The following is a 69,527-nucleotide window of genomic DNA, read 5'->3' as shown; positions in this document are numbered from 1 at the left end:
CCTGGGCCGAATTTATGTTTAGGTTTGTAGTTTTATCTGGAGTTTTCTTGTAGTTTACTTGTTTTCCTAAGTTCCATAGCCATTTTATTCATTGGGGCAATAACTTATGAAACAGTAATTGAATGCCTTTCAAATGAAATAGGTACTCTGTAATTTTTCCAGGTTTGGGTTTTTTTGTTTTTTTTTTGGCTTTTAGAATGTTTGATTTGGGGAGGGGCATATCAGCCTGGTTCACTGAAATTGCCATTTCCAGCTCAGGAATAACTATTGAGAGCAGAGTTCTGAATCGGTTTTTTTTTAAACGACCTTAATGACACACAGATACTAATATCAGATTTGCCCTCCCTCATTGTGATGAGAGTCATTTTTAGTTATTTATATGCAAGAAAGTCTACCCAGTTATCTTGCTCTGTTTTTTCAAAGGTATTTTTCCTGCACAAGTCACAGGATTGTCAGTCTGCTTCAGGCTCGCTTAGAGTGGTAACTGAAATGTATTCCCAGAAAAAAAAGATAACTCTCTGTTTTCCCTTCTTTCACTTCAAAGCAGTTTAGATTTATTTAGCAAATCAGGTCCAAGTCTTCTTACATTCAGGCCAAAATAATCCTAGCTCCTGGAAGCCACAGGAACCAATAAAGAAGAAAGTATTAGAAAAAGAAGTAAAATGTGGAATGTTTTTCTTCCTTTCATTTCATTTAAGATATGATTGAAATTTGTTTTTCCTGAGCTGTCAAGGAGTTTCCTATCCCTGAGAAACTACCTCTCCATCCTTCTGCCTAGCATTCCTTATACTACTTCATCCTGTGTAGGAAGAATTCCATCTGTGTTTCTGACTCCAGTCTGTCTCAACTGAACCACACAGAAGCTGATTAGCAGTAGGCTGGAAGAAGGAAGCATCCTCAGAAAGCAGGTTATTGCCATGGATGTGACACAGGGCAGTTTACTGTGAGACCCTGAACTGTGGTTCACACTTTCTCCACCTCTACCCCCCATTGCCATGGAGTTGATATCCCTTTCTCACCGTTCTCACACCTTTTATGTGCAGATGATTGCAGAAAAGAGTTAAAACAGGTCACAGCCTGGCTGACTGTGATTGGACCAGGAGAGCTGTGAGTACTGGAGTGAGGTGGCTTGCTTAAGCTCTCCTGGAACTGATTTTGCTGCCTCAATATAATCTTAGAATAATCTTAGAAGTACTCTATCACTTCACTTTAAGGGTATATCTGTAATATAGACCAGTGTTGACTCAATTTTTCATATTGAAGTGAAATTTTGAGGATGCCAACATTGACTGAAGAGGTATATAGTAAAAACGCAGTAGAAGGAAGACAAGAATAAGGAGAAGATGGCACCAGAGAGAGACAAGGGGAAAAATAAATTAGCTTTAATTGACTCTGGGGTATGTGCCAGTGAGAGGATTGTGGGTTGTTTTTTTTCCTACCAGTGACCTATATTAGAATGATATTACTGGGTTTACTTAATTATCTACCTTTTGCCAAGCTGTCTGTAACTTTTGCTGTTTAATACTGGACTGCCAACTTTTTGTGGATTGGCAAAGAGCACCAGTAGGCAATCAAATGTGGTCTTATTCTCTTGGCCCCAGGGAAGTGCCTTTGCCCTCTTTCTGTTTCATGTGTAGTTGGCTGCTACACAGTCTGCTATGCAAATTAAGTGCATAATTAACTTATTTCTTATGTCTGGCTCTCTTATTTTGTGTATCCTTTCATCTTGAGATTTTTTTCTGTCTAATGTTAAGAGCCAAAATCAGAGGTATGAGTAATATTTTATTTGAGTTATTTTTTTTTAATTGATGAAACTGGAGAAAAAATCTTGGAGTTTCTTTTGTTTTAGCTACCAGGTTCATAAATGTTTTTCTCACAGTGGTAAGGACTTTTTAAGTTTTCAAAACACTCGTGTCATAGGATAATGTGCAGTCTTTCCAATATAATAGTATTAGCATCAGGCCAAATCCATAGTTGTCTAGCAATAGAAAGAGTTTTGTGTTCCTATCTACGAGTGATTCTGCTTATAACCAAATGCCTTAGCAAAACTTACTGGAATTAGGAATGAAGGCCAGGGGAAGGAAAGACGGTGGAACACACACAGCAAAGCCAACTGACCATGAAATGGCCAGCCCTGTACTCTGAATGTCTGATGTACCTGATCAGAATCTGTCAGTTAGAACAGCCATGGGCAGTACCCTGTAGTTTAGCTATTCATAATGCCACAAGACATCTATAATGCTACAGGTTTTGAACCAAAGAACTTTGGGGCCTTGGAAAAGGAACATGAAATACCAGTATAACACCAGGATCTGGTGCAAACTGAAGATTTCCAGAGCTGCGATTGTGTCCTAATAATAGCAAACATTATCTGAACACTTGCTGTGGTCAGAACACTTGATAGATGCTAGAACCACAAATAAGAAGATAGCAAAATTTCTGTAGGGAGCATATAGATTAGAGGAAGAAGAGAGCAAATTAATTTGTTCTACAAATATTTATTGGACACTTATTACATGTCAGGCAGTAATATAGGCATTCAAGATATACTAGTGAATCAGAGTCCCTGCCCTTATGGAACTTACATTCTTGTTGAGAGAAGGCAGAAAATAAAAGCAAGTAGATATATATCAAGAAGCGATAGGTGCTATGGAGAAAATAAACCAGGGTAAGGGGGATAGGGAGTGCAGTGAGTGGCCAGGGTAGGGTAGAGTGGGACCTTGCTATTTTATATAGGGTGGTCAGGGGAGGCATCGCTGATACAATTTCATTTTAAAAGATACTGAAGGAAATTAGCAAAATATCTTGGTGAAGAATGTTCTAGGCAGAAGGAACAGCAAGTGCAAAGGCCTGAATGATCAGTGTGCTTGAAGTGATTGAAGAATTATGAGAAGGTCATTCTGGCCAGAGCAAAATGAGCAAGAGGGAAGGCGATGGGAGATAACATCAGAGAGGTGATGGGATGCCAGAGTACTTAGGTCATTATATAGATATTTTGCTTTTAATCCAATATGGAAAGCCAGTGTAAGACTTTGGGCAGAGGGGTGACATGACATGATTTACTCTGTAAAAATGTTACTCAGATCATTGTATGGATTAGGCTGTAGAGGGTGAGAGTAGAAGCCAGGAGACCAATTAGGTGCAAGATGAAGGTGGCTCACAGCAGTGTGATAGCAGTTCAGGGGACAAGGAAAGATCAGGTGCTGGATATACTTTGAAGGCAGAACTGACAAGCTTACTTGATGGATTGGATTAAGGATCTGAAGGGAAGAGTAATCACAAATAACCTCAAGGTTTTTGATCTGGCAGTTGGAAGAATCAACTTGTCATTTACTGACCTGGGTAAGACTACAGGAGGAGCAGGTTAGGGATGGAGAATAAGAATCAGGAGGAGTGCAAAGTCAGGACAACTGTAATAGAATAACAATATGTTTTTTAAGATTTTATTTATTTATTTTTAGAGAGGGAAGGGAGGGAGATAGAGAGAGAGAGAGAGAAACATCAATGTGTGGTTGCTGGGGGTTATGGCCTGCAACCCAGGCATGTACCCTGGCTGGGAATCGAACCTGCGACACTTTGGTTCGCAGCCTGAGCTCAATCCACTGAGCTACGCCAGCCAGGAAATAACAATAATTTTTTAAAAATCAGGAATCTGATTTTTGAACAAGTTTGGGGCATCTCTTAGTTATTTAAGTGTAGCTGTAGACAGTTCCCAAGAAGGAATACTACCAGGAAGCCCATGTTAGTTGCCAAGATGTTACAGTCATTAAATGCTAGAGGAGTTCAGCAGAAGAAGGGACTTCTCTGGCCTGGTGTGACAATAGTGATGGAGACCAGCATCTGAGTACAGCTTCATCATTCCCTGGTGAGGAAATTGACTACAAGATGATTTGGAGAGGAGGCTGCCTCCGTAGTATGCCCTATAGAACCTCAGAGTAAGATGAACTTACTTACAGGCTATCTGGTCCAATTCCCTGCCTATATGTGAATTCCTTCTCGCAAAAGTACAGCCTGCCATGGCAGCTGAGAAACCACCATCTCAGACCAATCCTCAAGCAGGCAGCAATCAGGAATAAGACTGTTTTCTTTGAAATAATGTGTCCATTGGATCACAAGGCAAAGGTGAAGAGTCAGAACACAGAAGACCTGGGCAATGTGACAGCCTGCCTAACATATAGGTCCCCACGTGTTTTTGAGCAACTGCCAGCCCAAGGTCAACCTGTCTATAATCCCATGGGGTAGAATGGGTCACATGTTGTATATTCAACTAGTAAATAAAGCAGAGGAGGCATAGATACTGGTGCCCTTTCCAAGATTGGATAGAGACATGTGTACTGGGCTTGAAGTGAGAGTCAATCAGGAGTCCATGTTTATCTGCAGAGTAGAATGATTTCATGCTCTTTTAGGGGAAAAAGTGAATGGTAACCAGCTTCAATTTTAGGCTACTCATAGAATTTAATGTGTATACACATACATATACTTACTAACATTTGAGTGCTTCATGCAGATCATGTCATTTAATCCTCACAAAAGCACTACAAGGTACTTACTAACTTGACCTCAGCTCTGTCTGACTCCAAAGCCTATAGTTTTAAATACTACTCTAAGCCAGGAGTTGGTAAACTTTTTCTGTAAAGGACCAGATAGTAACTTTTTTCGCTTTATAGGCTGAACAGTCTCTGTCTCAACTACTCAACTGTGCTGTTGTACAAAAGCAGTCATAGAGAGTTTATGAGTTTTATTTACAAAAATAAGCAGCAGACTGGGTTTGGTTTGGGGGCTGTGTTTACTGACCCCTATTTCTGGTGGTTCTAACTGTGGTTCTATTGCTAGCTAGAAACCTTGGGTTTCTCCTCTGGAAGTAAATGCTACAAAGAGGCAGACTTCTGTCATCCTTCCTGTTTTCCACTCTGGTCCATTCTCTGGACCATAGAATTCCATTAGTTTGATTCTGTCTGGGTTCAGCGCAGCATAGGTAAAGGGAATGCGAAAGTAGCCTTAGAAGTTCTTGCACAAATCATATTGTGTGGCATCCTGCAGTATGATCTATTTCCTTTCTCCCTGCATTCTTCCCGCCTACAGCCTGATTAGAAGAGATAATTAAGCAAACTGTATGCCAGATTGAGGAACCTCAACTATTTCCAGAAAATAGCACTGCCCACAGAGCCCATTTCCTTCGGAAGCTCTTGATGATGATGGAGGCAGCACATTTGAGCTCGCCAGATTAGAGTTTAGATGGGTGAACCCGGGTTAGGGCTTAGAAGCAACATTTTAGAAACAGTAGAGAACCAGGGACCACTTAGGTTTGTAGTTGCCTTGTTGAGCTAAAGCATAAAGAAGGATTCATATCAGGAGGATGACTTGAGAATTATGCCCGAAAGGCCATCAGAGCACCTGCAGCACCTGCCTAGCTAATTACCAGTGTGTATCTTGAAGGATATCAGGGATGTAGAAGACAGTGCTTGGAAAGCCAGAATTTCAATAGACATAAAAAATGAACTAGTTAAGCAAATTTACATAGCAACAGTCATGGAGTGCAAAGTAAAGTAGTACAAACTATGTAATGTACAAGAACTGAAGGGATTCTGAAAGAAAGAACTAAATGGTGTTCATCAAGTAAGGCTTTTTGAAGACATAAAGGGTAGAGATTGGTTTGTTCATCACTGTCTCAAGAGTTGGAGATACGGCTGTGATCAAGACACCCTGCCCCTGTGGAGTTAACATTGTAGCTGGGGGATGAAATGGTAAACAAGTAAATAAACAACTTCTTGACTTATTGATTTTATCATTACTTATTGATTTTCTATTATAATAGATGAAGTTTTGATTCTCCTTCGCCTCCCCATCATGTCTCTTTCCTATTATACCAACATTCTGTTAGATAACTGTTTTGTGTCAAATCAGCATGTACTGCTTACATTATTATGACTATGTTCATGTCATTCACAGTTGAGTCAAATAATATATTTTAATTATGTCTCCTTTCTCATATACATACTTATTTCTCTCACAATTATTAATTGCCTATTTATTCATTCATTCAATTTTCTATGTAAAATTTAAATATACTTTTAAGTACCTTAAAACTGAAAATGACCTAGCAGCTCCATTTCTTTCCTTTTTTTTTTAATTTGTCTTGGAGACATCCTTCGTGGAGCCTTCTATCTTCCCATTTCATTTTGGACTGGTTGCTCTCAAGACCTACTACACAACCTATATGCATGACTTTTCCTTCATCACCATCCTCAGAATTTCCTTTGCCTGTCTTCTCTGTCGGATCCTTTATTTCTTGGATCCTACGCTTTCCCCCCGCCCATTGTTCTTTGGTTGGTTTCCCTCACCTTGGTGGAACATAGCCTTCAGGAGCTTCTTGAGGATGTATGGGAGGTACCTGCTGAGTCTTGATTGATAGTTCGGCTAGGTTTAGAATGTATGTACTGTCAAGTTTTTAAAAAGCATTATTTCATTGTCTTTTAGCTTCCATTATCACCATTGAGCAGTCCTATGCCATTCTGGTTCCTAATCCTTTGTATTTGGGTCATTTTCTTCTCTTTGGAAGCTTTTAGAATCTTTGCTATCTATAGTACTCCAGAAATTCATAGTGATGTGAAATGTTGGTGTGGATCTTTTTCCTTTCATCATGCAAGGCTCAGTGTGGGCCCTTTCAGTCTTTAAACTCATAGCCTTTGGTTCTGGCTTAATATGCTATTCCATCCTCTCTTAGTTGTTTTAGAAATCCGACAGTGCATCATTTTTAAGCCTACCCAAACTGGCAACCAGAGTCTTTTGACTTACTCTTACAAAAAGAATAAATTTTTGGCATTCTTCCCAGTCAACTGGGTCAAGTGGGAGTCTTATGCAGGCTTTGCACTAATCTAGTTTCCTACCTTAATCATACCTTCCAACTATAGAGGTTCTAATATCTCTAGCTCCACAGCCTTTCCAGGGTTTTAGTTTGAGTAGGAAAAATGTTTTTATAGTTAGACCCCAAAATATATAATAGCTCAAACATAATAATTTATATTTTCTTAAGTAACAGGTCCATCCTCTCTCCCATAGTCATTTAGGGACCCAGTCTGACAGTGACTCTTGTGTCTTCAACATGTGACCTCCAAGAAGGTTACCCTAGGGGTTGTCTACATTCCAGCCAATGAGAAGAGGAAAAGAATATGGAGGAGTGTGTACAGGAGACTTTCATGGTCCAGGTCTAGAAGTCTCACACATCGCTTCTACCCATATTCTCTTTGCTAGAACTGAGTCATGTGGGCATGCCCCACTGCGGGGAGGCTGGGAAACATAATCTTCAAGTCTCCCCAGCAAGAAAGGAGAACATGGATTTCGATGAACAGCTGGCAGTCTCTGCCACCCCAGAGCAGAATGGTGTGACTCACTCAGCTTTCTCTAGTCTAGGTCACTTACCACTTTCATGTCTGCCCTTCAGATTCCAAAATTTTGTCAGCACCTCTTTCTTTTTTTGTTGTTTTATTTACTGTTCCCCTTGTTCTTCTAGGTTTAGGCCTTTTTTATTCCTTGGCCATCATTTTAGTGAAATTTTGTTTCGAAGAAGTGTATAGTTACACTGTCATTGAAAACATGCAGGCATAATAAAATGACCACAGAAACACAGCTCTGAGGTCCATACGGGTTTAATGGCTGTGAATTTCCAATTCTCAAACTGTACTCTGAATACTTTTAGTTACAAGAGTAAACAAAGAGAATTATATGTACCAACAGAAAATTGTTTCATATGTTAAACAAGAATAGAAAATTTTAGAAGTGTTATAATATGATTCTATTTTTTGTATGTTTGTAACTATTAAAATTCTTTCAAAGGATATACTTCTAAACTTAACGGTTGTTATTTGTAGGCAGGGGTTGAGAGGTTGGGGAACCTGTCCCTTTTAATTTTATATGCTTCAGTGATATGTGCATATTTTACATTGAGCATGTATTGTGTTTGAACCTTCTTTGGTTACTGAAGAAAAGAACAAATAATGGAATACAGTCACCCCTCAGTATCCATGGGGGATTGGTGCCAGGCCCCCGCCCCCCACACCCCCACTGAAGTTCTCAGATGCTCAAGTCCCTTATATAAAATGCGGTAGTGTTTGTATATGGGCCACAGCTGGGTATGCCTGTACATCACTTAATTTGTGTGGATTCAATGTAGTGCTCAGTGTGTGGAAAATTCAAGTTTCATTTTTTGGAACTTCTTGAAATTTTTTTTCCTGATTATTTTCAATCTGCATTGGTTGAATCTGTAGCCGTGAAGCCTGTGGGTATGCAGGGCTGACTGTGGTCGGCAGGGCCAAAGGCCCTCCAGTAGTCAAGCAAAGTGAAGGCTGAAACATACCTGCGTGCTCTGGAAATGAGGAGGTGGCTACTGGTGCTATGGCATCCAAAATGACTCGGTGGGGAAAATGGATGGTATCAGGAACTAGACATGGTTATTTGGCTTTTCTTTAAAAAGACCACTCAAGATCAAGGGTACATATGATTAGAGAGGCGGGTAGAGTTGAGGAGATGGGGTCTGAGGTTTTTCTTCCTGATATATTAGAACTTTGAGTATGTTTTGTAACCTGTGCCCAAAAAGAAGGGAGGAAAATCAAGAGATGACTTCAAGGAAAATAATTTTAGAATGCTCCTCATTTGCCTCATCTGTGCAGTGGTGATTAGACTCCTCTGCAAGACTGAGTAACCAGATAAAGTGCTGTTCAGCAAACCAACGTATAATAGTAGGAAAGCCCCAAGCTTTCGGTGAGGAGGGCTTTGACTAGATGGCCTTTGAAACTCCTTGCAATTTTCAGTTCTGCACAGTTTGCCCAAGTTGGTCCTACTAAGCATGCACTTGACAGAAGCGAACACCCTGCTTTAGTATAACTTGAGTTAGGAGTCTAGGCTTATTAGCAAGAGAGATAAGAATGAAGAATTTCTATTTCTTTTGAGGAGCAAAGCATTCTCCCAGGGGCACATCAGGAAATCTAAGTTAGCACTTCCTCTAGCTCCTTATCAACTTAAGAAGCTCATTTTCTTTAAACTACCTCTTTCTCTCCTTTTCTCAAGGATACTAATTTAGAATCTGTTTTGCCAAGATTCAGAGTATTTTGGGAATACATGTCTTCACCTCACCAGGGTTACAGTGAGTCATGGCTCTGACTTCATCTTTCTGCCTTCCCTGGGAAAGTTCTAGGCTCTGGGCTTCTGAGAGTGATTATCTTCCCCTAGAATTGGAGTGCCATCTGGTATGTGTTACATAGAAACTTAGGGTTAGATGCTATCCTTTGAGGGATTTTGAATGATAATGTAAATTGGGAATAAGATGCTTTGTGTAGAAATTTCTCAGGTCAACAACTTCTTATCAGGAGGTAGCTTATACTTTCTGGAGGCCACTTTGGGTGGAAACAGTAGCACATGGACACATCTGCCCTGGGAACTCTCTCCTAAGCTCAGTCAAAGAGCACACTTGAAATCACACTGTTCATTCTGCTTTCTAATAGTAGATACCCTGACACAGATATAAGGTCAAGTCAAATCCTTTTCTTCTTGGTCAGTCTCTGCACCTTTTATACTCCCACTTTTTGGTCCATTGAAGAGAAGGAAATGGATGACAAGCATATGGCAGGAGTTGTCTTATACTCTTTGAGGTTTAGAAGATATCAGTAAGGATGATTCCTGTGGGTTCTGCCACATTCCAAAGTGTGTCTCTTGAGAGGGTTGCTTAGCAGGTCTCAATTCCTGTCTTCCCACCCCTCCAACCACAGATAACTCAGTCCTCAGGCCAGTAAGGCATATGTGTATGGACCGGGTACATATAAGGCTGTGGGGGAGTCAGACTTGAAATAGAAATAGGCAGCGCTTCTGACAGTTCGTCCAAAGGCAGGTTTCTTCAGCCTGTGGAAATAAGCTGCCCCTTCTGTAAGTCACCTGGAAGGTACACCTGTTCCACACAGGAAAAGGCCACTTTTCTCCTGAAATGCCTTTGTAAGGAAGGGGTGGGAAGGCATAAGCCCAGGTAGTCCAAATCACAAGGGTCCCTTAGTCCTCTGTAGCCATTGACTATTCATTGGCCCTAGCCACAGTTTTTAGTGTCCCACCTTGCTCTTTTCATTCAGGGTAGTCTCCTGCAAAGTGGTTTATAGTACCTGCTCTGACAATACCAATCATGTTCCTACTTGAAGGGAGAATAAATAAGCAGCAAAGGTAGAGCTGTTATGTGAGGCTCCTTCATTATTTCAGTGGTACATGGGGGACAATGGGAAAAATGACTTGCCATTTAAGAAGCCTCTGCTTTCTCTTCCTCAAGCAACCACATAACATTCTGCAGAGGCGCCTCATGGAAACCAACCTGTCCAAGCTCCGAAGCAGTCGTGTTCCTTGGACCTCCAAGACCAACAAACTCAATCAGGCCAAGTCTGAGGGACTGAAGAGGTCTGAGGATGATGACATGATTTTGGTTTCTTGCCAGGTACTGTTCTGAGAACAGCTTTTCCAGGGTTGTCTGGCAAGTACGGTTTGGGCTTATTGTGATCCTAATAGTGGGTTTCTTACCTCCAAATTGTGTGCAGCATGTGGGTCTTTACCATAGAATTCATAAATGAGTTTCAAGGAGGGCACTCCATGCAACAGACAAGGCATATGCAGTATTTGCATGCGTGTGCACCCTTATGGGAAAAGACCAAAACATTCATCAAATTTGCATAGGGCTGTGTGATACACACATACACACACACACACACACACACACACACACACACAAGATCTACTTAATATATAGAATGAAACACCCAAATTCCTTTGGGATCTTCTGCCAGCTCTAGGTCCAGCAGGGAAAAGAGCCCCTCAAAGGAGACTCAGCTGTGGGTAAAGATGGGATGCTACCTCTCCATATTGTGAAGATGCTCTCCATCCCTGCCATTCACATGACATCTGCTACTTGCTCTCCAGATCTCCCTTCCCTTGCTCTTATTGAACAGTGTGTTTCCTCTCCACAGTGTGCTGGAAAGGATGTGAAAGCCCTGATTGACACAGGCTGTCAGTATAATCTCATCTCTTCAGCCTGTGTGTATAGACTGGGGTAAGTAGCTGCTGGGTGGAATTGTACTGGATGGATGGATGGAATTCAGATGCTAATCACTCTTTGCCTGAATTTCTTTTGAGGTCAGAGATGGTGAAGGTCGCCACAGAGGCTCCAAGAGAAGGATGCAGAGCTAAAAGTATCAGCTGGATCCAGTCTGTAGTAGAGGGACAGAGTGAGGGTCCTTGGGCCCCTGGGAGGAATCAGTGAGCCAGGAAAGCCTCAGACTTTCCATTAACTCCCACATATTATGTTTTGAGGAAAGACCACGGGGCTCTGGAATGAGAATGTGAGATTCTTGGCTGCTGTGTGTCATGCCGTGCTCCGCATTTGTGCCCTGCCCAAACATCAAAGTAGGAGCTGTCCTGTTGGTATAACCTCCATGAGTAACAGCAGGGAATGTGGGAGGCTTTAGCTTATTAGGGTCCTTGTGAAGGTCACACTGCCTGTCCCAAGAAGCATCAGTCTGAACTTGGAATGGGACTGCTCTTGCTGCCAGGCCTGAATAGCGGTCCTTAACCAAAAGTTTCTTAGTGCATTTTTCTCTTTCTGAAGAACATGTAAAATGACATTTTACCTCCGCGCCTGCTGGGTTTTGGATGTGAGAGGCAGATACCTCATGTATTGAATGTCTTCAGTTCTCTCACAGCTGGTAATGAATTCTCCCTCTTTTAGTCTGAGGAAGCCATTTTGTATCCTTCCTCCTTTTCACTCAATCTGTACTTTCATTTCTTCTTCCTTCTCTTTCTTCCAAAGTACCAGAGGGGCACTGAGATATAGCCCAGAATTGGGAGGATCGACCCAGCATTCTTTTCCACTTTTGTATCCCTACACACAACAAATAATTCTCTAGCCCAAACCTCTGCATTGACACAATCACTAGGGTAGATATAATGGCCCATTTTAAACTGCTTTCAAGGTGTTCATATTCTTAGGTAGGGCTTGCACAAGACTTGATTTGTGGAATCAGTGACCTATACTACATGATCTGTCCCTTCTTGTTTCTACCCTGCTCTCCACCTTCACCATCACTGTGTCTCTTTGAAGCTGCCTCTGTGGGTTTTGTACATTGCTATACAGGGTGGTGGGTGGAGTCCAAGACGCAAGTGTACTTGTGGGAAGAACCCTGGGCTTTTTAATGTGGTAAAAAGATGAGATAAAGTGCAACATGATGGTTCCAGAAAGACTAATAATGTCCTGGTGCATAATTAGGCAGCAGACTGCCATGATTCCAGAGGAATTAATAACCATCTGTAAAGCTGCAATTATTATTTTTTTGGATAGGCTATAACACTAAAAGAGAGGAAATGGAGTAAAGCAGAAGTATTGGCACAGAAAGTCCATAATTAAGTATTTATCCACCAACCCATAATGGTTCGGGTGCTAGCTGTTCCCATCATGTTACATAACTGTGAAACCTTGGATGCTGTTTCTTTCCTTCCTCCCCTGCACAGGCAAGTTAAATTAGTTGGAACTTTCTCCATGATATTCCTTGCCGATATCAGTATCAATGCACTTACTGACATTAAACTTATAGCCTAAGACTAACTGATGAGGGTAGACTGAAATAAAAAAAGACATAGAGAAAATTAGACATTGAACAAAGTATCTTCTAAAATTAGAATCGACCTGCCCTCGCTGAGATCTGTTACCCACAGAGGGGTAAAAGGACTTGTTAACTAAGCTGCCTTGCACATGAGTGGGGATGTTAGGTTGCAGAATAGGGTTCTCTGAGTGTGTCAACTCTTATCTTTTACCAATGCACATGGTGGTGTATCTCTTTATGAACAGGAGCTGCATTTTTTGTTTTTCTTATATCCCCTGGCACGTTTAGGACACATGCTAAAACAAGAAGTGTAGACTGGCTAGCACTTTTTTTGTAAATTGATCCCAGGAAATCCCTGGAAAATTTCAACTATGGGTCAGAAGGTAGATATTGCCAGATTCCATCAGAAACCTCTGTCAAGAGGATTCTGGTATCTTCTCCTCTGGTGCAGACTCAAGGAGCATGTCAGATCTCACAAGCACGAAGGAGAGAAGCTTTCTCTACCCCGGCATCTGAAAGTAGTGGGCCAGATTGAGCACCTAGTGATCACACTGGGCTCCCTCCGCCTGGACTGCCCAGCAGCTGTGGTTGGTGAGTAGAACTGGGGACTGGACCTATGGGCCCCAATGTAAATCCTCTTCCTACTCATGAGATCTCATGTCTGTAAATATTGACTTCTTCAAAATCCCAGGTTTTCAATTTTCTGTACTGTAGACCGAGTCCCAATTATTGCCCTCCAAAATACCAGTGGGACCCTCGGCTACATTCAAGGCAAGTTGAGGATTACTCTTGAAAAAAAAGAACGGGAAGGGGGCAAGACAACAAACATTTTGTATGCCAGTGAAAGTGGCCCCTCAGAGCTTTCCATGAGCTACTTTGAGGTAGAGGGCAAGATCCTCTTACTCCTATGCCGTAAATCCCTTGATAATTTCCCACAATCTATTACTCTCCCTAATGTGTTCTATTCTAAACTACTCTAAGTTCTTGATTTTTATTTAAAGTTAAAAAGACCTGGGTTTTCCCTGGCTGGGTGGTTCAGTTGGCTGGAGCATGATCCTGTACATTAAGAGGTTGCAGGTTCGATTCCTGGTCAGAGCATGTACTTAGGTTGCAGGTTCGATCCCTAGTCAGGGCACATATAGGAGACAACCAATTGATGTTTCTCTCTCTCTCTCTCTCTCTCTCTCTCTTCCTTTCCTTTCTCTCTCAAATCAATAAAGGTGTCCTTAGGTGAGGATTAAAAAAAAAAAAGACCTGCTTTTGAATCTTGGTTAAAAAGACCAGGGTTTGAATCTTGGTTCTATTGACTTTTCTCTATAATGATCTGGGAAATTGCACAACAGATGTTTATTAGATTGATAGAACAAATATTTATTGGATGGATGGATGGATGACTGATTGGTTGGATGGGAACTAATGGTGATAAGGCTGACTTCTAAATCAGTATGGAAATGGCTGAATTTTAATTTTTTTTATTAGAGGACAATGAAAAAAACTTGTCCCTTGGTCTCCAGACTCTTCGATCCCTGAAGGTAGGATTGGTTCTACTTTCCCTTTGATATTTCTTCTCTGAGGAAGGGGTCATCTTATATGGACATCCCCAAAGTGAGATCATTAACAGTAACCAATGATTCTCCTTTGTTTTCAGTGCATCATAAACTTGGATAAGCACCAGCTGATCGTGGGGAAAACAGACAAAGAAGAAATCCCTTTTGTGGAGACAGTTTCCCTGAATGAAGACAAGTGAGTGTCCAAATGGGTTGGATCAAGTCAAATCCATTTGCTATTAACCAGAGGGGTTCTCATACAGGATGTGGGATTGTGTTCTTTTTTTTTAGGCATAATTAACATATTATATTAGTTTCAGGTATGCAACATAATGATTCAATATTTGTATATATTACAAAATGATCATCACAGTAAGTCTAGTTAAACATCCATTACCTTGGGTTTTTTTCCACCACTGCCCCCCGCCCCAGCCATCCCCATGGGTTGCGTTCTGCCTGTGGCCTTCAGTCACACTACAGATACACCCTCCCCACCCCCACATTTCACCATCTTACAAAACTCTCTAGCTCACTCACAGTTCAGAATGAGCAGTGATGATACTGCACAGAGTGGTGGAGGAAATAAGTAGCTTTTAAACTAAACTTATGCTTGCCTTCCTAAAGTCCTTGAATTGGTATCATTGCTTCTGTTTGTTTCTCCTTGCAGCACTTCAGAAGCATAACTGCAGCCTGCAGCGTGTCTGCACAGGTGCACACACACCAGGTGGACAGATGGAGAAAACGGGGTTTGAACCAAATGCAGTAGCAACTTGCCGTGGACCAAGTCCTTTTCTCTAGTAGAAGCCACAGGGGCTCTTTCCCACCCAGACCTCTCTAGACTTTAGTCTGTGCTTAGAGATCTTGTCTGGTTATAGCCATTGTTTTCTACTCCTTTGACCACTTAATATAGACGTTTTGACACTGCCAGGTCTCACTTGTGGCCTCTTTCTCTGCTTCTTCCAGGAACTTGCTTTTATTAGTCAAATATAGGGGCTGCCAGGTTCTATTTCCCCATAAGTACACTTGCTACTTTTCCTATAGCTAAAATGTATAATAAACAGGAACCCGACCTTTATCTCCTTTCAGCTATTTCAGATAGGTGCAGGATATGTCTCAGAATTAACATCTCTTCTAATTCATTCATTGATTTGTCAAGTATGAATAGATCTGAGATCTGAAAGAGCCCAGGGAGATAATCTAATTCAACCCTTTCATTTAAAGGTCCGGAGAGGTGAGTGAATTGTCTAAGCTCAAACACAGAGTCGGTAGCAGAAGGGACCTAGAACTCAGTTACTGACAAGCCAAGGCTGTGTTCGTTCTCCCATGCTGCTTCCTTTACCTTTAAGACTTGAGAGGAAGATGAAGAGATGGGGGTTTGTAAAAAGGCAGAGTAGGGGAGGAATGTGCTTTGGGGATGGATGCAAGGAGGACTGGGTATCCCTCCCTCCTGTGAGCTAAGCCCACTGAAATTCCCCTGCCCCAAATTGTCATATTCAGGCCTTTGTCTTGGTACCTAAAAGCTGAAGGTACAAAGATCAACGAGATGGTCTTTCACCTGGAATTTCTTGAAGGGGAGGACGGGAAGGAACCACAGACAGAAGAACGTTAATTACTCTCTGAGATGGAACTGAAGGCTTCAGTAAATACTGGTAATCTGGGTATCATTGTTAGACATTAATACTCCCAAGACGCAGCCACTATCTCTGCCTAGCCTGTTGTTTGTCTGCCATGGACTCGAGCAGCTGAGAACAGGAGTAGGTAAACAAGGTGAAAAACCTGGAGCAGGTCCAGAATGGAAGGGAGGACTAGATCGAATCACTTGGTGGGGGGCCTACCACAGGGGAATTTTTCTGGGAAGGAGACTTCCAGGCAGGGAATTGAGGGTTTGAATACTCTTTAGCTCTGTCCTGGTGTGACGGAAGTGGGAAGGCAGGAGCTGGCAGTGTTAATAAGGAGAACTTTTTCTGACTGCCCAATATTTCCTGACCCCTCTTTTCAAAGAGCTGAAGATTACAAGGACTTCCTGAAGCTTTTTGTTGGGGATATCAGCTTGGGCACACAGACACCTATAATGGCATTTCTTCTTCAATTTGGTCATAGAAGTGCCTGGAGAAGTCAGGAAAATAGCCAACTGTGGGTATCCTTTTAGGAGATTCCCACGTCTACCCTTGATTCATAGCATGAGTTCCCAGAGTGTTTAATGGATCCCACTTTGAACTTTGCCAGGTCCCACCAACAGTCTCGTCTAGCATTTAGCTGCTGCCCCTACCAAACAACTCTTTGGAACTCAGAATGTTTTTAGCCCTACAGAAGCTCCCTCGAGACTAGAAGGAGACTTGATGACCTCCATTTAACAGCTGCAACCAGTTATCCTGGGTCATCCATGAGGCCCCGTTCCTATCAGCCCCTGTAGAGGAAATAAGATGGAAATTAAGCGTAGCCACAGTAGAGGTGGTCACCTTTGAAGCTTTAGCAGGGGTGCTCCCAGGTCACCAGCCTTCATTGCCCCCTCTACCTCCACTCCATTTTCTTTCCTATGGGGACTCATGCCTTTCCACTAAGGCCTCTCTATTCTCCACCCCCCACCTGTCATGACAGCACTTTGGTCTGCTTCTTATCCTAGGACTGAGATGAAATGCTTCACCCCTTCCTTCCCTAGTTGAAGTTCCACTCCAAGCCTTGGCTCCTGGCTACAGGTGAGGCTTGTTGGAAATTCCTTGGCCTGGTTTGTCCTTATATAGATTCCCTGTGGACCAGTGAGACCAGGAATTCTCAGGTACTTGAACGATGAGACTGATTCTGGCCCTTTGAGTTCAGGATTATATGGCATCAGGGGGAAGGCAGATGACCTTTAGTGATCTTTCTGGCATCTGAGAATTAGTCAGTGGTTTTCCAATTTTGGAATAGAAACAATTGGGGCAATTTGAGCTTAGGGCATCATAATCTCAATGTAGTCAAATCACTTGAATTTACTAACCAAATTATGTTTTAAACCTCAGGCTTGATAGAGGTACCTTAAAATGTCTAAAGACAATTATGGGAAATCTTGAGCTTCATTAATCTTTAAATGCTGCCAAGTTGATTACTCTGATAGCCTGTATCTCCTTGTTATTCATTAGGGAGCACTGGGTCTATTTTGGGGGCAGGGGGTGCTGGCAAGGTAAGCAGGTAAGGTCAGTTCTTCCCAGAATCCTAGAAAATTCTCTCTGGCACCTCTGACTGAGCGTATAGGAAGAGAGTAGCTACCTACGTCACAGGCAGGCAGTAGCTAGAAGTAGCTCTTAGAACTGGTACCCCTCCCCTTCCTTACTAGATGTCCATCTCAAACACAGAAAGTTTGGAAAAGACTGTTTTTGTCATTTGGTATTTCTATGTCTGACTTGTTTGAGGAACAAATGTTTTCTGACCTTTCTATTTCCTTGCCCTGCACAGATCCCATCTGGTAAGATTTTCTGTTCCTTAGCTCAAAGTGTCTATAGAACGATTGCTTGGTGCGTCAGCTACCCTCACTCTTGTGTAATAGAAATATCTTTCCAGGTTGGGGACATGGAGGAGACAAACTGGATTACTTCCTCCCTCTGTTGCCAGACCTCTGCATTAGCACTTTATCTGCTCAGTGTTTCTGGCTCTGTTGGGTTTATTTGTGAGATTGATGTAACAATAAAGTGAAATCTTCCCCTGTGTGTATGTGTGTCTGACAGAGCGTCTGTGTCAGGGCCCCTGGAGGGTGGGGAAGCCGGGAACAGCCTAATTGCTGCATCAGCATCTGTCTCATAGGGTGTTCTGAACACAAGGCTTTGTTGTCCTCATTTCCTCTATCGCTGCTGGCCTTCAGCTCTCCCTCTTACTGGCTATATGTCCTCGGGCAAATTAATGAGCTTCTCTGAGCTTGGTTTGGAATCTGTAAAACAACTCATAATAGTACTTACTTTACAATGTCAAATGAGATAATCTATGTAAGGTGGTTGGCATATAGTATTCCCTCAAAGTTTTTTTTTAACGGTTTTATTTTTCTTTTATTTTTTTTAAGATTTTATTTATTTATATTTAGAGAGGGAAGGGAGGGAGAAAAGAGAGAGAGAGAGAGAAACATCAGTGTGCGGTTGCTGGGGGTCATGGCGTGCAACCCAGGCATGTGCCCTGACTGGGAATTGAACCTGCGACACTTTGGTTCGTAGACTGCACTCAATCCACTGAACTACGCCAGCCAGGGCTATTTTTCTTTAGTTTTAGAGAGAGAAGAAGGGAGGGAGAAAAACAGGGAGAGAGAAACATCTACTGGTTGTCTCTGGCACATCCCTGTCTGGGGATCTGACTACAACCCAGGCATGTGCCCTAACTGGGTTCAAACCAGCAACCCTTTGGTTCTCAGGCCAGCACTCAATCCGCTGAGCCACACCAGCGAGGGTGAGAACAAACTTTTATGGTGGCTCATCAGTATGAGAACACTTCTAGAAAAGGAAATATTATTTAGTTCAAACAAATAGAAGAGGTTTGGGAAGGGGAAGGGTTTAATGAACCTAAATATATAGTTAAAGCCATTATCTCAGTGATATTCCAAATAAATGGGTTCCATAGATGATAAAAACTTTATGTTAATATTTTAAATATTTAAACAGTATGAGTAAATAGTCAACAAGAAACAACCTTTATGCCAGTGGTTATCATAATCTAGAATTAGGGTTCTATTGCTACTCAGATGACTATCTTTCCACCTCGGAAGGCTTTCTGTCTTATTTTTGTCCATTCTACATATTAAAAGTATAAAAAGGTTTACCCAACCTGACTCTTAAGCAACGAGGGACAGAATCAAGATTCATAATCATCTTAATGGAATGATACCAACAATATTAAGTTTTAATGGAGTTAAAAAATACATTCTGACTTTCATTTTTAAAAATTTGTTGCACTTGCACAGTGAGAGAGAACTTGGACTAAGAAAGGTTCATGTGAAGATGATGGTGTTTTAGTTGATTTATCTCTATGTGGCAGTATTAAGGACTGTGTGTGGAGAAGATGTCATTCATAAGCCAGGGATGTGTATATAAGATGTAGAGCATCCAGAAAAGGACAATGGCAACATGACTTCTTAAGAGCTGTCAGACTGTCATGTGGAAAGTGTTTTCCTGGCACAAGAAAGCAGGCATGTCCGGTAGGTGGAGGTTATAGAGAGGCACATCCTGACGCAATTGGAGGGAAGCATCTGCTATAACTGTAGTTACAGTTATACTGTATTCCGGGGACTGTACTAACCCTCGCAAAGAAGGTAGTATTGTTCACTGTTTTGCAGAAGAAAAAGCTAAAGCTCAGAGTAGTATGAAGATATAAGTGTTTAGCACAATTAAATGGATTGTCCTCTAAATTCTCTTTCACTGAAAGTGAAAGGTGGAATGATCATTTTGAAAAAGATTTCTGCATTGGGTAGAAGGTTGGATAAGGAGACCTACAAAGTCGTTTCTAATGCCCAAATTGTATTAAATGGCATTATGAATCAAATGTAGTTTCTTGTTGACTCATTGCCGTCACTACAAACATAGACTCATTAATTATGAGCTTTTTACCCAGGTTTGAAGGGTTGCAGGTTACTGTTCTCAAGAATCAGAAAGCTGAGACAAATTAGTCTGTGTGTTATGGCCTGGACTCCTCTGTGAGCTCTTGCCGCTTCCTTCCATTGTCAGTGCTTCCATTTGTTGTTGTCATATTTTATGCTCACTTATCCGGCTGATGACTTACTGGTTGCTGTTTCTCACATGGTGTCAAGCACATAGGCATTATGACAACTGTTTTCTCAAAGACCTTTTTTAATTCAAGGGTTGTGTTATGTTCTGGAAGACTGGGGCTCTCAGATGCCTGACCAGAATGGAGGAGAATCTGGGTCTTTACCTGCTTTTAGGCACTGACTTGCCCAAAGGTTCTAGCAGCTTGGTGACTACAGGCCTTGTCCTTTCCTCCCAACATCCTTACATACTGTGCTGGACATATGCCCCTAGCCAGCACATCCCAGCCACCAAAACCAGGGAGGGGGATTCAATGCTGGCATTGCTTTTCCAGGAGCCAGAGTAGCCTTCCAATTCATAATTAATGCAGAAAACCTAATTCTCCAGGGAACCCACGCATTCCAGTGTTGACATACTCAAACCCCGTCAGTTGCCTTGAACAGGAGAAACAGGCTGGGAAGAGGGAGTGTGGTTGATCCAGTAAAGATACTTGTGTTTGCCAGAGAAGACACTTGGAAGGGAGGAGGGAGGAGGGACACATGGTCTTCTGTACTGTGATCCCAGATAACAGGAATTTAACTTTGCTTTCATTTGGCAAACTAATGTGGGATATCTTAGGATTTCATTATTGTTGGGAACCACCCTGCCTGGTTTCAGAAACTGTAACCCCCCATGGCTATGGCTGAGTGAGAGACCTTGAGACCCTAAGCCACTAAGGAGACAAAGCTTATCTTCCTGGGAGGAGTACTGCCTCTGCTCACTTTACATCACCCTGCCTGGCCCCCAGTGCAGGACTGGTTAGCCAAATAATGGGTAAGATTCCTCAAGGGAGGGATGACCTAAGATAGTCATGGTCATGAGGGGGCCCTCAGGGAAGGACTTGGGGGGCTATGGAGAAAGGGGGTGATGGACCCTTGCCCCTTTGGCTTTGACATAGCCTGAATCCTCATTCTGTCTGCAAGAAGTCTCCTAATCTCTTGGCTGCCTTACTTCCCATGCTCAACCTAAGCCTGAAACAATGCTGGAGGTGGGTGCAGCCTTGTGCTGGAAAGGGCGGGTTCCCCTGGGCTATCAGGCCTAAGAAAGAATGCATAAAATCCTGTGTAACCTGCTTTGCTAATACCCTCAATTTAAATGATAAGGGTCCAAGCATGAAATGAGTTTTTCCCCAAAGTTTTATTGCCCTTTAGCTATCTGACCCTGACTCAAAATAAACCCTCAGAGTTCTTTGAATGTTATCTATTGTTTAACCATTTCTGCCTGACAATGATTGATGAGCTTTAGGATATTCCTGTGCAAATTGAACCCAATAAAAGCCTATCAAGGCAAGGGTCAGGGTGCTCTCCTCTTGAGAGAGTGGCTGTGCCATCCCTTTTCGTCCACAGGACTCAGTAATCCGTGTGAATTTGTCTTGTCTCATTCACAATGCCGTGGACACTCCTGGCCAGTGTCCACATCAGTTATGAAATGCTGGACTCCTGGATATGCTAGATGACCTTATTCTCTGGGGGGCTGATATAGTGGTTCTTATCTTACTTATTTTTAACATGGGTAAGGACATGAGAATTTGGTGCTGAGGAAGCAATTACTCTGTTTTGAAAGTGCTATAGAAACTGTTCTCCACATGTCTGAATTCATAACAGTATCTTGGTTGTATATATGAACCAGCTGGGGAAACATTAAAATGAACAGGTTTCATAAGGACCAATTAGACCTCTCGGGCATGTCAAGAGGGGCTGTTCAAAGGTCTGAAGAAGGGCAGCCAGAGAGGAGAGTTTCCAGCTGTGTATGTCCCATGGAGAGTGGAATTTCACAAATGGTTAAGACTCAGTATGAGCAGGTAAGGGTTGGGGGGAAGGGCAGGAATTGAAAAGAGTGACAATTAAAAGAAGGAACTATGGGGTGGAAATTCCAGCCTCAGCCTAAGCTGACCCCACCACTGGGATTCAGATCTTTCTGTGGATGCCAGAAGGGTGGGCCAGTCAGGAGCCCCTATGTTTGAGGAGCTGAGAAGCATCTTGAAAAGACTGAGCCAATGTCTGTCTCTAACACCTCCTTCCACGTTCTCACTCTCAGATGCTGACCTTGCTTTCGACTTCATTCATGAAGTCACCAGAACATTCCCCACTCCCACCACATCTATCCTCTAACCAGATTCTATCTATATGCAGCTATTCTACTTTTGCCTTCTGTTACTGCATTACCTTTTCACAGTATACCTAAACACTGTGTAACTTACTGTCTGTCTTTACCTCTAGAATCATAGTTCTGAAAGGATAAATCCCAGAAGAGATTGCTAAAAAATAAGAAGTCTCTGGGGAGTAGAAATTGATTGCGAGAGGGCAGGGTTTGCTGTGAAATACTATTTTATTTTTTTAATGTTCTATATTCATAAAAATAAAAATGAATAAAAGTAATGTAGTGTTTCATTTATTTGAAAATCTTGGGGCTCTGAAAGGATGGACTGTTTTTCTTGAGTATTTCCTTAAGCCACTCGGAAATCAACAGTACTGATTTGACACTCCTCTGAAAGAAACTTTAAAAGTTCTCTCTGCTTTGGTGCTAAATTTGCATTGCTTTGTTGATTTGGGGACTGCAGTAACTTGCCAGCAATAGGGACACCTAAATCTCTAGGAGCAGAGAGATACTATTCTGACATCATATATTGTTGCCATGGTGGGCACTGGCAAGTGATGGTGTGGCACACATCTGTAGCTTTACCAGCAGCAGAGGACAGAAATCTAAAGGGGACAAGTAGAAGGGAGCATCCTGGCGATGCACACGGTAAAGGAGAGGGCTCATCAGAGAAGATGTTCCCAAACATGCTCAGAAATAACTGGAAGAATTGTGTGTGTGTCCTGCCATAACTGCTAGAGGCACCATCCAAGGACACAATGATCACTGATGCTGTGTGCCACTCCATCTGTTCTCCTGCCCTGGTGTGGCCTGGAAAAATGTTGGGTAGATCAGCAAGGATCGGGTAGAGAAAATAGAAAGAGGCATGCAGGGAGCTATTAGATCACTGGAGGGGAAAGGCAGTCAGAGCTGGCAAAACCTTGGTCCCAGATACATAAATTGTCACTCTGCCTCTTAGTCCCACTTTCACAACTAAATTTAGAGAAGGCTCTTTTTATTCTGCTGACCATCCCCAACCAGGGAATTTTTCAGGCCTCACAAAGAAGAGAGAGGACCTCACTGGACCTATGCCACTCCTTAAAAAGAATGAAGTAGGGAAACCTAGTCACAGGGAAACAAGGAAAAGGGAGGGGAAAGAGTGGACACCGGCAAAGGTATATCTTGCCTGTAAACAGAACAACTCAGATGCGACAGAAGGACCTAGGACGAACCTAGGCCAGAAATCTCCCCTCTCCTGCCTGTTGTGGTGCCCCAGAGCCCCTGTGGACTTCTTTGGGCATCTCGGTTTCTCCCTGTCATGGTCAGAAAGGAATCAAGTAGGTATTCAAGAAACAGTTCCCCACAAACATTTATTGGTTTTTTACTATATCCCAGTCTCCAGGTACAAGGATAATAGACAAGGTCCCTGCCCTCAGAGCTCAAAATATTTTGGTGGAGATTGGGAATATAGAGGCAGATATGAAAACAATAATTTTACTATAATGGGCTAAATTAGGAAAGAGATCAACACAAATACAGGAGGGAGGGCACTTAAGTTAGGGAAGGCTTTCTAGCTTAAGATGACCCCTGACCTAAGGGAGGAGTTATCTAGATATGAGCAGGGCAAAACAAGAGGGACTGACCCCTCCAGTCCTACTGCATCACCTAAAATTGCATCTCCCAAACCCTTGGCTCTGGCTGTGCAAGCACCTGCCTGTCACCCCCCTCCTTACCGGGCTTCATTCAGTCTCCAGGCAGGCATCCATCTTATGGTCACACTCCACTTATTCATGCTGTTACTGGACAGGGAACTTGGCCCTAAGCAGGTGTGCCTAGGGCCAGCCGGCAGTGTTCAGAGTCTTGACTTCATGTAGAAAAGATTTCACAACACAAGTGGAGGTGACTAGGAGGGTACATTTATTAAAGCTGGGGACAGTAAAACAAGAAAGAGCTTAGCATAGAAGCAACAGGAGAGCCCAGGCTGAGCTGCTATAGCCCCCTGGGAAGTCAAAGAAAAGAGGGCCTTGGAGACAGGTTCAGGGGATTCGCTTGGGATGAGCTGCTGCTGCCCATTACTCCTCTGGTCTCACGGGCACTCTTAAGAGTCTAGGACGTGCACACCTGTCTCAGAAGAAGAGGGAAAAAGAAGGAGAAAGGGAATGGCGCAGGGAGAGCACTTGCTGGGCTTTTATTTCTCTCCTGCAGGCAAATCTTAGGGGAGGTCTCAGGAGATGGTTTCAACAGAATATTCATGTTTTCCAGGTGTGCCCTTTCAGGGCTGTGGTCTCCACTGATTTGTTGGTGCCAGCGCAGGGGTCCTTAGTCATTGCAGCTGGTCCTGGTGTTGCCCACCTGGTTTTGCTGCTTTTCTGGGCCTAGAGCTGAAATACAACTGAAGCCTAAATGCTATCTCAAGGGAGGTGACCTATATCCAGCTATAAACTGCTTGGCCAGTTTGTTCAGCTGTCTGTCTCAGCTTCCCTATTCCCCTTGTCCTGGCTACCTGGCCTGTCTCAGTGGCAGCCTCATTCTAACAGCGATACCTAATATAAATACTAAATTTTCTAATGGCCACATTTATGAAAAAAGAAACAAGTGAAATTATCTTAATAATATAATGTATCCAAAATACTTCAACCTTAATACAAAAACACTGAGATATTTTTTGTACTCAGCCTTTGAAATCCATGTATATTCTACACTTACAGAATATCTCAATTCAAACTAGTCACATTTCAAGTGCTTAATTGCCACATGTGGCTAATGGCTACTGTACTCTAGTTTAAAGTTCTGCCTAGACCGAGTGTACTCCGTGTTTCTGCATTAAACAGAGAAGGCCCGTCAGTCTGTAGCACTACTGTATACTCCCCCTACCCCCAAGAACAATTTTGGAGAAAGCCCGTGAGGATTCAGCTAGACAGTGGGCACTCCCTTTAGATACCAGACCTAGACTATTGACCTAAATTGATTCCAAAATTGCTGAATCAGCTTTTAGCAACCGGATCCGTAGTGCCCCAGTCAGACACATTTGACCCCCGAACATCTTGAGGTTGTTCTCTGGCCAGCAGAACACCCACTACAAAGACCTGGGATTTCACTAATCTGACAGCATCTTCTTAAGGCAGCCTGGAGGGGCCTGGGTGAATGAAGGGTCTAGTTCTGTCCCTCTGGTTCTGGTGGGGACTGGGCACCACTTGTCGGTTGGGACTTAAAGGGGCTCCTTCCTGTCTTAGATTCCAGCATCAAGACTCATAGGAGAAAAATAACATAAAAATGCTGTTAATTAAAACATTTCCACACATAGACCATCTTTTAAAAATGTTTATGAAACAAACACGGAAGCAGAATTTGGAATCCATACATAAACTCTCCTCATTGGAGCCAAGAACCAGAGGCCCAGAAAACGGGAATTTTGGCCAAGGTCATCAGCAAATCCGTAGTGGTTGTGATGAGCCCTCCATCCTTTACTGTGTCAAGTAACTGAAAAATATTTTAACTGAGGACACTGTGCCATCTCAAAAGTCCTCCTAAATTACCTGCGGAGGAGGAACGACACTGGAAAGATTGGTCAGCGCTGCCCGGAACTTTGGGGCCGCCATCCCCACCCTCTGGAATGCTAGGCCGAGGAGGCTACTGGGGCGGTTCTTTCGCCAACTTCAAGGGCAGCAGGCTGGACCTGGGCGGCCAGGCCCCGGCGGGAGGCAAGCAGGGAGGCCACACTGGGCAGGCAGCTCCCAGAGACTGTTAGAAACCTTGCGGGGAATGGCATACGGGAGGCGCGTGGTGGCCGGTTATTCCCTCAAGTGCGAACACTACCCCCCGGCCTTCCGATCCGGGAGCGCTTCCCGGGAAGGGATAATCGGCTAGTCCCACACCCCGCTCCACGCCTGCGCCGCCACGAGAGGCCGCCCTTCAGCAGCCCCTGCGGTTGAGGCTCCCTTCGGGCCCGCAGGGGTCACAGGCCCCCCTCTGACACCCCCGACTGCCTGGGGGGGTCTCCACGGGCAGGAGAGCTTCCCGCGCCCGCTGCCTCTGCGCCCGGGAAGGATATCCTAGCGCCACGAAGCTTTGCTGGGCCGAGGCTGTCCCCTAAAAGCGGTCCCCTTTGGTTCCCGGGCCCGAGGATATCCCTGGCCAGCGCCCGGGCCGCGCAGCCTCGGACCCTTCGCACCCGGAACAGTTTCCGGGGCGGATGGTTTTCGTAGGTTACCCGGCGCAGCCGATGACGCGAGGCCCAGGCGGAAGTGCAGGCGGAGGAGCCCGAACCGGAGGGGTTCGCGGCAGCTCCGGGCCGTGAGGGCTGCTGGGTCTGGCGGCGATGGCGACTCTGTGGGGAGGCCTCCTGCGTCTTGGCTCCTTGCTCAGCGTGTCCTGCCTGGCACTGTCCGTGCTGCTGCTGGTGCAGATGTCAGACGCCGCCAAGGTGAGTCCCGCCAAACCTGTGCTGCTGACTGGAGCTCCTCCTCTGCCCCAGCCTGGATGGGGGTCTCTCAACCTGCAGCTCGCCCCATTCCTTTCCTAGTCCGGACCGTCTGACTCCCTCGCTTTACAGCCCTGGCTGCCCCCCACCCACCACCCTCCCTACTGCCCGACAGCCCTCTACCCCCAGCCCTGACACCCCGCCCTCCCTCACCTCCACCCAGCCCCGACAGTGCCCACAGCTTGGACAGCAACTCCTCCGTCTTTTTGGCATTTCCCTGCCCTGCCCCGACAGCCCCCACCCCAAACTGTATAACCTTTCCAATTCTGGGAGCCTTTAACTTAAACTTTCCACCCTGAAGCTCTGACAGCCTACCAACACCCTCCATCAGCCTCGTAGACCACTACCCCCACCCCCATTCTCCAGGCCAAAATGATGGAGAGTCCCCGTCTCACATAAGTCTTCCCTCTTAGGAGCTAACTCCTCTGAGCTCATCCCTGAGCAGATTCCCTCACCATTGTGTAAACCTGCCTCTTTTGGCAGCCTTCCTTCCCAATAGGACTTCCGGAGTCCTCACCAACCTAATATCCTCACCTAACTCCCTCCAGGACCTCTTGACCCTTTTCTTGCCTCCTCTCTAACTTATAATGCAGTGAGTAAGGGAGGATCCAAACTATAGGAATAGGAGGCTGTGGCCTCTCCCCTGCTCCACTTCTTGGCTTTTCTAGTCCCCTGATGCTGCTTTCTAGCCCCCTTTGTCTGCCTACGCTCCAGACCTGCCCTCGCCCTGTACATCTGTGCTTCCTCCTTGATGAGCTAGCATATTATTGGGGAAAATAGAAGGAATTTACGTTAGTGTGGTGGGAAAACAGAATGACATTTGCATTTTTGAAAATAGGAGCTTGAATCTTTTTTAAAGATTTTATTTATTTATTTTTAGAGAGGGAAGGGAGGGAGAGAGAGAGAGAAACATCAATGTGCGGTTGCTGGGGGTTATGGCCTGCAACCCAGGCATGTACCCTGGCTGGGAATCGAACCTGGGACACTTTGGTTCCCAGCCCGCGCTCCATCCACTGAGCTACGCCAGCCAGGGCTAGGAGCTTGAATCTTTAACATCATTTTTTAGATGAGGAGGAGAAGAGAGACATCGATTTGTTGTTCCACTTATTTATGCATTCATTGCTTGGTTCTTGTGTGTGCCCTGATCAAACCTACAACCTTGACATATCTGGACAGTGCTCTAACCAACTGAGCTACCCAGTCACAGCCTCTGTAATATCTTTAAATATAAAGTCTGGGAAAGACAATTTATAGGCAGACAGATTAGGGAGTTTTGATTGGGGTTCTTTATCAGGGATTCTTTTTGAAATCTTCACTACCTCCCACCAGAAATAGGGATAGCAGCAAGTCTCCTGACTTTCAAAACACTGTTGGCACCCTCTGCATATCTCTTGTCATCATTTTAGGCAGTGTATTGTAATCACGTATTTATTTGTCAGTCTCCTTTATTAGGGCGTGTCCTAATGATAGGCAGGAACCATGTCTTGCACTTATCTGAATCTACCACATTGAGCACAAGTTCTAGCACAGAGAAAATGCTCACTAAATGGTGGTTGCTGAATGAGTGAAAGGATTGTCAACAGCTCTGCCAGACATGTCATGTATAAGAGTAGTGGGCCTGATCCTCTGGGACTAATGAGCCACTGCCTTCTCAGGTAGATTCCCGTTTGCTGAGGAAGCATCTCCTTCTCCCTCTGTTCATGTATTAGTCACATCTTCCTCCACCTTTTGAAATTTGCTTTATCTGTGGCTGTCCTCTCTGTCTACCAGGGATTAGAAGCAGTTTCCTGCAGAGGGTAGACCAAACCGATCTCAGCTAGACTCCAGCTACTTCCCTTAAATACTTTCTAGTTGCAACTGAGTGCCTCTAAAACTTCATCCCGTCCTTCCATAGGATAGGCCTAACCCCTTTCATCCATATCAATTAATGCCTTTCTACCTAAGCATGGAAGAATGGTGGATAGCAGAATTGTGACTTGTTTTTTGAGTAATTTTTAATTTGATTCTTGCCCATCCTTTTATAATCAACATTCTTATTTGCAAGCACAGCTATCCATGTACTGTGTCTTTCTACTGTCAGATAGGTGGTGATAACTTAGCACAATTTGTTATTTGATCCATAATGTGACTAATAAGTTACAGATCATGTATTAAATATTATTTTTAAATGATTTGTATCTCTCAAAGTTATTGAAAGTTTTAAGTGAATGGTTTTTAGAATACTTGGCAGGCGGTGCTTAACAAAATGCACCGTATTTTGCCATGAATAATGTGCTCCAGTGCATACTGCACACCCACATTTTTCGCCCAAAGTTTCAGGGAAAAAACATCTTTCATTTTAATTTTTTAATTCAATCTTTTATTTATTTATATTTAGAAACCCAACCGATTATGGTATTCCAGAGCATTATTTTTCATATGGGACCATTATTGCTTTCTAGAGTTAGACTTTTAATGCATAAACATAAATAAAAGAATTAAAAACATTTGTGTAGATACAGAATTAGTACTGCTCATATATAATGCACATCTTTATTTTTCCCTCAAAAACTTGGGCAAAAAAGTGCGCATTATACATGGCAAAATACAATATATGGTTCATTTTTTAAAAAATATTGACGATAAACTATCAATAAGCTATATACCACGTTTCCATTTTGGTTGCAGAATTCCGGGGATGTCCGGTGTAAATGTATTTGTCCTCCCTATAAAGATATTCCGGGGCATATTTATAATAGGAACATATCCCAAAAAGATTGGTAAGTATTCTGGATTACTTAATTACCTGTCAGATTTCTTTCTGTGGTTGTCACTGTTAGCTCAGAATGTTTGTCCGACCTATTGTTTTCTTTTTAAGTATTTCTTCTAAGCAAAAGTGTCAAATTCCATTTCCATGTGAAAAAGGGAGAGAAAGGCTCTGAATGCATGATGTAAACCTAAAGGAGTAGGGCCCAGCACTAAGCCCCAGGTAGGGTGGGCTTTCTCTAGATGGGGCTGAGTTTGTGCCACCTGCACTGCTTTCCTTTGCCCCCTTAGATTTTGGCCCGCCCTCTTGCTTTTCAGTGAAAAGTAAGCAGGCCTCATTTATCTGGGTTATAATTTTTACAAGTTATAGGTTTTGACACCATATTGCCAAATATAGTAGACTATGTTTAAAAGTGTCAGAGGCTCGAGAAGGAACAGGAATGAATCATGTACATGTTTCCCAGTTGGTATGCTGGGAATAGGCTATAGGCGTGGTAAGCCATTAGTCCATCCAGGCCTCAGGGTGATCAAGCAGGCCTGTGATGACTGGGATCCTGACTGGCTTGGCACCAGCAGCCCTCTCTGTCCATCTCAGGAGGCCTTATAAGTGTTCCATAAAATGATTGGGAAGCAGCGATTTTTGTCACAGGATGATGGATGGGTTCCTTCCCATGGAACTGTAATGTGTTCATGGTTTGTGACCACAGTGAACGAATACCAGGATAGGCATAGAAGAAAGATACCTCCAAATGCTATGTGCTTTCACATGTGCTTGATTTCACAGCCAAATGGCCTGTGAAGGTTTGAAAGCAAAATTAAATTCATTTGGTTACTATGTTCCGAGCTGCCTTGGGAAAAAAAAAAGGCAGCCCTTGAGCATGTTTCATTTTTCTAATGCTATTGTCTATTCCCATTTTGGTTTAATCCAATACTTGATAAGTATGTTCTTGAGAACTTCCTGTGAACTTCCACGTTCCACTTAAATAGTTTTTATATTGCAAAGTGATTTAGCTATATTTTTATAGGTTTTATATCAGCAAGTTATTTGATATGACACAAGAAAGCTCAAATAAGTTTTGAGCTTTTATTTCTATAAATTTTAAATTCCTGTAAATTTTCAGAACATATTGAGCACTTATAGTTCATTCTCTTAACAGTAATAACATATGATGTCTGTTATTGGAGTGGCAGATGAAGTTGCTATTCCAGTGGTTAGCACTAATATTTTCACTGACTTTTTGTTATTCCAGGTTCAGACAGAACCACATGTCATTCATCCCTGGTTATTGGTCACAATGAGCAGTTGAAAACAAGGCATGTTTGGGATATTTCTCCCCCATCTCCCTGCTTCCTTCCTGCAGTTTAGCCATTTACTAAAGATAGGTTCCCAGTTGTCACTGAAAGTTTTTGACTGGCAGAAGGGCAGGCAAGTTATGTTATGGCTTTGTGAGGCTTGCAATATCTGGCCTTAGATGTATCTCTACCTTCTGGCCTCCATTTTGTTCAGTTGTTAGCTTTAATTCTTCATTGACTTATGCTGTGTGACTTAAGAAAAGTTTGAGTTCTCTGGTTTGTGTTTAGGGTGTGATTTAAGGAGAAAAATGTCCTCCCTTTGGCAGTAGGGGGCAGTGTTGCCTAGTTCCTAAAGTTCTTTATCTGGCTTGTGTGTTCACACTGGCCAGTCAGATCAATCTTTCTGCTTCCTCTCCCACCCTGCACAACTTCTGCACAACACTCAAAATTTCTTCATTATTAAACTGTGTTTTTTCTTCAAAAGAAACACTCAGTACCCAGTACTTAAATTCTTAAGTAATTTTTACATAGTATTACTAAGGCTTCCGAAGCAGAAATAGGAAACTAAATGGGAGATAAGTCTCATTTTCTTGAGGTTCAGAAAGATACATGGGGGGCTGACCAAGGAGGCAGGAGCCCTGGGTTCTCATCCTTTTAGCTAATAATTTACTCTCTGACCTTGTGCAGGTGACCTCTGAGAGTGTTGGGTTGGATGAGCTCTATGATTCTGAGATAGATATTTTTGTAATGAGATTTAGCTTTCTCTGCCCATTTGATGCTTGCATCCAGATGGCTACATTCCTGCTCTTCTCGTATACTTTTGGAACAGATATCACACACTTGTATGGTGTGGTTGTGGGACCTTACCCTTATTTGACATTCTACCATTGGAAACTTATGTTTTCATTATATACTGCCTTTGCTTAGATTACCTGCTCAATATAACTGATTGAACTTTTATCACTTAGGTTATTTTGGGTTTTCTTCTTATGCCACAGCACAGAAGGAATGAAACAAACAAACAAAAAGTATGTTTTGATGGGGCAACAGGGCAAGAATCAGCTTAGAGCATTGGGTGCGCCCAAGAAGAGCGGGTAGAGTGAGACAGGAAGCTGTAATAGAGTTTGTGTAGCCAGAAGTGCCTAAGGAAGAGATGACAAAAGGGAAGAAAATTGCCCCGCAGAAGGCAGGAAGAAAGAAAAGTTTGGCTGCTTTTGCTGAAGGTGATCAGAGTAGTAGGCTCTTATTAGCTAAGGATAGTAATAATTATTTCCTAGAATTGACAGAATTCTGGGAAAAGATTTTTTATGGAGTTGCTTTTTCATAAGCCATAAATAGGTAGCATGGAAACTGGGGAAAAATAAAAAAAAATCCAACAACAAAACGTTCAGCCTTTTATTTTTGATATGAGGTCCATCCAGAAAAAACCCTACCCAGGGTTGTTAATATGATGAGAGTGGTTTGTGCAACACCAGTGTAACCTGGCAGCTAAGGAGAGTAGACTGCAGTGAACATGCATGAACAATGACGACTTAACTGTACTAGTCAGCAGGGGTGGTAGATGCTGTTGAGCGAGCATGTGTACTGCGTGGCCATCTCATTTGAAATGATGGAGTGAGTAGAGCAACAAATCTGCACCAGATTTTATGTTAAGCTTGAACCTTCCTCTGTGGAAACCATTGGGATGATTTAAAAGGCACAGCTTTGGTCAACTGGTCATTGGCAGCTTCATAAGACGATGCACCTGCTCATGCATCACCTCACTTGCAGAGGTTTTGGCAAAATAGCAAATCACCCAGGTGACTCAGACCCCCTGCAGCCCACATTTGCCATCCTGTGACTTCTGGCTTTTTCCAAAACTAAAATTACTTTTGAAAGGAAAGAAATTTCAGACCTTTGGTGAGATTCAGCAAATAGGATCATGTGTGCTGAAGGGTAGCGTACAACAGGGCAGCTAATGGCAATTGGGAGAACTGTGGGAGGTCCCAAGGGGTCTACTTTGAAGGGGACTGAGGCATCATTGTCCTATGTACGATGTTTCTGTATCTTGTGTCTTCTTTAATAAATGTCTGTTTTTCATATTATGTGGCTGGTTACCTTCTGGACAGACCTCTTGCTTCTTCCAGGTAACCAGTTTTCATTTAAAAATATTTGTATTGTTCTAGTCCTTCTCCATGCTTTTTCAATAGACTTTTGCTCATTAAAACAGGTAATTATTTCTTATTGTACTTTTGAATATTCAGATTTCAGAGTTTCAGAATTTACCAACTGTTAAGTGTGATTAGCCATTCATATACTACACTGTGGCAATTAAGAATGATGTTACTTAATTCCTAAAAGAGATCATCTTATATTTGAACAATGCTCCAGGTCACTTTAAATTATTTAAAGCAGTTTTGCTTGGTAACTGAACAAGTTTGAATATGACTCAATTTGCTGAGTAGTTTTTGATCCCATTTGGGACTTTTCAGTTACATTTTAAACAGTAGCACCTTTGAAAATAGTTACTACATATGTGTCTTGATAGCTTCTTAGACTCTTAAATCTTACCAAATTGCTGATATGAAGAGAGAAAATGGTTTTACTTCCCTTATTTGTTCCTTATATTCTTTCACTGGGGAAGTTTAAGAACTATTCTGGATTCCAAGAAGGTCTTGGTCAGTGTGAGTAGAAAATCCAGTTAGACTCGAGCAGCATTTTACCCTTGTGTTTTTCAGTGATTGCCTTCATGTGGTGGAGCTCATGTCGGTGCGGGAGCCGGACATAGAAGCTTACTGTCTGCGCTGTGAGTGCAAATACGAGGAGAGAAGCTCTGTGACGATCAAGGTAAAAGAAAATCCACTTTTTCTGCTTCTGGAATAGTTCTTGATGGTATTGAGACAAGAAAGAAAATTTGACATACAAGTTCTATTTTAGTTATTTAAACTACTGCTCTTCCCCACCACCCCTTTCCCCCCCTTTCTCATCTCCAACCCCCACCCCAAAAGAAATAATGGTTCTGCACTCTGCCTGCCTCATTGAGGTGTTTTATGGATTACTCAAGATACATTAGATAGGTGTGATGTGTGAATAGCACAAAAACACCCTGTATGTGATTAGCATATCCCAGAAAAATATCCCGTCTTCTCTGTGGATCATGCGTGCCAAAGGGTAGTTAGAGCGGCATGACTAGGCCCCTGTCCTACCCTCTCAGCCCTTGGAAAAAATTATATATATAGTGACTGTTCTATTCTAGAAACATGACTTCTGGATTTTAAGATTTCCTTTCTTTATTTGCCATAGGAAATGGAAGGTAGATCATTTTGATCACCATTTTGACCTCTAGTGAGTTCAGTTACTTTATTGTGGTTCTTTTCCCCAATTTGTTTTTATGTGGAGCTTCCTATTTCTTTCCCCAAAAGATGCCTCATAGGGAATGTGGACGTGGTCAGCTGTAACAGTTAGGAAGATTTCTGTTGTGGTTGACTCTGTCAGCACATGGATTTAAGATCTCAAGAAAATCACTAGGCTGTAACATATTTTTGTACATCTAAAATAATCTGAAAGAGTAGTCCGTGGAAATCATCTGCATACATTTTCTGTTGGGGTTCCTTTACATTGTCTTCACAGCACTAGGACATGGTATTCAGGTGCTGTCAGTGCCATCAGTGGTGACAAATGACTGGCAGTGAGTGAAAATGAAGTTTTGGAGCCTTACAAAAAGATCACAAAGACAAAGCCCTTCTTTCCTTTATTCTTTACTACTTTGGTGAAGAGCTGAGTTTGTTTCTTATGTAGGAATCAGGTTTTTATAGAAATCCTTTATGCATAGCAGATAGATCAGTCTTCACTGTGGCTTTACTATTATTATATAAAATTCTAATTTCTTGGCTTGAACAGAGATGTAACTTACTTTCAATTTCCTTTAGGTTACCATTATAATTTATCTGTCCATTTTGGGCCTTCTCCTTCTGTACATGGTGTACCTTACTCTGGTTGAGCCCATCCTGAAGAGACGCCTGTTTGGACACTCACAGTTAATACAGAGCGATGACGATGTTGGGGTAAGTTCTCAGCATGCCCTCGCTACACCTGATGATGCCCTTTGTCATCATCATGGTGTGATACATATGTTCGTGTGCTGGAGCAGATCGTCTACTAGAGAAGCTGAAGACAACCCTAAATTTAGCATTTGTCTCTTTATGAGGAAATTGCTTTGGAAAGCCATAAATATGGTGGTTTAAACTGATGGTGCTTTGTGAGTGTGTTATACAAGGCCTTGCTCTTCAGTACCCAGGGCACAGTTTCATTGCCTTTGCCTGTTTATATTGAAAAAAGCATCTGAGACAGTTTTCTCCCCAAGCTCCTGCCTGAACACCTTTCCTGTCAGCATCACCAAATATCTTAGGAGATAAAAAGGCTTTAGTGAAGAGAAGCAAGAAGACCGTACTGTTCTTTTCTTAATGAAGTACAGCTTGATAACCTGCCGATGTTTTATATATCCTGTTATCCTTTTTTTAAAAAAACCTGTGATCTTGATCTCTAGAGAAAAATAAAACCGTCATTCCAGATTATCTTCCTATCTTTAAGACACATTTAATTTTTATATCTAGTTGGCATAATCAATGTATAAGTTGTTTTGTGGTCTGTTTTGTGTTAACATTACTTCATTCAAAAATGTCTAGAAATTGACGTAGTCCACAAACTTGTTATTCAGTTTAGCATAGAGAAGTACATTGTTTGTTTTGTCATTATCCTGTTTGGGCTTGTTTCCAAATTTTCATTATATATATATTTTAGAAATTACTTTTGCCCTGGCTGGTGTGGCTCAATGGATTGAGTACTGGCCTACCAACCAAAGGGTCACTGGTTCCATTCCCAGTCAGAGCACACACCTGGGTTGCAGGGCCACCCAGGTCCCTAGTTGGGGCCATGTGAGACGCAACCGCACACTCATGTTTCTCTCCCTCTCTTTCTCCCTCCCTTCCCCTCTGTCTAAAAATAAATAAAAATCTTTTTAAAAAATAGAAATTATTTTTTTATCTTGGATTACTTTATTGGACTATGTTCCTCAAAGTGGATAAAATTCAGTTGAGTTTCAAGAACCAGTTCCAAAGCTAAAGCCAGAGTGAACCCTTGCTAACCACAGTCAGAAGTCCTTTTACTCTTAAATGGCCTGTGGACCTTTTGGTAAAAGATGGAAAAGGGGGTCCTGATGGATGGCCTGACTCATGAATATAAATGGAGTCTGCTTTTTGATCAATATATTGTTGTCTCATGAATATCAGTTACAAATATTCAACTTATTTGGGGAAGATTTTTTTTTTGTCAAGAGCTTTCATAGAAACACCTCTATTTACCTCTTTTTCCCTTGTTTCTTTTATACATTTATCCAATACAAAATGAATAACTTTTCATTATCAGGTACTGTGCTAGATATGAGCAATAAAGAGGTGAATAGAACAGAAACAGGCATATACAAGAAATGACAAATAATAGTTTGTTTATTCCTTTTATTTTTAATTATTTAAGAAATGCCTCTATCTATTTTTGAAGAATTTCAGGAGGAGACTTAACAGTCTGGGATAAAGGTTAAGACTAGGGTCTGGAGTGGTAAAAAATCAGACATAGTGGGGCAGGTGGGGTATGAGAGCTAGACGGACAGGAGCTTATGTACCAGGAACATGAGAGACTCAGGTATTGTTCCCTTGCTAATTCACACATGACAGGGTTTTCTCAGCCTCTGCAGTGTTGACCCTTTGGGTTGGCTAAGTCTTTGCTGTAGGGGTTGCCCTGTTCATTAGTAAGCTATTTAGCAGCATCCCTGGCCTCTACCCACTAGATGTCAATAGCATCTTCATCCCAATCATGACCATCAGAAGTGTCTGGAGACATAGTCAAATGTTCCTGGGGAGCAGGATCACCCCCAGTTGAGAACTACTAACATGAAAATGTTATGTATCAAAGGCCATATAAACCATTTCATTGTAAGGCACATAGATAAAAAGTCTGACTTAAATTACATCACTTACAGTATTAAATATCTGGTTCCTGATTTTAAGAATAGATAATATCAATGTAACACACAAATAACATAAAAGAATGGATGCACAAATGTGTAGATAAAAACATGTAGGAAAGGCATTTGATTGGTGGGATCATGTGCTCGGTAACCTTTTCATTCACCAATGATTGCTTCTGTGTGTAAGCTGACCATTTGAGAACACTGTTTTTGAGAGGCCTGGCTGAATCTTGGATATCTATTAAACTGATTGTGGGCAGAGAGAGATTTTCAGACCAGAGTTGTGAATTTATGGCAACAATTCTGTATAAAAAGAAGTTAAAATTTCTACAGTTGTTAGCTAAGAGCACTTTACTACTTACGTGCTTTAAAAAGTGCTTTTGTTAAATTCTAAATTAAATTGTTTTAATTGTTTAGATTTTTGCTCAGCATGGACCATTTTAAATCAAGTGAGAGTTAGTACAAAGTGGTTACGAAACTCATTGTAAGCAGTCACACTGTTTACTGTATTATATATCCATGACACATCATTGCTATTATCAAAGCATTACATTAAAACATGTTTTGTATTTATTGTAATTTTATCAGGTGTAAAAAGGACAAACATAAAAAGGTTCTCTCTCTCTATTTACATTCTTCTCAAGTTCATGACCACTAGTTCAGTCCTGTTCTGATAGGTGGAGAACCAAAGGGATTACTGATTTGTTTAGTCCTTTAAATTTGTTCCTTAAGAAGATGTTTCTCCCCCTACCTTGAAGAGTAGGTAGCAGGACTGTGAAATTGAGAGGTGCTCTGCTGATCAAGTCCTTCTTTCCAGTCTTGTTTATGTCAAAACAAATCAATGGAAGTAATATTTTATATACAAGTTCATCACCATATCCCTATAGCGTCATTTTAATCTACCTGAACAAAATCAGTGTGTTTAGACAATATGACACCAAGTCAAGGTTAGGTGAGCTAAGTCTTAGTGTTTATGCCAATAAGTTGGGTGACCTTGGATCAGTTTATTTCCTCATGGGAAACCAAGGAAGCCAACAAATTTAGCCTTCCCCTTTCTTCACTTTTTCCACTTCTCTTTATTTCGTATATCTTCAATACATTCTTAACTTTATGAAATTGTTTTTATTATTTTCACTTGAAGATTCAAAGTAAGAAAATAGGGTTTGCACAACTGTTACCTAAATTAAGTGAAAAGTTGAGGGAGTTTTGGTAAAGAAGGCGGGGAAAGATCCTTTATAGAAAACCCTTTGATGTAATTATGTACATGTCTTGGTGTAAAAAGAAGACCAGGTGTTCTGACACCACATGGTTACAGTTGTGTCTAGTTATACTGTTGTGTACAGCTTTCTATAGACATGCTGGCTCCTGCCCCGGGTGTATGATAGAGCTTTTGCAAACATGCACAGTGAAACAGTGTTGTTTCTGTACTAGAGGCAAAGTTTAGTTTAAGAGGTGCAACTTATGACTTGGATCCTGTGTTGGAATATGTACAAGCTTTGCTAACCAGGGTTTGGGAAAAAGAGATCAAGGAAAAGGCAGATAAATTAGTTTTCAATGCTTTTTGTCGTTTAGACAGCTGTGTTTATATCTCACTCATAGATAGATTAGCTCTCCCGTGTGATGACCACAAACACCAGGCACCTCGGCGTACTTTGACCAGGATAGGTTGGTTTTCTACACAGAGGCCTGGGTGAGGCTTCAGTAGCTTTTTTCCTAAGGTGGCCACTGACATGGAAGCCACTGGATGCTCAGTGTCCAAAGATTGAGTCTTTATCGAATAGAAAATCTGCAGTAATAATTCCTCACTCTCCTTGATAACAGAGGGTAGTTTTAGGACTTGAGCTGCGTCTCTTTCCATTACAGACTGGGGAAGGGGTAAGCCAGGCCACTTAATGCATGTATTGAGGGTGCAGGGAGAAATTAAAATCAACCAAGATAAGATCCTGTCAACTCATGTCCCAGGTGAATGTGGCCCCAAGCTGGAAAGTAACAATTCTAATATAATGGGAGTCAGGTAATTACAAGACAGGTCTTTCCTCTGCCATAGATTAGCTATATAGTATTGAATAAAGCCAGCAAAACTCCTATCTTCTGTGTCTGTAGCATATAGATATTAACATGAAAATAGATTTCCTTTCCCCTACCTGTTAGGGAAGCTTTCTTTAATATACATGATCAAGGTCTTTATCTTTGATCCCTGCTTCTTAAGGGAAATGTCTTTGTAGATAGTGACCCATGGGAACATTACACAAATACCTACTCATCACTTATGCCACTTGCATCACCTCCTTCTGCAGCTGAGTTCATCCCACTTCCAGCAGTTGAGTGCCTCGGAGTGCTTGGGCAAATGGATGTTCTGTTCTGTGGGAAGTCCCGCTGCTTCTGCCTCCGTGACTGGATAACTCCTGTTTTATGTGCATGTTTTACACTGATTATGCCATCTCTTATGTTCTCCATTCTTGAACTTTCAGGATCACCAGCCTTTTGCAAACGCCCACGATGTGCTGGCCCATTCCCGCAGTCGAGCTAATGTGCTGAATAAGGTAGAGTATGCCCAGCAGCGCTGGAAGCTTCAAGTTCAAGAGCAGCGAAAATCTGTCTTTGACCGTCATGTTGTCCTCAGCTAACTGAGAATCAAATTCAAGGTAACTAGAAAGCAACAAGGCAGACAACTGGACAAAATTGACTGAGTTTTCCTGGATTTTGTTTTATACCCTGTTGATTTCACCAACTCTTGCTGGGAAGTTCAAAACCTGAAACAAAAACGTGCTTCGTGTTTTGTGTTGTTGTTAACATAGTAAGAGACATTTTTAAAAGCTCACACCAAGTCAGCCAATAAACCTTTTCCTATTTGTGACTTTTACAAATAAAAATAAGTCTGCTTGTAAATTATGTTGAAATCCTTCCCCTGGAACAAGCATTCTCTTTTTCACCACACAGTTTTAACGTGCTTTTCAAGATAATTTTCAGGTGTTTGTTTTTGCTGCTGTTGTTGTTGTCTTTGGCAGGGGAGAAAAGGGATGTGTGGGAACTGCTTAACATAACTTTTCTCAAGCCACTTTACTAAAGAATCTTTTGTAAATAGACTTTACCTTATATTTTCATGTTTCATTTCTGTCTCGCAGTGTAGCCAACCTCATCAAAGCCCTGACGTAACCCCTTTGAATTTTGCACTGACTGTATTGTCTAGGTGTCTGGTTGGCATGTGGCTGCACTTCATGGTAAACTAGATCTGAAATGCCTGGTGGCTCGTCACCTGATGCAGATCTTCTTTAAGTGCTGTGGTGTGTGATGTGATGCACCCTGGAACACACTGGCCATGTGCTACTTCACTGTAATGACTAACCATAGTCTTGGCATGTGTTGTCTTTCTCATCCCTCATATCTTTAAGGATGAATCCTAAGGACTTGGATACTTGCAATAAAGAACTTTTAAACCCAAGCCTTGCTGGATTGATGACATTCACATGTTTGTCAGCCTTTCTTTCTGGTCAGGTTGAGAGGCAGCTGTTTGAGCTCTGGCGCGTGCAGCTTTGGACAAGCACCAGAGTTCTATGTGCCTCCCTCCGAAAGGTGGAATGGTCAGTGGATAACTGGCTTTTTCCTTCCTATGTCCTCTTTGGAATGGAACAATAAAAATAATTTTTGAAACACCTACCAGTGTATCTATGTCGCTTAACTTTTCTCTCCTCCCTCTTTTGCTCTATAATGGATTTAAAAATTCAAAGGCATTTTGTACCCTGTTGTCAGACTCCCATTTTAGACCAGTCTAATCATAAAACATTGGTTCAAAATGATGTGAGTGTGTGTGTGTGTGTGTGTGTGTGTGTGTGTACGCCAAGGGGGAGAGAGAGGATGTGCAGGTATTAAGATGGGTCTCTGAAAGTATACAAAAAGCATTTTGATAAATTGAGAGATTTACAATGTATGAACAAATGCTTGTTCTAAGAAATTCTTGGCAAAAATTATTAGAATTAAGTTATATTGAATTCATAAGTATAAGGCTTTAGGAGCTATTAATGGGTTTTTGGTTAGTAAAAAAAAAAAACAATTTTTCAGGCCTACAAAACTAACCTAAAATTATTGATTTTATTTGTGAGTATTAAAAGATTTCTAAGTTCAACTACAACTGAGTGAAATTTATACCAGGGATTCAAGACTGGTTAAATATTCCAAGACCAATTACTAAAGCCTATCACATCAACAGGCTAGAGAAGGAAAATGAAATGATCTTATCAATAGACGCAGAAAAAGCATTTGGCAAAATTCAACACCCTTTATGAAAAATTCTCAGTAAACTAGGAATAGAAGAGAACTTTCTCATCCTGACAAAGAATATCTACAAAAACCCACAGCTAACATACTTGATGGTGAAAAGCTAGGAGCATTCCTGCTAAGATGCAGAACAAGGCAAGGAATCCTCGCCACTCCTTTGCAGCGTCACACTGCAAATCCTAGCTAATGCAGTAGACAGGAAATAAGAGGTATGTAGATTGGGAAGGTAGAAATAGTCTGTCTTCCAGATGAAACAATCATCCATGTAGAACATCCAAAAGCATCACAAAACAAAACCAAAAAACCTCCTGGAAGTAATGATTATAAAAAGGTTGTAGGATAGCAAGCAAATATTCAGAAGATAATTGCCCTCCTATGTACTAACAATGTGAAATTAAAAACAACACCATTTACCAATACCAGTCCCTTCAAGGATATAGGTATAAATCTAAGAGAATTGGCACAAGATATATATGATGAAAACTACAAAACTGATGAAAACTACAAAACTGATGAAAGAAGTCAGAGGAACTAAGTAAATGGAGAGATGTTCCATGTCCGTGGATAGGAAGACTCAATACTGTCAAGATGCCAGTTCTCCATTTGATCTATAGATTCAATACAATCCCTGTCAAAGTCCCAGCAAGTTATTTTCTGTATTTCAACACACTGATTCTAAAACTTACATCAAGAGGCAAAAGACCCAGAAAAGCCAACACAATATGAACAGAGAAGTAAAAAGAGAGGACTGACACTGTCTGACTCAAAGACTTCACCTAAAACTATTGTAATCAAGTCAGTGTCGTGGTACCAGCAGAATAATAGATCAATAAAACAGAATATGGAGCCCACAAATAGACCCATACAAATGCAGTCAGCTGACTTTTGACAAACAGAGGCAATACAATGGAGAAAAGTCTTTTCAACAAATGATGTTGGGATATCTGGACATCTATGTGCAAAAACAAAGAAATGAAGCTAGATGTAGATCTTATACCCTTCAAAATACGAACTCAAAGTGGATCACAGGCCTGACTATAAAACACAGAACTATAAACATCTATAACAGGAGAAAAGCTGTGTTTGGCAATGACTTTTCAGATAAAACAGCCCTGGCTGGTGTAGCTCAGTGGATTGAGTGTGGGCCTGCGAACCAAGGGGGTGCTGGTTTGATTCCCAGTTGGGGCACATGCATGGGTTGTGGGCCAGGTCCCCGGTTGGGGACACATGAAGGGCAACCACACATTGATGTTTCCCTCCCTCTCTTTCTGCTTCCCTTCCCTTTTCTCTAAAAATAAATAAATGAAATCTTAAAAAACACCAAAAGCACAAACCATGAAAGAAAGAATTGGTAAGCTGGACTTCCTTAAAATTAAAAACTTCTGCTCTGAGAGATACTGTCAAGAGGAGAAGACAGGCCACAGACTAGGAGAAAATATTTGCAAAAGACATTTGATAAAGTACTATTATCCAAAATATACACAGACCTCAAAACTCAACAATAAGACAACTTGATTAACAAAAGGTCCAAAGATCTGAACAGACACCTCACCAAAGAAGATATATACCCTGGTTGGCGTGGCTCAGTGGATTGAGCGTGGGCTGCGAACCAAAGTGTCACAGGTTTGATTCCCAGTCAGGACACATGCTTGGGTTGCAGGCCATGACCCCCAGCAACCGCACATTGATGTTTCTCTCTCTTTCTCCTTCCCTTCCCTCTCTAAAAATAAATAAATAAAATCTTTTTTAAAAAAAAAGAAGATATATAGATAGCAAATAAGCATGTGAAAAGGCTCCACATCATACCTTACCAAGGAAATACAAAAAAAAAACACACAAAAAAACAACAGGATACCACCACACACCCATCAGAATAACCAAAACCCAGAACTCGGGTACCACCAAATGCTGGTGCAATGGGAACTCGTGTTCATTGCTGCGGAAATGCAAAATGGTACAGCCACTCTGGAAAACAGTTTGACATTTTCTTCAAAAACTGAACATACCCTTACTGTAAGATCCAGCAATCACACTTGTTGGTATTTACCTAAATGAGTTGTACCCACACAAGAACCTGCACATGAGTATTTACGGTAGCTTTATTTGTAATTGCCAAAACTTGGAAGCAACCAAGACGTCCTTCAGTAAAGGAATGGGTAAGTAGAGTACACCCAGACAGAGCAATATTCAGCACTAAGAAGGAATGATCTATTGAACCATAAAAAAAAAGTACCCAGAGAAATCTTAAATGCATATTACTGAGTAAAGAAGCCAATTTGAAAAGGCCATATATGGTATAATTTCAATTATATGATATTCTGGAAAAGGCAAAACTGGTAGGGGACTTGAGTTGGAAAATTTTAGTTTTAAGTAATAGCTAATAAATTTAGTAATCAATGCATGTAGAAGCTTTTGTTCCAGTAACTGAAGGTATGACCCACCCTGACTTCAAGAGACACTAAGCAGTCCCACCCACCTTTGTTCCTCAGAAGGACTGTAAGCAACTCAAGATGCTATCTGAGCCATTGTGCTCCAGGGTGAGATGACCACTGCCTGATGCACAGCTGAAGACCACCCCCAGATCGAGAATGCTGAAGTTGTTTTTTTTTTCACCCAGTGAACTTTTCCCTGAATTCCAAACCCCTTACCTGCACTTTGTTCTCCTTCTAAAAAGGGCCATTTTAAAATGGAATTTAAGATGGTCTGTTAGGGTATGAACCCAACATTTCAGATCGCTGGCCATCCGAATAAAGTGCCCATAAAGATTCAATCGCTGTCATTGCTTATTGGGTTTGGTAGTGACAGGCAGCTCAAACTCCAGTGTCTTTTCTGGTTTCAAAACTATGGAGCCAGTAAAAAAAGTAGTGGTTGTCAGATATTGGAGGGAGGGAGGGATGAATAGGTGCAGCACAGGGGCTTTTTAGAGCAGTGAAAGTATTCTGTATGATCCTATAGTATTGATACATACTACAATTTTGTTAAAACTCAGTGTGCAACCCTATGCAAATGGAGAAAACCTATGTAAACCATGGGCTTGGGGTGATAATGACCTGTCAGTACGGTTTCATCAGTTGTCACAAGTGTATTTGGGGTGGGACGTTGGTAGTAGGGAGGGGTGTGTGTTGGGGGCAGGAGCTGTATGGGAACTCTCTGTATTTTCTGCTCAGTTTTGCTGTGCATCTGAAATTGCTTGGACAAAAGTACAGTCTATTTAAAAGGGGAAAAAGTAATAGGTATTTTAATAAACTATAGGTTCATATTGAACCTCATATTGAACTATAGGTTCAATCGCTATTTAATCGCTATTTAAAAGAATATTGACCAATATTGACACATTATGAGATTATTACTTAAAGGTATTTTTCATGAATAATTTTGATAAAAAATTATATAACCCAGATGAATGGGGAGATTCTTTTTACCAACGAATTTGTTACAAGAGTCCAGTTTTGGAAGCAAACCTTTCTACTTAGTTTTGTTCTGTGTTGTCATATCTACATGTCACGTAGAAAAAACAGCTAAACCAGAACTGAGCAGTTTTGTTTAACTGTCAGCTACTTTGCATATTGTTACTAAATGGTCACCTATAAATCAGGTTAAGTCTGACTGAATCCAAAATACAGCATCCTGGTGACAAAACTCAGGTAAGAGACTCTTCCGCAGGGTGGCCCATAGGGAGAGTAAGAATATGATTTATAGGAAAATTCCTAGGCACAATTGGTAAATGATGCATTGTGTCAGCTGCCTGATTATTTCATTATCTTAAACTATCAATTATGCCTATATGTTAGAAGACTCAGATTTTGCTGGTGGCTGAGTCATCTAGAGCGGTGGAAAAGGTTTTGGTTTGGAAGTCAGGAGACCTAGGATCTGACCCCCGCTCTGCAGCTTTAGCCAAGTTTCAGTCTATGGGGGACGGGATAAGAGGATTTCTAGGGTTCCTTCCATCCCTAACATTCTAAAATTCAGCTATCTATATAGTTGTAGCTTTGTTTTTTACATGCTAGATATATTTAATACCTCTAGAAGTTGAAGCTTCTACACTCAATAGAGCATCCAAAATCTATTTAGGATTTTATCATTAAGACCTCATGTGTTTCCCAGAAGAGCCCTGGGACAGAAACCTGAGACTTTTCCAAGACAGGTGAGTTTGTTCACCGTGCATGTGTCGGGAACTGCCAAACCCCAGCGCTGGTCATCTGTGTGACTTTCTTCTATAAAATTTGTAAAAATGTTTGAATTATAAAAACTCAGTTTCTTCAGACATACCCAGCTTCCACTGGATTTCCACCTTGATCATCTTCATTACTGCATTGTCCATTCTATCACCCTGTTGTGGTTGAATTATCTTATTTGAATAAAAGATGATCGTATCTCAATGCTACTGCAGTGATTAGTCAACTTTTTTGAAAATGTTCAATAGAAACAGCCTCTCATCAGCATGTCTCCAGAGACACCAAGCTCTTCTTCCAAGACTAATGCAAAGTCTTGTTAAAGCCTAGAAACTTTTAGTTATCTGTGGCATATACATATTATTCAGATTTCATCTGAGTCAGCGTTTAAGACAGTATTAAAATGATCTGTCAGAATAAAACCATGCCCAAAGAATTTTTGTGCGAAACTGGCTTTGATGACTCCCGTCTTCTGTGTTGGTGCCCTGTTGTGTCACTGCTGGCTTGCCAGCCACGGGCCGCAGTGAGGGCCGCTATTCCCAGAAATGTAGGAATACCCGCTCCACACGTATTCTGCTTCTACCCTCTAGAATCTCTGGCTCGGGGATTTCCTAACTCTTTTCTCAGCAATTTTTTTTTGACACAATCTTGGCTAGTTTTTAACCTTTGAACATTTTTGTTTTAATTTCAGGCCAGTTGGTCAGTAATTTGAATCTTTTACTTCCTGTCCCTTTGTTTTGATTTTTTTCACTGAACCTATTGCACTTATCTCATCCCACCCCACCCCCTGATAAGGAACAGTTTTTCCTGGCATTTACTTCTTTTCAGCTTGTTTCACCATGACTTCTAACCCTTCCCACCCTTCGCCCCCTATGCCCCAGCCCCCACCACCCTTTCTGTTTCCGTAGTTACTTGTCTTTCCATATGAGATAGGATATAGGCTTTGCCACAAAAATTGTAATACGCTTGACTGCCCTTGAGTTCTGGTGCTTAGAGGCCGCTCTACACATTGCATGCTGCGGCCTGCAGAGTTTCGCTCTGCTGGGGTGGAAGCACAAGTGATGGGGCTATCTAATCCTGATCATAAGCATTAGGGATTTTTCTGGAGGGTGGGGTGCGGGGAGGGGGGCAGTTCTTCACATATGCCAAGCACAGAGAACAACCTCTCCTAAAGATGTTGAAAAATCACGCCCCTGAGAAAGTAACAAAAAGCCCTAATTTCTTCTTTTTTTCTGGAGGCCCACAGTTAGATTTCATGTCGCTTTTCTTTTTCCATTTTTAGTTATGCTCTTCATCTCTCAACCAGCATGCTTTGGGATATATCAGTGTTTGATTTTCCTGTGTTGGGGAAAACATAAGCCAGGTTTTCTGTAAGGTGCCATTTAGAGAGGAATGCTGCATAAGCATTTGTCTGTTAATAAAGAAAAAGGGAAAGAGCCAATGCCTAGCACATTGTGTATAGTTTTTTTCCTTCAGTCCTCACAGTCTCTCTGCAGAACAGTCAGTATCTCAGTTGGTCACTGGAAAAAGCTGAAGCCCAGAGAGATTACGCAACTTGTCTAAGGCCACACAGCTAGGGAGGGGCAAAGCCAACGTGGAAACTTGGGGGTGTCATCACTGAAAGGAAAATGCTCTTTTCTTACAACGTTACCCTGGCGCCCAGTTTACTGGTTAAACCGCAGTATCCCTGTAAAACCTGTGGCGGTTGCATTGTTGCAGTTAGAGGCAAAGCAATGGCAGTTTAAGGAACGAGATGGATGCAGACCTGTTCAGTCAGGTAGAGGACATGTGGCGGTGTGGGACCTCTTGGGGTGTAATACTTTATCCTTCTGTTCAATTTCTCAAAGAACAAAACTTAAATATAGATTCACTCCACTCCATAAAGTTCTGTGCAAGTAAAAATATGTAAATCTATGTTTTAAATGTGATAGGAGAGTTTTTCATTTAAAAGATCCAGTGAATTTGTAAGAGTGAATGGTTCCTTTCTTATTTTTGTTGTCAGACCTGCCTCCGGCATGTTAGGCATTTTTTTAAGAAGGCTGTGCCTATGAGGGTGCATGGGCACTGACTAAGTCTGTAGTTCCTCCCACACATGGTCAAGCACGGTGGCGTGCAGCGTTTCCCAGACCTCGGTCATTCGCACACACCTGCACAGCCATCGTTATCCGAGTTCCACCTATACTGTTACCGACTTTCCATTTTTCTTCAGTCCATATTTTTTACTCAGGTAGGTATAGGTTTTATTTTTTAAATAAACTTTGTATCATACTATAAATGTGAAATCAGTATAATTCACAATAAAAAGAAATTAAGAGTAAAATATTATTAAATTCTAGCTAGATAGTATCGCTTGTTGAAGGCTTCCATCCGAGGAGGGTTAGAAAGCGTGCTGGTAGGGCACAGGACACACCCAGGAGACTAAAGCTGCGTCTTTGTAATTATTGGAACTGAGAGAGAATTGAAAGGCAATAACTTTCTCACAAGGTGAGTCAGTGTTATTTAATGCTGCTTCTGTGTATCATCAAACATCCTCTCTCTTACTACCCACAGAATATTGCAACCCCTTCTAGTCTGAGCTCAGAAACTATACATCAAGGCAGAAAAGTCTTTAAAACATTGATCTCTGAGAAAGTCGATATCTGCTCTCCTTTGATTTGGTCCAATTAATAAACTCGGTTATGTTTCCAGGCAAACAGGGAAATGATGGACAATAGGAGCTACTGTAATCTGCCAGAAAAACTGCCTGTCTTCTCTGACTCTGCCCACTTGCCTCTGACCCAGTCCTTCTATCTGGACCCCATGGTCACTTTCCACTTGTACCCGGAAGCCCCGGTGCCATCCCCTTACGCTGAAGACCTGCCGTTGCTGCCCTTTCCCAGTGATTCCCTGATGGTGGAAAATTACAGCGAAGCCTGCCCCTTCTCCTTCCCAATGCCCTATGCAAGTTACAGGAGGTGTGAGTACTCCTACGGGCCCGCCTTCATCCGGAAAAGGAACGAACGGGAAAGGCAGCGGGTGAAATGTGTCAACGAAGGCTATGCCCAGCTCCGACACCATCTGCCAGAGGAGTACTTGGAGAAACGACTCAGCAAAGTGGAAACCCTCAGAGCTGCAATCAAGTACATTAACTACCTGCAATCTCTTCTGTGCCCTGATAAGGCTGAGATCAAGAATAACCCTGGGAAAGGTCCCACCATAATAGCAACTACCAGCTGCCACACCGACCCCATTTTTAGAATCATTTGACTCAGTATTTCCAAATAGAAGCAAATAATGTCACAAAATGGGGGCTCTTAGAGCATCATGCAGTAGTTTTTCCTAAATGTAATTTCTGTGTGGGCAGATAGTAGCTCAGATGCCAACCTATGGTGGATGTTTATTACCTGGATTTTAGACATCACCTTCTGCAGATTGAGATGATGATTCTTAAGCCTTGGTGATTGCTTTCAAGCACTTGAGAGCAATGGGAGTCCCAGGATCCTCTATACCTCTCTGCTTGCCCTTCTCACACCCTTCCCCAGAGTCTCAGCTGTGAGAAAGTCTCACAAAAGTATTGTATGGCTAGTGATCACTGAATGCTTGTAAAATGCACTTTGCAGGCACCGCATGCAAAGCAAACACAATGAACCTCCCTTGATTTGTCAAAGCTTGGTGTTTTTTTATTATTTGGGGTTGACAATAAATCTACACCTTACCCATGTCATGATGGGCAAGTGTCTCAGAGCTGAGGCAAAAGTAGTCAACAAAACCTTGTTGTCATTTGAAATTTATCAGTCATCTTTTTCCTGCATACACAAGACTTCCTTAGGCAGCTTAGTGTCGAGTGAAGAGGGCAAGCTCTGGAATCACACTGCCTCTGTGTAAACTATGACTCTGCTACTTTCTCTCCGTGGCGCAGTTCTTCACTCACGGATGAGAATAACGAGAATAGCAACTACCCTGCATGTTTATTACAAGGATTAACATATTAACAGTGCCTGGTACATAAGTATCTATAGCCTTTATTATTGTTGTCCTTCTCTTGTTTTGTCTGTAGCACCATCATTCTCGGGGTTTTTTAAGCCAGAAAACGTGCAGCTGCCTTCACCCCCGGGAGGGACGGTCACTGGTCCGTATCTTGGAGTCTGCCTTCAAAATGTCTGAATTTCAGCTCTTCCTTCCCCCTTAACTCCCAGGTCCCATCTGTCCCCAAGCTCAGCGAGAACTTCCAATACACCGTCACACTCATCTCCACTGCCATTTCTCTGTGAAGTCTTCTCACCCTGGCCGTTGCTTGCTTTTTTGTTTTGTGTACATATTTTCGTGCAGTTTCTATCTTGCTGTCTTTGCACGCTGTATTGCACAACGCTCTGCCTTCTTCAGGAGACTGGAAGCTCCTTGAAAATAGGGACCAGTCTTATTGGGCCTGCACCCTTAGCACCCAGCAAAGAGCCTCAGGTCAGGTAGGTGTTGTCAGTGGGTATCTGAGTTGCCGTTTTCCAGTCCTATCACACGTCTGAGTAACTGTTCACAGCCTCCTCCCAGGCCTCCCAGGCCCTGTTCTCAACTGACTCCATCCTCAGCTGAGGTTCTTAAAGCATTCCACGCCCCTTTGTGGCTCAAACCGCATGAAGACTGCCTTGGACTACCACATTGTTTACATGCATCTGCTTGGTTTTCAAAGCTCCTACCAACCTGGCCCTTTCCCGAGTAGCCACACCTTGATTTTCCCGTGAAACACATTCCCCTGCAAAAAGAAGTGTAGTCTTGCAAATGTATCCGTCTCTCCTAGCTCTTGCTTCCTACTTAAACTGGAATGTTCTCCTTTTCCTCTCTAATGTTGAAATCCTACCTGTCTTATTCAGGAATCCTTCTCTCACTGCCAGAGACTTCACTGGGTTTTTTTTGGACTCTAACTTCAGCATTGTGCAGCACAAAACTCAGCCTTTAGGCAGGAGAGGGGTCATCAGGTGAGAAGCTCCAGGGTATAAGAGAAAATCTGGTCCAGTTTGGTGTCATGGATAAAGGCTCACATAACTGAAGCATCTCGCAGTAGGGCAGCCTTCACAGGGCTCAACACTGCCACCGAGAACCTGTGTTCTTTAGGTCTGTCCTCTGAGTCCTCCTCTGGGAGTAGTTTCAGTGTCCCAGAAGCTCCCAGAGCCATACATCTCCTTATTATGGACAGGAGGAAAGAGAGTCTGGAGCCCAGGAGTCCCAGCAGAAGTCTGGAGTACCTCAGGTATGTGTCTCAACTGACCCCTGCAGCCAGGGGGACGCGAGGTGGTATGTTCCACCTGTGGGGCCAGGGTACCGTCAGCCCCTCCTGACCACGTGGATCCTCAAATAGAAATAGGCACTGGTGGTACAGGGGAATAGTAACACGGGAGAATAGTAACACCTACAAAAGTCCCTACATACAGTGTTGCTGCTTTGCTTCCACTGAGCCCCGCCCAGCACACAACCGGTGTGCAATGACTATCAGATGCTTCAAAACCAGCTTCTCCTGTGGACATTCAAATGAGGTCAGAAACTAGACTTCTTTTCCTTTGGTCCCCACTGTCCACTCTACCACCACAAGTGGTCACCACACCTCTGCTTCTAGGCAGAGTCCTGTCTGTTACAAACAAATGTGCCCACAGCTTTGGTTATTTTGTTTTAAACTATCAACAAATTCTGTGCTAGAGTCCCTAGTCCAGCCAGTGGCTACGCATACCCCTAGCTCCTGCTTGCTCAGGGTGGAGGCACATCTGTAGTCCTGAGTCTAGGGCTCCCCTGGGATCCGTGAGGGCTTCCCACTGTGACTGGGTCTTCTCGCAGTGAGGAAGCCTGAGCTTTTGGGAACTAAAGCCACCATGACCTTTCTCTCCAATATCCCCCTCTTTACAGTTGGACAATAACCCCTGCCCCCTCACCCGGCCCATGCCTCCCAAGGCCCCCTGTCGCCCCTGCACATGCTCAGTACACTCAGCCCACAGTGTTCCTTCTGGTTCCCAGCCATGGCAACCTGCTTGGCAACCAGGAGTCAGTTGGGCTAAGGCTCTGAGCCCCAACTGTCAAAAGGGCTGAGGCCGAGGTGGAGGAGGCTGGGGCTGTGGGTAAGTGACCTCGGGTTCAGACCTGTGGACTTGGGCAGGGGAAGACCCTGACAGGGCTCTCGGGGGCTGGGGCAGCAGAGCATGCTCTTGGGCCCTGGGTCGCGGCTGTTACCTCTGAACAGGTCTGTGGAGGCCACAGCCCTGGGATCTCAGCTGGGCCTGGGCCTGAGTCGGTCCTATAGATGGCTGGGTTAGGAGGACGTCTGTGGCTTGGGCCAGGGGTCATTTCATTTGTGAAGGGAAGTATGGTCTTACCCTCCCCTACCCCACAGGAGCCCTATGACCATGGAGGAGGTGGGAGGAGAAAACTAACATAGATACTGAGCTACTTTCCGTGCCAGGTGCTTTCCATATATTACCTCCTCACTGTGTGGTAACTGAAGCTCAGAGGTGAAATGAGCACGCAGCCCGCAGGCTGTGAAGAATTTAAAGCAGGTTTCTCTACAATCACAGCTCCTGCTCTTTCCACCCTTTCCTGAACTGAGGTGCCCAGGGCAGGCGGTTCAGAGGACACTCTGAGCATCTGTGGGAACAAGTGGGGACCCAGAGAGGCTGATGACCACTGACCAGTGACCGCAGAGCTGAGCCCCATCCCAGCCCAGTGCCCTCCGCTGGGCTGCACCTCAGATAATGGTGGTGCTTGTTCTCAGGCGGTCTCTCCGAAGCCTATGGAATCCTCCGCAGAGCCTGGGATGCCTTTGCCCAAATACTGCAGCATGGCCACAACCCTGGAGGTCCCCGCCTGGGCCGGCACTGCTCCTCCCTGGGACTTCACCTTCCCCTGCCCCTTTGGCACCCAAGCACCCTGGCTCACCTGGCACAGCCCTCTCACCAGGTACTGGGCCCGGCCCTCTGGAGGAAATGGTGGTCATCTCCATTTTTCTTCTCTGTCTTTTGGTTCTGCATATTCTACCATGAGGGAGGGAACTTGCTTCTTGGGAAGGCTGAAAGTGTTCCTTACTGTGTGGGCTATGATTTGCTTAAGGTATTACACAACCCCAATCTGAACTGCACTCCCAGTGACCTCAAGGGCTGCCTGGCTCTTGTCCTACTGTATAGCAGAGTGGCACATAAGAGAGTCGGGTTGTGTGAGAGAAGGCAGTCAGGCATCCCCAGTTATAAAGTTTCTGGACCATTTTAGTATCAACCATGGGACTCGTTCTGGCACTATGTGAGAAATTAGGGTTTCTGCAACCCAGAGCCAAGGTGAGGGCCAGAGAGCCCCCTCCCCAGGTTCCCTCAGCATCCCTCCTGGCTCTTTGGAAACCAGATTTTCAGTCAGCTGCCTAAGGCGTGCCTACAAAAGGGGAAAGGCCCCTCAGCCTGCAAGCACATGCTACCCTGCAAGTCCCAGGGACTGCCCCTCCATTCAGTCTGCCCAGCTGATGGACATGGCTGCTTGAACCCTTAACAGCCAGCCCCCTTTCTTGATTCTCCTAGGTGGGCCATCTCATTCAAAGCCAGAGTTAAGCAATCCTATAGCCTGGCTTGCCCACGAAAGTAAGCAGCTTCTTCAGAAACCTGAGCTCTGACTCAACAGTCCCTCCCTCCCTGGCTCGTCTGTGTTCACAAAATTCCCAGAACCAGCTTCTCCTTGTCCCTGTCCCCACAGCCTCTGTCCAGCTCCTTGGTGCCTCCCCTACGCACGCACTTCCTCCTCCCTCTGACCCCACAGCGCCAGTGCTCTCACCCGCTTGCTGCTTGGGCGTCACCGTCCCAGCCTCCACACCTCCTCTGGAATCTCACACACCCACTTAGGATTCCCCTTTGCAGTATTCTTCTCTGGCCTGCTATCTAATCTCAGAACCAGCATTGATTAACTGGAATGTATCAAGGCTAATCACATTTTGATGACCTTGAAACAGTTTCCAGTCCTCAAACAGTGGTTTCCTCCACCGTCCTCTCCCTCTGCCCCGGCCCACAGCTTATACCACACTGGGGGTCGTAGATGGGCACTTTGTATGAGGATTTGTGTTCCATGTACCTTTGTATGCCACACACATGCCTCAGTGCTGCTCAGATCTATCTGTGAAATGTGTTTCTTGATGTTTTTAGGGCTGGGTCTTCTCTACTTCCTAATTCCATTTGCTTTTCCCCAGATGTGTGTCTTATCAACCATACCTCCATGTGGCCGAGCCAGCGTGGCAGGGGCCTCGCTGGCTGGGAAGAGCGGGAGATGCTGCCGGCACATGGGTCCTGGCGAGAAGGGAACCAGATGGCTTTTATTACCGGGCTCAGATAAAGACTGCTCCGGAGGCGAGTGCCTCGCCGCCCACGTCTCCCTGGCACCCTCCTCTGGTGGCCCTGTCATACCTGACATTCCTCAGCGGCATGTGCCCAGCAGTTCAGTTTCTTGGAGAAGCGCAGCTCTTCTCTGGCTAGGCTGTGCAAGGGGAAATGCAGCGTCAGTGAGTGCATTAGTGTGCTAGGGCTGCATAAGAAAGTAGTGCAAAGCAGAATAGCTTAAACAGCAACAGAAATTTATTGTAAAAGTACTTTATTCGGTAAAATTCAATGTGTGGAGTTCTGGGCAACAGCTTGAGGGAAGCAGGAGCAAACACATGTGCCCCTGTGCATGCCTGTGTGCCCGCACACACAGAAGCATGGCAACTTGCACTCAGGAGCCAGGCCTGGGTTTTACCTCAGTGGCTGCTTGCTTCTCAGGATTTTTCTCTTCTTTATGGAGGCAGACTTTGGGGAATGGGGATTCGTGGAAGAAGGACTAGTGTGAGTTCTGAAAAAAAAAAAAAACACTTGAATTATAAAATTTCCAATCAAAAGTCATTTTGTCATTTTCAAGTAACTAATACATGAATTCAAATGAAATATTAGCAGAGTTTTGCTCAAATAGAGAGGTTCTGTCTAGTGATTTGTTAACCAAAATTTATTTCTTTTCAAAATTGTACTGAGCTCTCAAAAAAGCTCATACTTTTAACTAACTTTAGCACTTCTCCTGCCCTTTCCTCACTGGTGTGTCGCAGGGCTGAGGGCTGCCCTAGTGCCCCGGCCACTCCTCGCCTTTGTGGGCCTGTGGGTGAAGACACTGTCACTGTCTGGTCCTGGACACAGGGACAACACTTCTTGGACATGCTAGCAACCAGGGGAGTGCACTGGGGAAAGAGCCAGAGGACCCAGGGTTTATAGGACAAAAACAGGAACAGGAAAAGAAGAAACAAGAAAAGGACGAGAATGGGAAGGAAAGGCAGGACGGGATGAACAGGAGTTGCCCTTGCAGGAAGAGGTGGAGAAGGAGGAATACCCTCACTATACCCCCTGCCTGTCTCTGCTACAATGGGCTCTACGCAGTACCTGCCCCTCCCTTCTCTGAATGGCCCTCATGTTTATAAGGATACCTGGGCCTGGTTCCAGGGCATGGCTGCGGGGAGCCGTGCTGCTCCCCGTGGTGCTTCCTCCCTCAGACCTTATTCTGAGTGTTTTCTTTCCCACAGCTGGAGAGGCAGGGGGCCCTGCTCGTGGAATTTGAGGTTCCGCTTGTCACAGGCCCAGAGCTGCCAGCCCAGCGGCAGAGCGTGGTCTTAGAAGAAGATGTCATTCAGTTCTCGCCATCCACGGAACGCTCACTGCAACCTGGGGACAAGGTGCTGGCCCCCTGGGAGCCAGACAGACAGCGGTACGGCCCCGCCACTGTCTTGGGCTTGGAGGCGAGAGATCCCCAGAGAGGTAAGGCTGGCTGCTCTGACCTACCGGTTCCCAGAAGGAGCCAGGCTGGTGATCAGGCCAGAAGAGAGAGCAGAGGGGTCTCTACAGCTTAGGGGTCTTAGAGGCATTAAAAAAAACACCCTTACCCCCTCACATGCAGCTCAACCTGGCGTGTGGCAACAAATCTACAAATCATATCTTTAAGATTAAAAAATATTTTTAAGCCCTGGCTGGCGTAGCTCAGTGGATTGAGCGCGGGCTGGGAACCAAAGTGTCCCAAGTTCGCTTCCCAGCCAGGGTACATTCCTGGGTTGCAGGCCATAACCCCCAGCAACCGCACATTGATGTTTCTCTCTCTCTCTCTATCTCCCTCCCTTCCCTCTCTAAAAATAAATAAATAAAATATTTAAAAAATATATATTTTTCATCAGGGCGAAAGAGCCTAAAACTATTATGTCTATGTTGGTTAGCTAACCTATGGTGTGGTGGGTTATCCTGGGGTCACAGTGGTATTTGTGACCTGTCCCCCATCAAGTCGTCCAGAGACTGGGACAGTCCCCTTCTACAGGGCTGACCAGTCGGCGGCATCACTGTCATTCAGAGAATGACAGAAGGAGGTTCTTCCTTCCAGGCTGAGGAGGTACTTTGATTTTGACATCAAAACTGAGGCAGGGAGGTGCATGTAGGTGCACTGGAAGTGTGGGGGTGAATATGGAGCGGGTGAGGGCGTGTTCCTGCAAGCTCTGTGGGAGAAGTCTGCGTGAGGAGGCCGCAGAGCAGAAGGGCTGCTTTTGGGGAGAGGAGAACCCTTATCTCATGACATAGAAGAGGTTGTTATAACAAAATGTTGCCATTTTCTGTTATGCAGCATGGAAAGAAGAAATTACTGTTCACTTCTGGAATGGCAAGACAGCTACGGTGCCTCTAGGTGGGGTCAGGTGGGTGCCCCCCGCTGTCTGGAAGAAGGCTATGGAGAAACTGCGCTGGCCTTTGACCAGGGAGCACCCCAGTGCCCTCCTCAGGGCCCCCTGCTGCTCTCTGCTGGGGCCGGGCACTGCATGTGTCACCTACAGGCTTCCACTGGGTCCCCCGTTCCTGTGCCCGCCCTGCCACCCCCACGCCTGCTGCCACCTGCTGTGCCAGGGCTGCCTGGGCTGCCCTTTGGCCGGACCCACCTGGTGGCCTCTAACCAGGGCCTCGGGGGTCACAGCCAGAGAACATCCAGAGGCAGAGCTGAAGCCCACAGCACGGCTCTTGCCCCTGGAGGCTCCTAAAGAGGAGGAAGGAACAGTGCTAGCTCCCATAGCTGTGTCCTCCTCCTCTGAAGAGGATGTAGAGAAAGATCTGGAGATGGGCCCCCGCCAGAGGCCGATGGTGGACAGCACAGCCAACACAGACCCCGTGCCTGCTGAGAAGGCTCCGAGGAGGCCGGGTGGCCCCTGCCAGCCCGAGTGGAGGTACTGGAGGAGAAATGGGCCTGAGCCGCAGCCTGGGAAGCCAGGTACACCTTCTTCTAAGGCGGGGCTGAGGCCCTTGCTCCCTTCCCTCCCTGGTGTCTCTTGGGAATCTGAGCCACGTGACCACTAAGCTGGGAGTGGAAACAATACTTAGGGGTGTGGTCATGTGGAAGCTGAGTCTGTGATAGCAGGGAGATAAATGGTAGGTTTCCATTGAAGCAGTAAAGCCCAGCCAGAAAGGATGGATGGGGTGATCTTCTTGCAAAGGTTTGCCTCTCTCGTTAACAGCTGTCCTTTCTTCACTAGTCTCTCCTGCAGGTACTGCTGCTATCCTGCTTTTATAATACCTGCCCCCTCACCCTTTTGCTCTTGAAGGCCTTGATTTTCCTCCAGATGAAGCGTCTAAACGCCTCCAGGGGTTGATCAGTCTTACATGCCCCGAGAAGCCCAGGAACGATTTTTCAAACACCAGTCATCAGGCCATACTCTCCAGAGGGGCCCCTTCCTAGGTCAGAAACGGGGCCCTGCACTATGCTGCTCATTCTTACAGCTCAGAGTGAGGCGGTGTTGTTGTTGGCAGTCTGCAGCCATCCCCAAACTTCTTCTTTAAAAAAAAATTAATTTATTTATTTTTAGAGAGAGGGAAAGGGAGGGAGAAGGAGAGGGAGGGAAACATCAATTGGTTGCCCCTCACACACCTCAAAGGGAACCAAATCCACAACCCAGGCATGTGCCTTGTCTAGAAATCAGACCAGCAACCTTTCACCTTGCAGGATGATGCCCAATCCACTGAGCCACACTGGTCAGGGCCATCCCCAAACTTCTGTATCGTGGGCTAAGAACTGTGTGACATGCCCTCACAGGTTTAGGAGCAGTAGGTCACTGGTGTGCCTCATGCCCACCCTCTCAAAAGTCCCAAAGGGGCCTGGGAGAGCAGAAGCCTGTCGGCTGGCTGAACTATGTGGTGGGGGATAAGCCTGGTCCCCCGGGCTAGAAGAGGTTCATGGGGTCCTGGGGTTACTAATTTAACATTCAATAAACTAAATGAACATTCCTTCTGGGGCAGGGACGCTGTGAGGGTTAAAGAATACCACTGCTAAAAGCTCAAGGATCTCCAGATACCACCCACATTGGGACCCACGTGGGCCTCTGATCGAAGCTGTCGTCCTGTTTCCAGGACAGCCACTCAGCCAGAAAGACCTCCTAGCCCGTGAGGATTTCAGTCTTGCCCCAGGATAAGCTTTTTATTAGTCCTCAGTTCCAGATGGTTGAGCAATTGTTTCTATAGTGAGAAACTTTCTTGGTCCTCTCCACGGGACCCCTGGGCTTTGGGGTGGGTGGGGATGGATATACTGTATTGTTCATAAGATGAACATAAGATGTACCCACCCCTCCAAATTTGGGAGGAATAATGGTTGTTAATGCTGCTGTTGAATTCTGTTTACATTTACATTGGTGAAATATTATGTTATTTATGTTATTAAATATTTTACCATATTTTTTGCTTCAAAATTTTTTTCCCTATTTTTCTCCTCTAAAACTTGGGTGTGTCTTATGGTCCAAAAAATATGGTACATCACTGCTGTTGTGTTTTATCAGACGGTTCCAGGCCTTCTTTGGCTTTCAAAGGTGTGGGATCTCTCTTCCTCCTCTGAGAGGGAAATAGTAAAAGGACAAGAATCTAGCCATGACCAGCTGAGCTCCTCCTCCCCTATTTGAGAGGAAATACATTAGAAATAGGGGTAGGCAAACAAAGACAGGTTTACAGTTGTGAGTCCAGGAAACAGAGTGTATTCGTGTATTATTATCATCATATTATTTGTGTTACAACTGTAAACCTACTTTGGCCCACCCTGTACAAAGGCTGGGGGAAGGTCTCTGTGCTTCTGTGAAATGGGTCACTCCAGTCTTGCAGAGGGAAACACTGGGAGGCCTCAGCAAAGCTACTTAGAGTAAGTTTTTTCTACTAGATGTACCCTCCCAACAGGTGATGATATAAATAAAATGGTGCCCAGATCTAGAGTTCTCATGCTAAATTCTCCGTAGCTTCTACAGCCTCCTGCTTCAGCACAGCGGAGAGAAAGAAAAGCTGTACCTGCAGAGGAGGCTGTGGGGAGCCACTGGGCAGCCCCAGGCCCCGCCTCATGGAGAGGGGCACCAGTGGGGTAGCCAGTGGGGTCGAGGGGGTCACACGTGCCCCAGGTACCGGCACGTTCCTGCTGCCGTGGCGGGCCCCACCACATCCTCTAGACTGGCGCCAAACTGGAGCCAGTCCCCGGCCCAGGGCACGCACTGCTTTTACCAGCCCCGCCTACCCACCTAATCCTACCTTCAGTCTCTACCCCCATCACCATATTTAAACAAACCCACTGCAAAATATTACTTCCCAAAATATGTGATGATAATTGGCTACATAAAGAGAAATATAGTATCTTTGGGTACTTGGCCTGGCTGTCCTTCAGGCGCTGGATCAGTTGTTGCTCCAGGCAAAGGTAGTTGTTGGAGCTGAACCGGGAGGATCAGTGGGCCTGTCTTCTCTCCGGTCCCAACCCCTATGGAGAACATGCCTGAGATGGGGCGTGGAGGAAGGGGCCATCCCTGGCCGCTGTCACAGGTGCGCTGCTATATGCCACAACAGACTAGTGGTGAGGACACGTGGCCAAACATCGGGGCTTTTCTTTCTCCCCCCCAGATCTTGTATTCTTTAAGGAAAATGTGTTCCACGTCTTCTAGCTGTGCCTGGTAGCCATCAGTGCCTGGTAGCCATCAAGTACTGATGCTCAATAGTCAGTCTCAGGCTCTGCCTCTTAACAACCCTCTTGTACGAGCCCCTCCAACCTCCATACTTTTTGTTACTTTGGCATACAGGCAGTGAGGTTACCATCTGATCCTAAAACAGCGACCCTGGAGAGGCCAGACTTTGTTATTTATTTATTTATTTATTTTTAGAGAGCAGGGAAGGGAGAGAGGGAGAGAAATGTCAATGTGCGGTTGTCTCTCTCATGTGGCCCCTACTGGGGACCTGGCCTGCAACCTAGGCATGTACCCTGACTGGGAATTGAACCGGTGGCCCTTTAGTTTGCAGCCCACACTCAATCCATTGAACTATACCAGCCAGGGCTGGGAGAGGCCAGGCTGTTGACTACCAGCAGCCATGTTGCTCTCCTCCCTTGCTTATAGCTAAAACAGGATTCAATCTGTAGTTTTAAGTCAGGGAGATGATGGATTTCCTTTAAAGTATTTCTTCCTTTTTATACATTGCCCTATTCCTCAGAAGTCACACCCCCTCCCCTTTTGTGGCCTCATTTGACCTGTGAAAACTTGTTTTCCTATTAGTTTACGATCTCTTCTTTGTGATCAGTGTGATTTATAAGCTCCTTCAACTGGTGGCGGTGGGTTATCTTTGCTCCCCCTAATGGCTAGTTTGAAACATATGCCTGCTAACTTCTCCCCAATTCCAAGTCTGGTGACCAGATACAGCCTTTCTCAAAAGCATAATAGGCAGAAGTGATTAACACAATTTATTTTATTTCTTCCTTAAAAAGAGAGAACAGTGCTAGGAGCTTACACATAGTGAAGAGATTCTGTGATCCTTGGCGTAGTTGTACTTGAGTCATCAAGGCCCATCCCATCAAAATGATGGCACATTCAACACACCCCATTGGATTTTAGGTTTAGGAAAAAGATGTTGTGACATCCAGAAGGAAGTGAAGGGCACCAAACAACAGAGAGAACAAACTGCAGTAGAGGGGAACGCCAAGGAGCTGGCCCTGGAAGCGACCGACACGGAGCCCCTGCAGCTCCCACCAGAGAAAGCAGCAAGCAGAGCGCTGAGTCCGGGAGCTGCTGAGGCGCGTCCGAGACGCCAGAGCTCCTCAGACTAAACGCCCCGAGGACCCAGGTAAAGTAGCATGGCTGGGAAGGGACTTTTTTTTATTTTTATTTTTTCAACGACAGTTGACATTCAATATTATTTTATAGATTCAGATATACAGCATAGTTGTTAGACAATTACATAATTTGCAGAGTGATCCCCTGATAATTCCTTCACTCACCTGGCACCATACACAGTTATTACAACATCACTGACTGTATTCCCTATGCTGTACTTTACATCCCCATGACTATTTTATAACTACCTTGTTTTTCCTTCTGAATCCCTTGGGGAGGGGTTTCTTAAGGACTCCTTCTATGGTTCTTCAACCTTTTGGTGTCATACCCTCTTTGAAAATAAAACCCATAACTCTTCTTTCCAGAAAAATTCATATACCCACAATTTTGCACATAATTTCAAATGCCTTACAGAACCCCCAAACGTCATTATAAGCTATGTAGGAGAGCCAGAGTCCCCAGTTAAATGACCCTCTATTTGGTGATGGGCACGGGTCTGCTTTACTAAGCCGTGTCCGTGGGAGTCTGATTCTCATTAGGATTGCTAATATAGCGCTACTTAAAACTTCATGTTCATCATATAAAGTGCTGGCGTTTTTGCCCTGAGGGAAGACTTGTCATGTTCAAAATGAGATAACTAGGCAACTAAACTGAGAGGTGCAGCAATACTGTTGGTGAGGTAGCTTCAACGTTAAGGACTCACTGATGACTTTTTAAAATCAGTGTCTTTTGATCCTTAAAATTACAGTCAGCCTAAGACTCTGAGGGCTTTTTCCCCTTATAGGAAGCTACAGGCAGTAGATGCCTGAGGAAGAGTTACCGAGTGGCTGGCAAAGCCTCCAGTGGAAGGAGGTAGCGTGCAGGCCACAGAGGCTGAGTAAGCAGCGGCGTCTTCGCCCCATTGTGACTTCCCGCAGAGGGGCAGCAGGAAGGCACCTGTCGTGAGAGGCACCAGTGTGCTGGCGGCCCTGGCCAGGGCTGCCTGCCCCGTGAGGGCAGCTTGAGGATGCTGCTCCACACAAGTCACAGGTCGTGGTTGGCCTGTGTGGGGCACCTGTGTCCACAGCCTCTCTGTCGTGTTTTCATAAAGCCTACAGCTGTACATGAATGATATTTTGTTGCTCCTAATACCAATAAAAAGGTATTCTCTTTATTTCCAAATCGAGTCTCCTTTTTATTATCATAATTAACCTTTACTTGGAAAGCAAGCAGTAAAAACTATTCAGATAGCCATTATTACTTTCAGGGAGAACAGGGTAAGAGGACTTCTACACTTTAAAAAAATAGGCACTGAAAGAGACAAGCTGCAGTTAGTAAGGCTGACTCTCTAGGGTCGGCCCCCAAAGCAGGATGGATGTGTAAATGTTATGAGAATCATATGGTGGCTTTATTCTTCTTGCTACTTAAAAAAAGGTAACGTGATGGTCAACATCATAAAGGGAAAACCAAGTCCACACTTTGTCCTGAATCAACGGCCACCACTTGAGTCTTCTTGGTTAGATCATTTGCGCCCACAGTGACAGAATAGGTCCCTGGATACACTTCTATGTAGAGGTCCTTAGAGATGTTGTCAGCCTGGAAGGAAAGCAAATATTGGCAGTTGAGAGGTTTTTATATCCCAATGCCCAGGGCACCCCCACTGGGCTACCTCTGTGTGCCAGAGGCCAGATGGAACGAAGCATTAATGTGGGAGGTGGAGGTCCTGCTTTCAAAGTCTCAGCCACATGACAGGACTATCCCTTAGGTAAGTCTCAGTGTCTCCTTGTGCTCACTTGTTTCCTTGGTTCTGAGACTGTGGTAATGCCCACCTCCCAGGTTAGACCACTGTAAATACCCAAGTATTACAGGAACATGAAGGATCATAAAAGGAACACTCTAGCTAGAGTAGAAAGATAAGAATTAGAAAGAGGGAAGGGAAAGGCTAAGTCCATTGTTTTGGGATCAAAAGCAGACAGTGGCACTTCTTAGCACAGATTAGCAGTAATGTAGAAGCACCTTGGAATTATGAGAATCATTCTTTTTCAACGTGCTTTGCTAAATTCATTATTGGGATGATGAACTATTTCTCCTAGAGCTGCAAATTCTGTGAGTAGATTCCATTTTGTCATGCAGCAAGTCAGCCGGCTGGCAAAAGCCCTCCCTTGGCAAACTGGCTCTCTGCTAGTGCAAAACATGGGGAACTGGAGGAAGTGGGAGGGTTGATGTTTAGAGTTGAGCTGAGCACAGACTTTGAACATGGTGGGGAAGTGGGTCATGGCAGGTGTGCAAACAGGGGAGGATGTCTGTTTAGATGGCAAAAGAGCAAAGTTGCAAACCAGGAAGGGGCCTGTCATTTAGTGCCAAGGCTCTTATTCCACAGCTGGGACACCACTCCTGCTTACTCAGTGCCCAAAAGGGGAAGTTGTCATTTCCACCCCCACCATTCCCAGGGAGGGGACAAAACCATTGGCCAGCAAATTCTACTAGGAAGATGAATGATAATACTCGTACTTTTAAGAAACTTCCTCCCCCTCCACCTGATAGATTTGAAGCCATTTTTTTCCCCAAACTGCTTTGTTACATGCTTTCATGTTATACTCCAGTTCTGCAAAACCAGAGGTGTGGCGTCATTTAACTGATGTGAATGACACAAGCATTTGTTAGTCATCAACTATGTAAGTAAACAAAAGTAGGTTTGGAAAATACAGCTGCATCCGAGTTTCAAAAAGGCAACGATGCTTCATGTGTTTGAATAAAAAGACACGTACGGGGTAAGGCTGGCACGTGTGCTGCCAATACCGGGCTGTCTGGAAGGTTGGCATTACCAAAATCCTGCCAGTGCTGCAGGCATCTAAGCCTAACCACTTATATTTGTACTAGAAGGACAACAGTCTTAGTCGCTACTTACTCTGTTATTGGGTTGGCCAAAAAGTTTATTTGGGATTTTCCATAAGCTGGCTCTAGTAGCACTTAGTTGTCTTTTAGCTTCATTCAAAACAATTTTGTTAGATTGTATTGTGATAGCTGTCATATCAGTGTGCATTTAAAAAAACCAAAAATTGGTGAATTTTTATGTAGCTATTTCATATTGAAGATGGAAGAAAATAAGGAACATATGCAGCATATTATGTTTTATTATTATTTCAAGGAAGGTAAAAATACAACTGAAATGCAAAAATAAACTTTGTGCAATTTATGGAGAAGGTGCAGTGACTGACCAAAATTGTCAAAAGCGGTTTGCAAAGTTTCACGCTGGAGCTTTCTCGCTGGATGATGCTCCACAGTTGGGTAGACCAGCTGAAGTTGACAGCGATCAAATTGAGAACAATCAATGTTATACTATGCAGGAGACAGCCAACATACTCAAAATATCCACATCAATAAAGTTATTGGTGAAAATGAAAAATGTGTCTCTTATTTTACTGAAAACAATAAACAGAGTTTTTGGCCAACCCAATATATTCTGAATCTTGGCTAGCACATTGTATACAAAAAAAAAAAAAAAAAGCAAATTACAGCAACATGCTGGAGTTCCTTTCCTCAGGATTCCAACCCTTCCGAGTTCCAAATTATTTCCTGAGTTTATAAACTAAAGAGTGCTTGATCCTAATGAGGAACTTACCCCTATATGCTTTTTACAGAGAAACATTAGTGGAAAATGGGAACAAATCCCTTCACATGTTTTGGAACCTGATCTCACCAAATGTGTAAGTTTCAGAATGTCAGCAATGGTATTCACTTTGTAAGCACAAGGGTCAGGCCCCTCCTGCTGCTTGAACAGATGGTGGAATTCCAGCAAGACCCAGCACCAGCCCAGCTGAGCCGTAGGAACTGAGACACGAATATTTCACATTCTTTCCAACCACAACTATGAGTCCGGGTGCAGAGCATCCCTAAAGCTTCAAGTGGAGGAAGGATACTAAGAAAACAGAATTTTACACTGAACCTCAATGTTGTGCATGCTCCATAAGGCTAAAAACACCCCAACATACAGACATTGCAGATCCAGTACCAAGAATCGTAAAATAACCAGGCCAGCTGGCTCACGACTTTGCAATGGTGGTGAAGCCCCGTGTGGGACACTGGGACTCTATACTCACAGGCGGAGATGCCTCTGGGATGTACTCTGGGGCTTGATAGTTGCCTCCAAAGCCAAAGGATGTTGTTTTACTCTGAAGAAACAAGTAGAAACACTGTTTTGTGCCCAAGTTCGCACTTCTGGATTATAAAGAGAAACTTTCTCCTACTTCATTAGGAACTAACAATTGTTCTGTCAATTTTTTCTAAGTTGTCACCTAAATTATTAAGGCTTTTAGTGAATTCTGTGAGATATTTTTAATAAGATGTTCACCATGATTACTTGTAATCTTCATGGGCTTTGGAGTCAGATAAACCTGAGTTTGAATCTTATGTCTGCTCTTTACTGAGAGGAACTAATTTCTCTAAGCCTTGCTTTCCTAGTTTATAACATGGGGGTATGAGACTGGAGAGAAGATTTAAAGTGTAGAAGTGACAGACACTTAACAGGCTCTCAGAAAACAGAAGTGTCTTCTGTGCTTGTCTCAGGAGTGTGGGTACCAGAGGGGAACAGGCTGAAGGATCCACTTCCCTGAGAGGCACCAGCTTGCATTTTACAGGAGAGAACGGGAGGGACAGGAATGACCCTCACCCACATATAACCCCTTCGGCATTAGGCCAGAAAAGAGAAGCCAGGGTTCAGGTTCTGGTGCTGCTCCTTACACCCCAGGGTACAAGAGGGGCTTCCTGTGTGCATGAGGTCCTCACTCTCATCCCTGTGGCCATGCTTCCCCTCCCCAAACCCACGGGCCAGAGAAGCCACAAATCCAACCTGAGGATCAGACTCTGGGTTTAAGTTTGCTATTTTTGAGTACAACCAGGGTAGTTTAAAAACAAAAATAAAACACCTACTCTCCTCAGCAACAAAGGATTTCTGTCCGGTCAGTTCAACAAGTAGAATCTCTGCCTTTCCCAGAATGACACGTAGTAAAAAACAGGTAAAAGTTTGTAGTGAGGGGCCTGTGTTATTATCTTTAGGAAAAGTATTTTGCTAAGAGACCCCCTTCTTGCACTTTTTAAAAATTACCTAAGACATGATACATATCACTACCTTGGAATAAAATATGTGACTATGAAAAAAATCTCCTTCCTATCCCTAGATGTAGAAGAGGATATTCGAAGCTCTTTTCGTTAAGACTGCCCAAGAACCCCATGACCCAGGACTGCGGGTTCAAGGGAAGATCCTACAGTGGCATCAGTATTATATCTTAGACAAACTCCTATTTAATGTTCACAGCTATGACTGCTCTGAGGCTGGGGGTTGATACATTTCTGTCGAGCAGTGGAATGCAGTGGGATGCTGAGTCACGCAGGCATCCAGTAACACAGCTCCAGCAGGAGCTCCCGACAGAGGGCCTCCCAGCTTAGATGGCTCAGCACACAGGACAGTTGAGGACGCAAACCTGACCACTCCCAAGGTCCGAGCACGACTGCAGTTGCGACTTCCTTCTGTGATACCGATAGACGTGGGTTGCCCCTCCTTCTTCCGGCACAGATGAATAATATTTCTAGAGAAGTAATGTGAAAGATGTGGTTAAATAGTCTGGTTAAGTTTTCAAAAAACTCTGTTACTTGGGCAAAATAGGGCTAAGAAGAGAGGCAAAAGGGCAAAGGTAAATTACCTGCCTGCTTGACAGGCCTGCGAAGTCACTGAACACATCTGAGCCCATGTAAACTGGCTGCAGAGAAGGAAGGTGCATTTGGCATTACTTTGCTGCCATCTGCTGCCTCTGTAGGGCAACAACTCTGGCCAACTAACGCTGGGCAGGACCATGCTCTTTGCCAGGTTAAATAGTTTTCCTGACTGCTTCCCTGTGTCAAACACAGATGCCTTTTCATCTTCTCTCATGACAAGTTCTGGTGCACAACAGTTCCACATTGATTGTCTAAGTCCCAGACAAGGACAGGGGAAGAAAGGGGTGTACCTCCTTGAGATTTGGAAATACAACCGGAAATGTAACGTAAACCCAAGAGCTATGCAGCCGTTCTACCCTTGGAAGAGGGGAGAGGAAGGAAGAAGTCTCCAATTTAAGGACAATAATTCTTATTTTCTTGTCTGCTTCCTTCCTTCCCCTCAAAGTTAACCTTAGATTTGTCCTTGATTATGACTCATAATGAGGACATTTACCAGCCTGTTTAACTTGAACATAGTGCAGGGACAGTATTTAAGGCATGAGACCAAAAGAATGAGAAGCTAGGGAAAGTACTTCAAGACATGGATCCAATGATGTATCTCAGGGGCTGCTTCAAAATTGTGCTGTCAAACTCATAATACTGTTTTTAATTCTATCTCAGAAAGACAAGGGGTTCTGAGCCTCCATTCCATAACGGAGACCTGAACTGAAAACCAAAATGAAGAACACCAATTTGCTAAACCTCAAACCAAAGACAATTATTATTCCTTTTATGTTGATCACTTCATAGCAGAGCCCAAGTTATGAATTTTTCTAAAACCCCTTAACAAAGCAAGAACATAAAAGTATTCTCTGAACTACATCTCATTGGTTGGAATCTTGTTCTTGGAGCCATAGGGATTCTATGAAAATTGTAGAAAGATTAGAGAGTTTTGGAAATCTTAATATATGAAATTGAAAAGCAAGACAGAACAAGGTAGTCTCTTCCTTCTCCCTTACAGACCAGCATGCTTACAACCACACAAGAATCACAAACAGTTAAGGCTGGAAGAGACCCAGAGTCTGTTGTAATTCTTAGACCATAAAGAATGCCTTCCGTGCAGGTGATTTCCTTGAGTGTTGGCTGGCCTACACTTTAACATTCCCTCAAAGTTCTTAAAGATGACCTTAGTATAATTTTGAGAAGAGGGTCTTTAAAACCTTTGCTCACCCATTTCAATGAATGGTACCAAAAGTGGTACCATAAGTCTTCATGCTCTAGTTCATGATAATTTTCTGATGTTCATCTCTCAGTGGAAACTAAAGAAACAGACTGTAAAGGCTGGAAAGGATTTCAGAGATCTTCATTTTTTTCGACAGGGAAGGTAAGGGTGAGAGAGACTAACTGTAATAAGGCATTACAGCCAGTTTGTGGCAGAACATGGGACTGACTCCTGGGAGGCTGCTCCTGTTCCGCAGAACCACCTTTGTGGCCATCAAGCAATACGAACCCATATGGACATACCTAAAAACTCTATTACCAGGGGCTTGAAACAGAGGTTAAATTCTAATGTACAGATTTTGTTTCAATACACTTTGAAAACAGAGAGGCTCAGTTTCAGTTTAGAGTGATCCTAATGAATTTTTTTTAACTCCTCATCAGTTCAAAGTTTAAAATAATTCAAATATTTGGACTTGATTGTTTTGGAATTCAGCAAATAATATGAGGGCAGAGACCTCTTCTGACTTGTTCACTGCTTTATCCTCAATAATATCTACTGAATTAGGTATTCAATAAATATTGTTGAATTCTACCAATAGCTTGGATTTATCACCTGGTTTAAATCCTTAAGTGATTACAATTGACCCATGAAGACAGGGCAGGGTGAAATGGTAGTCTCCAGATTCTCTCTAAAATCCACAAAGGTCTACTTTGTGATCCATCACCAGGCAGATCGGGGCATGGCTTCAGTTTACACCAACTTACCCCACACTGACTTGAAGTATAGTCCATGAATTCAGCCATTGTTCTGAAGGAAGCACTGAGGGTTGGGCGTCTTTCTTCTCTCTATTTGAATAAATGGCAAGTCACAGGTGAGATCTGGTATTCCCTACTGGAGAATGAAGTCATTTGAGGAATAGCTTTCGTTTCACTTTTCAAAAGTCTCTGAAAGTTTAAGTCGGTGATAAAGATTTTACTAAGAAAGAACTTCCAACTCTAAAAGGAGTATTTTGACATGCAATTTGCCCAGGACAAAGATTGGTTTTACGGGTTTTCCTCTCATCTCAGATCGTTGCATATAAGAATTTTTTTAAGTAACCAACCAGGGCCGAGCACTAGCAGTATCCTAGAGCTACCCAATAATGATTTGTAAATGTCATGAGTTTTCAAAAAGTCTTTCCGTTCACTTTCTTGACACTTCATAGCTTCCACCGCCAAGGGCAGGATCCCTCAGGTGCTTCCGTGTGGTCCGTGCCCTGGTGCCCAGCAGGCCACCGCTGGGCGAATGAATGGGCTGGTTCCCCAGAACAGGGGCCCTCACCTCTCCTAGGAGAAGGCGCTCGGGGCCGGCTACGGGCCATCTTTCTCCGTAAGGTCGCTCTTGGGAAATGACCCCCACGCTGCCTTTGGGAAACTCCAGAGAATGCCAGTCCACCGCCCTCCTCTTAGCCCGCTCCAGCACTTCTTGACCCAGCCTAGCCGAGCGCTGCAGGGAACGCCGGTCCACCCCGTTTAGCGCCGCGGCCGCTAAGCAGTTCTCCATGTAGACCTAAGCGGGCACATACACAAAAACAATGGCGGGTCAGCCGGATGCCGCGACTCAGCTACAGCTTTGGGTCAGAGCCTAGGCCTCTACCTCCCCGGCGACCAGCGCTCCCGGCTCCGCCCCCAAAGCGCTCCCCAGCGGCTGCCCCCTTCCATTTCCATCTCCCCCTACCCTCCTTGGGGAGCCCTCACCCAACCCATCTGTCAAGGCGCATGCGCTCAGAGCTCGGGCGAAGAGGGAGAGCTGAGTCTAGAGCACCAAGCGCAGGCACAGCGGGAGGGCGGAGGGAGGCGGGGCGGGGGTGGCGGGGGGCGCTGGTAATTGGCGGGTGGTGGGAGGGGCGCGCGCCCTACGCCGGACACGCCTCCTGCGTGTTACCCGCGACCTCTGCGTGAGGGCAGTCACGCGAAAGAGAGAGCGCTGGAGGCGGGTGGTGTTTGGTGGTGTGCGGAGCTCGGAGGTTTGAGAAACACGCAGCCAAGGCGCAGAGTGCGCTCTGTGGGAGGAGCCTCAAGACCCAGGGGTCCTGGCTCTTGGAGGTCGTCTCCGCTGCTTAACGTGATGAACTTTATCTGAAGTCAGGTGGTCTCTTGTTGGGATAAGAAATTGTGGGAATAAGACTCGCGTCTGGGCACCTCTTTCTGCCTGGTCAATATTTTGGGATGTCGCTACTTTTATTTGAGGAGATGGGTAGGATAGGCCACACAGTGGGGCTGCCAAGGTGGCATTTGGAGAAGGAAGTCTCTCTGGCCAGCTGGCTGTGGACCTTGGGACGTTCAGCCAGAAGGCAGGTATTTCTGGGCCAGAGGGATGCTTTAGTTGCATGAAGGATAATGTAATCCTGTAGTGGCAACTTCCTCACCGCACCACTGGAAATTACGGACTCACACAATTGTGTGAGTTGAACCCAACTTTTAAGAATAGTTGAACCACAGTTAAGTAAGGAATTGTGCAGTTAGTTACTTTTCCACCCCAATCCATTCGGGTATTTGATAGATGTAAGCCAAAGTCTCACTGCTAATTAGTGACTTCTCTACACT

At 43.9% G+C, this 69,527-nt stretch overlaps 5 protein-coding genes across 10 annotated transcripts in view; 4 read left to right on the top strand and 1 right to left on the bottom strand.

Moving 5' to 3' along the window:
* Positions 1-17,848, top strand: part of NRIP3 (nuclear receptor interacting protein 3) — a 19,470-nt gene extending 1,622 nt beyond the window's left edge. For both annotated transcript variants that reach the window (XM_045825139.1, XM_045825140.1), the window contains 6 exons: positions 10,304-10,465; positions 10,992-11,074; positions 13,072-13,211; positions 14,100-14,152; positions 14,269-14,363; positions 14,835-17,848. In XM_045825139.1, coding sequence (XP_045681095.1) covers positions 10,304-10,465; positions 10,992-11,074; positions 13,072-13,211; positions 14,100-14,152; positions 14,269-14,363; positions 14,835-14,850 — 549 coding nt within the window. In that variant the 3' untranslated portion in view covers positions 14,851-17,848. The remainder of the gene's footprint in view (positions 1-10,303; positions 10,466-10,991; positions 11,075-13,071; positions 13,212-14,099; positions 14,153-14,268; positions 14,364-14,834) is intronic.
* An 8,079-nt stretch (positions 17,849-25,927) lies between these two features.
* TMEM9B (TMEM9 domain family member B) lies at positions 25,928-40,173 on the top strand. Of its 2 annotated transcripts, XM_045825339.1 has the most exons (5): positions 25,930-26,422; positions 29,147-29,238; positions 33,235-33,343; positions 34,426-34,560; positions 38,990-40,173. In XM_045825339.1, the coding sequence occupies exons 1-5, from the start codon at positions 26,318-26,320 to the stop codon at positions 39,143-39,145; spliced, it is 597 nt and encodes a 198-aa protein (XP_045681295.1). In that variant the 5' UTR covers positions 25,930-26,317; the 3' UTR covers positions 39,146-40,173. The 2 variants fall into 2 exon arrangements, with proteins under 2 accessions (XP_045681296.1, XP_045681295.1); XM_045825340.1 differs by lacking the exon at positions 29,147-29,238 and having other exon boundaries at positions 25,928-26,422.
* A 7,480-nt stretch (positions 40,174-47,653) lies between these two features.
* On the top strand, positions 47,654-48,211 carry ASCL3 (achaete-scute family bHLH transcription factor 3). The gene has a single exon (XM_045825141.1). It carries the CDS (start codon positions 47,666-47,668, stop codon positions 48,209-48,211), a length of 546 nt encoding a protein of 181 aa, XP_045681097.1. The 5' UTR covers positions 47,654-47,665.
* A 3,499-nt stretch (positions 48,212-51,710) lies between these two features.
* CUNH11orf16 (chromosome unknown C11orf16 homolog) lies at positions 51,711-61,054 on the top strand. Its single transcript, XM_045825784.1, has 5 exons — positions 51,711-51,877; positions 53,142-53,298; positions 54,492-54,723; positions 55,571-56,203; positions 59,838-61,054. The coding sequence occupies exons 1-5, from the start codon at positions 51,711-51,713 to the stop codon at positions 60,041-60,043; spliced, it is 1,395 nt and encodes a 464-aa protein (XP_045681740.1). The 3' UTR covers positions 60,044-61,054.
* A 364-nt stretch (positions 61,055-61,418) lies between these two features.
* Positions 61,419-68,777, bottom strand: AKIP1 (A-kinase interacting protein 1). 4 transcript variants are annotated; one of them, XM_045825786.1, is made up of 7 exons: positions 68,679-68,777; positions 68,263-68,490; positions 67,707-67,787; positions 65,729-65,785; positions 65,510-65,614; positions 64,130-64,201; positions 61,419-61,625 (listed from the first exon to the last, which is right to left on the bottom strand). In XM_045825786.1, exons 1-7 carry the CDS (start codon positions 68,685-68,687, stop codon positions 61,482-61,484), a joined length of 696 nt encoding a protein of 231 aa, XP_045681742.1. In that variant the 5' UTR covers positions 68,688-68,777; the 3' UTR covers positions 61,419-61,481. The 4 variants fall into 4 exon arrangements, with proteins under 4 accessions (XP_045681742.1, XP_045681741.1, XP_045681743.1 ...); XM_045825785.1 differs by having other exon boundaries at positions 68,684-68,760; XM_045825787.1 differs by lacking the exon at positions 68,679-68,777 and adding an exon at positions 68,659-68,672.
* Between the last annotated feature and the right edge of the window lie 750 nt (positions 68,778-69,527).

The sequence above is a fragment of the Phyllostomus hastatus genome, unplaced genomic scaffold (genome assembly GCF_019186645.2).
Source record: "Phyllostomus hastatus isolate PE091 unplaced genomic scaffold, TTU_PhHast_1.1 phas_scaffold_585, whole genome shotgun sequence".
In the NCBI taxonomy this organism is placed as follows: domain Eukaryota; kingdom Metazoa; phylum Chordata; class Mammalia; order Chiroptera; family Phyllostomidae; genus Phyllostomus; species Phyllostomus hastatus.
Note: the sequence above shows the minus strand (reverse complement) of the source record. Positions and strands in the feature narration are given on the sequence as shown.

Coding starts and splice junctions, on each gene's coding strand:
- TMEM9B (XM_045825339.1), top strand. CDS start 26,318: ATGGCGACTCTGTGGGGAGGCCTCCTGCGTCTTGGCTCCTTGCTCAGC. Junction 33,344..34,425: donor GAAGCTCTGTGACGATCAAG/GTAAAAGAAAAT, acceptor AATTTCCTTTAG/GTTACCATTATAATTTATCT. Junction 34,561..38,989: donor AGAGCGATGACGATGTTGGG/GTAAGTTCTCAG, acceptor TTGAACTTTCAG/GATCACCAGCCTTTTGCAAA.
- ASCL3 (XM_045825141.1), top strand. CDS start 47,666: ATGATGGACAATAGGAGCTACTGTAATCTGCCAGAAAAACTGCCTGTC.
- CUNH11orf16 (XM_045825784.1), top strand. CDS start 51,711: ATGGAATCCTCCGCAGAGCCTGGGATGCCTTTGCCCAAATACTGCAGC. Junction 51,878..53,141: donor TGGCACAGCCCTCTCACCAG/GTACTGGGCCCG, acceptor GCTTTTCCCCAG/ATGTGTGTCTTATCAACCAT. Junction 56,204..59,837: donor GCCGCAGCCTGGGAAGCCAG/GTACACCTTCTT, acceptor TTTTAGGTTTAG/GAAAAAGATGTTGTGACATC.
- AKIP1 (XM_045825785.1), bottom strand. Junction 67,788..68,262: donor AGCGCCTTCTCCTAGGAGAG/GTGAGGGCCCCT, acceptor TTATTCAAATAG/AGAGAAGAAAGACGCCCAAC. Junction 65,786..67,706: donor ATACTTCAAGTCAGTGTGGG/GTAAGTTGGTGT, acceptor CCTTCTCTGCAG/CCAGTTTACATGGGCTCAGA.